This window comes from Magnolia sinica, chromosome 12, assembly GCF_029962835.1.
Source record: "Magnolia sinica isolate HGM2019 chromosome 12, MsV1, whole genome shotgun sequence".
NCBI classification, from domain to species: domain Eukaryota; kingdom Viridiplantae; phylum Streptophyta; class Magnoliopsida; order Magnoliales; family Magnoliaceae; genus Magnolia; species Magnolia sinica.
The window spans coordinates 62,774,684-62,846,772 of NC_080584.1; the positions used below are offsets into that span (position 1 = coordinate 62,774,684).

The window sequence follows — 72,089 nt, forward strand, 5'->3', positions numbered from 1 at the left end:
TCTGATCTATCAGCGAAACTACACAACATTCTCTCTCTCTCTCTCTCTCTCTCTCTCTCTCTCTCTCTCTCTCTCTCTGTGCTGAGAAAGATAGGAGCAGATTAATGTATTGCTAGATTGCAAATGTTTTAAAGCTTCAAAAAATAAATAGTAGAGAATACGTGTTTTTAGATAATAATTCCCTGTTGAGATGAGACGAGAACATGTTTTTTGTAGGCCAGGAACACAAACAAGATCATAGAGGCCTAGGACATGTTTAGCCCCACCTATTTATCAAATCCTGGTGCTGTGGTTTGCAATGGATGCAGCCCACAATCATGCTATAAATGTGATAATTGGCACTAATTGCACTCTTGGTCCAATGCAGTGACTCAAAGATGGGTTAGTGGTGAGAAAATAGAGAAAAGATAAAATTTTCTGTATTTTAGATAATAGAAAGTTGCATCATTACTTAAAGTAATTGTAATTAAAAGATTAATTACCAAAATATGATCATTTAATATTTTATTTTGAACTTTGATTGTTAGATAATCAAATAAGTATGTTTTTTAGGTTCATGTTGCATCTAAACTATAATATACAATTGTAAGGCTTAATTTGTATAAATTTGTATGTTAACCACGCAATTTCTAAGTAATTTACAAGTGCTTGCAAATCGTGAAGATGCTTCATACTCTTCCAGAGTATCAAAGTTTCTTTCTTTATTATCTCATGAAGGAGATGGTTGCTGGTTATCTAGATGCCATGAGTTATCAAAGACATGACTTGCTTAACAGATGCTTTTAATCTGTTGGACCCATGAATATCTGATGTAGAGCAGGTCGCGGACAGTTTCATGGCCAAGATGGATCAGAAAAGGCCCGGTCGACTACAGAAGTGATCCGGACCATCGGACCTTAGATCGGGCGTATCTCGCAATCCGGAATGAGTTATCTGATGTAAAATATATGATTTTGGGGTAGAACGAGCTACTTTAGCCAGCCAACCCCACTACGCCGGGTTGCGTAGCCCGGAATTGCAAAAAACCCCTGGATCGACGGTTGTTTCCCTGTTTAAATTTTGTTTTTACTATAAATAGTAAGTTTTAGTTTAGCTTAGAATAATTAGGAGAACGGTTTGGTGAAGCCAAAGAGGACGCTTACTATTTTTGACCGAAAACCTTGCGCACTAGTAGACATCACAACCGTATATAAATAGTAAGTTTATTATTTATAGTAAGTCGTGAATTCTAGGAGTTTTAGTTGTAGTTTGATTCTAATTTTTTTCCCATTGCTTGGTACCCCTATTTAAAGGGTTATGAACTCGTTATTGATTCATTAATCAATTTCGAATTTATTAGAATTCATTTCTATTTTATGCTTTCTTTCCTCGTGGATTCGAGAAGTCTCTGTGAGGAGTCAAGAGGATAACTACTCCGAATCCACGGAACTTCTCTAGACTCCTCACAAAGACTTCTCGAATCCACGAGGAAAGAAAGCAGGAAATAGAAAGAAATTCTAATAAATTCAAATTTGATTAATGAATAATTGATAATCCACTAATGCGCCTCATTACACCATTAATAAAGAAAAAATCAACTAAAATTCATAATTACCAAAAATAGCAAAATTCCAACTCTTATAAAAATCCTAATTCCAATAAAACTCTTCTAAAGCCTAATTTCTAAAAATAAAAATTGCAAATAAACTTTCCCTAGAAGAGTCCTAGTATAACTAAAAGTTATTTCTAAAAGGAAAAAAAATCTAAAACTCTAAAAATATTTGAAAAATTAGAATTACTAAAAATAGTAAAATTTTCTTAAAAATTCGTTTTTGAGCTGAACGCGCGAGTTTTCTGATGAAACGGGCAAATGTGAGTCGGTTCATCTCGGATGACCCATTTCAGTAAAGATTGATAGGTTGTGCGCCCCGTAACGATACCCGGATCAAAAGTTATGGTCAATTTAGGGTCCATCTTCTTTTGGCCCAACCATGCTAGGAACGTATCTGTGACACGTTCTACATCAATATCCCTTACCAGTGAATGATGCCAAGCATATCGTCAATGGATTTTGGTGGAAGCTCATTGGATGGAAGATGCTCAAGCGTTTAATTCTTGAAAGAGATGGCCATTACCTGTTTGCATGCAGGCGTTATCCATTCCTTTCACCACCTTACACACGGCTTGGTGAATTAATGCAGTCAATATGGTGGCTCCATCCATGAAAGCCCTTAGGTACATAAGGGCTTCATTGGATGATGCTGACCTTATGGTCAATGGACTTTGATGAAATTCTACAAGTTGGATGGCTGCAGTTACACCAACGACTTGTTTTCTCTAAACTGGTAAATTCTAAAGAAGCCCCAATGGATGGGCGGCTACAGTACCTTGGCTATGATTTTCCATAGCAGGATATTAATTGTGCCTTTCAATGTATAAATAAAAGCAATCAATATGGAAAAAAATATATTTTCAAGTGACCAACTTGTGTAGTGTATAGTATTTATCACATAGAGTTGTCACCCTAGTTGGACGACTTATTACAGAGAAAATAACAGATACATAGTGGAGGTTCAGCTGAATTGTGGAAACTGTAGTTGTGTCATTTAATTGAAAATGTTAGTAATTTTTATAAGAGGTGGAAATTCTGTAATTAATACAATATTTTTTAAATAGTTTTAAATTAGTGGAGGCTGCTCCTTCATATGTTCAACTCTTTTACAGAGTTGGGTGGTCAGGAGGGGTATCTCTTGCGACCGGTAGGCAATCCGTGTTCTCTACGTTTCTGGACTTTGTGGCATGTATCCCTCACATGTTCACCGCTTTAGGACATGGGATGATTGTTTCGGTTCACCAGTTTGAAGGTCACCCGTTGAAGGGATGTTGTATGTGCCATTCATGGCGAGGATCATTTGATCAACAGTCTAGATCAAACTACAGATTGAAGGGTTGTCGTATAGTAACTCCATTGACCAAGACTTCGTACCAAGACTGGAGGTTTCCTAACTTGAAAGCCACGATGATTTCTTTTCTTTTCTTTTTTTCTTTTTTTTTAAGAAAATACGGTAGATGATGATCATTGAGAAGGAAACGGATTGGCTACTCCCCTGCCATCGGCCAATGGCTGATGGTCGGTGCACTGTGGGCCCCATCATGATGTATGTGTTTCATCCATGCTGCCCATCTATATTTCTAGATCATTTTATGGTATGAGACCAAAAATTAGGTATATCCCCATCTCAAATGGACCACATTACAGGAAACAGTGTTGAATGAAGGTCGACCATAAAAAACTTTTTGGGGGCCATAAATGTTTTGGATCAAGCTGATATTTGTTTTTCCCTTCATCTGGGTCTATATGACCTAAACAACGAATTTGATGTCAAAAAAACAGCACAGTGCGCCTTATGAGGCTTTTAATGGTGGATATCGAATCACTATTGTTTTCCTGTGGTGTGGTTCACCTGAGATTTATATCCCCTCTCATATTTGGGATCAAGCCCTAAAATGATCTGTAAAAATGTATGAAAGGAATGAATGAAACACATACATCATGGTGGGGCTCACAGAGCACTGACCACCAGCCACCGGGCTGGTGGCAAGGGGAGTAGCCCATCCGTTTCCTATTAAGAAATCCTAGCCATCTGTTCATCTGCCTGCAAATGGACAAATGGGCACTAAATAAAAGATTGATGCCTACATTCTTTCAAAATATTTTTCACTATCTTGATAATTTGATTAATATAACTTTGAAAAAGGATTGCATATTCTGTTTGGCAGATTTAGGAAAAAGCTTTTCTTCATTGTGAAATTGTAGGCAGTGTGCTCTCTTTTTTATAAGCCTAGTAAATGCTCTTCTTTATTAAAAAATGAGACAGCACGTATTCTTTTATGTTTTTTATTTTTTTAATTGCTAAATGTAGGACAAGCAGAACTGTCAATGGGACAGGCTAGTCCATCCGGCTTTTGGGCCTGTAGTGCCTTGGGCTGGACTTGTGATGGTGTACCAGGCCTTGAGGCCCAGCTGGAATCTGTCCGGCTGTACTATTACTCACTTGCAATGGCAGTGTTGTTATAAAAGAAACTATGGGTATGTTCTTCCTCCTCAATCACTAGGCGTTTCACCATATATTAGGCTCAGGATCCAAAAATCAAACCTATCCATTCTTTAGGTGGACCACACAATTAGAAACAATATAGAGGGCAACTTTCACCTTACAAACTATTTCCCTGGGTATGGCTTATATGAATCACATATCGGTGTGATTTTTTGGGTTTTGGGTGTAGGTTCTATGCTATGTATGGCATCAAATGGATCGAATGGATTTTACATAATCATCATGGTAAGCCTTGTAAAAATCAAGGGTGTACATCTATCTCCTAAATATGTCTGTTGGTGTGCCCCACCTTAATTACATGGCAGCCTGATTTTATTTGCCCAACGGCTAATTTGAGATTACTCATCCAATGCCCACAATGGATCTCACTTACACATCACTGTGGGCCCCATAAAAAAATCAAGGATAGGAGTCCTATAAATTTGTTATCATTACTATTTCTTATGGCATATAATGGTTGGAGTGTGTATCATATAATCATCATGATGAACCATGAAAAAAATCTCTTTCAACTATTTCCTTTATTGTGGCCCACTTTAATCACAAGTTGTCCTCAGTTTTTGGTCCTGGTTATTAACTTGTGATTACACATCAATTTTTTAGGTGTCCCACCATGATATGAATGTGAAATTTGCTCCTACCATTAGATGCCTAAGCACAAGTTAGGACTAGGACCAAAAACTCAGGCTCTCTTGTGATTAAAGTGGTCCACAACAACGGAAATAGTTGAGCGATATTTTTTCATGGTTCATCATGATGATTATATGATATACACTCCAACCATTATATGCCATAAGAAAAGGTAAGCCTGTGATCCAAAACAAGAACCCCGTACGTAAAACAGGTGAGCTACTTCATGGGAAACAGTTTAGGGTTAACATTACCCTGTATACTATTTCTAATTATCTGGTCTCCTAGAATCATAGTTGAGACTTATTTTTGGGCCTCGGTTTGGTTCCACCATGCATTGATGTACCTAGTAGTCACGGTGGATTTTACATAATCAACATGGTGCGGTCCATTGAAGGCGCTTTCTTTGGCACTCTTTCTCTCCTCCCTCTATGGGCACCATTAAGCTTTTCATTGCAGAGCCTTCGACTGAAGGCGCTTTTTTGTCACTCTTTCTAATGGCCAGAGACCTCATTGTCAACCTCCTCCACCAAGGAAAAAATCCACCACACCCTCAAGCAAACCGATATCACCTATGTCCATGTTTGAGATTTTTTAATGAGGTTTAATTTCAAGCTTGGGCTTGGGTTGGGTTCAGGTCAGGCTTGGGTTGAACTGTTTTGGCTCATCACTGGCCCATGCTGAAATTGGACTTTGGTTCGAAAAAAGCAGGCCGGGTTTCGACAAAGCTTGTCCCCGCCCTAACCAAATCCATTGCTTGGCACGTGAGGTGGAAAGCATCTAAACTAGGGTGTCAATGGGCCGGGGTTGGGCTTTAAAAAATAGAATTTTGAGTAGTCTGGCCTGAACACCCGGCCTAAAACAGTTCAAAATCCAAGCTGAGACCTACCTCAAGCCCATCCCATTGACAGTTCTAATCTAAACCGATGTTGGATCAGCAAGCCTGCACGTTATTTGCCTGTGCCCTGCCCATAAAAAGTTCCCATGGTTGGAAGTTATGTGGGCCAAATGAGACTCCAGTGAGCAATCCACTCCCTTAATCAGTTTATAAAGCTTACAGTAGAATAGAAGTCCAAAAATAAGAAAGATCCAAAACTCAGGTGAGCTATGCCACAGAAAAGATTGGGGATTCAACGCCCACCATTGGAAACTTTCTAAAGCCCACAGAAATTTTGGGTCCGGATGATATTTGTGCATATAATTTATCTATTGGTAACCTAATGAATGGTTTGGATAGAATATAAACATCACGGTTGGCTCAAGGAAAGTTTTAACAGTAGTTGATGTTTTCATTCCTACTATTTCCTTTCATGTGGCCCACCTATGTTTTGGATCTATATAATTTTTGGATTCCTACCATAATTGGGATATATTTAGAAGTTGAAGCACGGACGAGCGCCCACAAAAGCTTCCAACAACAGGAACTTACTATGGGTAGGATTCCGTGGGGTGGGCACATGGGCAATTCGTGTCCACAAAACCTCTATGCTTCTAAAAATCACTACCCTTATTTTCTCCAGACCAGCTATTTTACTCATGCATTTGTGGCCCAACTGATGAGTGAAAAGTACTGATATTTGGAATAGATCATTTTAACAGCATGCCTCGTAAGGAGGATGGAATGGATACTTCACAGCAGGGGTGCACAACGAACTGGTAGAACCGTGGAACCGGACCGGAACCAATTCAATGGTCCGGTTTGGTCCGGTTTTGGACTGCACCGGTTCCGGTTCCGGTTCCAAAAATCCAAGAACCGTTGGATACGGTTCGGTTTCGGTTTAGCTTGTAGAGCCGATCCGAACCGTTAACCAAACGGTGGACCTGAACCATGGATCCGAATAGTGGATCCGAACGGTGGACCCGAACTTGTGATTAAAACAAAAACAAAAAACAAAAACCTTCGATCTTTTTCTCTCTTTCTCTCGCTGTCTCCCTCTCTCTCGCCGTCTCCCACTCTATTTGCGCGCGGCTGCAGCCCTTGCCCACTCTCACCTCTCGCCGTCTCTTTCTCTCACTGTCTCACACACACACACACACACACACACACATCTAAAAATCTAGCCTCTCTCATCTCTCTCGTTTTCCCTCCAGCGTAAGGCCGCTGACTTCAACTTCGCAACCATGGCCTATCCAAAAGAGAAATGCATCTTCTAAACCCTAGATGCAGAAGATGAAAAGAGATGGGCTTATGATTTGGGAAATGGGCCTAGATGAAGGGCCTGTGGTCTATCTCGTTTAAAGGCCTCATAGAGTGAGGTTTTAGCCACAGTACAAGCACAAACAAAGACAATAAGTAGGCCTGGTAAAGGAGAGTGAGATCAAGTAGAAATGGATAATGGGTTGGGTTTTTAGGCCTTGTCTTTAGGCTAAATGGGCTTGCATGAATATTGTCCATTTTGCAAAGTTTTTGGGTTGGATTTTACAAAGCCCAGAACCGTGGAACCAATCCGGAACCGAACCGGTTTTCGCGGTCCGGTTCTAGTTCGGTTTGAGGGTGCTAACGATCCGGTTCTGGTTCCGAAAATCCTAAAACCGTTAGGAATGGTTCAGTTCCGGTTTCACCCCAAAACCGGACCGAACCAACCCATGTGCACCCCTACTTCACAGGTAGGCCATTCCATAAGGTGAGGTAAACGAAGAGAAATAACATTTTTTGTGAAATTAGGGGTCGTTTGAATAGTGGTAATTAAATGGGGGCAGGTAGTAAAGACTTACTAGCAAATCATTTAATATTTGTATTTAGATGCTCTAATTTACTTGTAAATCATTTAGTACTGGTAAATGATTTGCCACGTCAGACCAAACAGTGGTTGTTAACCACTAAAAACCTTCCGTAGGCCAAACTGTTTTGGATCAAGCTGAAATTCGTTTTGCTGTTTCATTCAAGTTAACCTTATCAACACGGTAGATGAAAAAAAAAAAAACATCATGGACCCTACGAAGCTTGTAATGGTGGGCATTCAATGACCATTGTTTCCTGTGGTGTGATCCACCTGAAATTTGCACCTTCTTCATTTTTTGTATCACGCTCTAAAATCAGCTTGCAAAACATATGGTCAGCGTGGATATACAATGTATGCATCAAGGTAAGCCCTATGGTTATACGGTCCACCCGACATTGTTGGTTCGAGCGTAGCAGCCCAGTTACGCTTATCCTTTGTCATGTCCACGTGCACCTTTCATGTTGTCACGTATGACAAGGTGTCATGTTGTCACGTATGACAAGGTGTGTGTCATGTTGTAGGACATTCTCTCGTGTTAGGTACGTTGGACGTGCCCTTTTAACACCTTGGGGGCATTATATCAATGGTAAGGATCACCGTACATGTGCATGCACATACAAACTGAAAGGACGTTGTAGTTTCACAAACTCTTGGGCCAGGTGCTATCTTTAAGTAAAGCCACACATCTGTGTATGGGATATTGTCTTGTGCTTCAAGTCCTCCCAATCGCTTGAACCACATTACCAAAATCTCCGACCGGTGTAGTCTTCACTCTAAAATGGATAGGACATGCCTTTTTACAGATAAAGATGAAAGTCTTAAGGCTCAAAAATAAATTGATCTCATTTTAAAAAATAATAATTATGCAAGAGAAATTAACATCTTTATTTTATTTTTTTAACACACCCACCCACACCCCCACACTTATACACCCATCTACACCACATGCATGGTCACCCAATCCCTGGTCTCAGTATTGAAATAGAGTATATCTACCACTGAGCCATGGAGCTGGAATGATGTAGAGTGGGTTGCGAACACTTTCATGGCAAAGATGCAGCAGAGAAGGCCCGTTCGGAGGCAGAAATAATCCAGACTGTTAGAATAACTCGCAAACTAGGATAAGTTTTTTGACGTATCATATATGATTTGGGGGTAGAAGAAGCTACTTTATCTAACCAACCTATCTATGCCACTTTTCCACGTTGGATTTGCGAGATTCCATTAGATCAATGGTCAAAAAACCCACAAGTTTTAGATTAAGCTTATATTTGTGTTTTCTCTTCATCCGAGTTTCCGTGATCTAATCAGCAGGTTAGATGATAAATAAACATTATAGTGAACCCTAGGAAGATTTTAATGGTTCAATCTTCATTTTTTTTTTTTTGTAGTGTGGTCCATTAGAGGTTTTTATATCCCTCATTTTTCGTATAATTCTCTCTAATAATCTGAAAAAATAGATAGACAGCTTGGATAAAACATATATACAACATTCCGGGCCCACAGAGCACTGTCCTTAGCCACCTCTCTACCGACGCTGTCAGTACGCAATCTCGAGCGGATTAGGTGTTACTAAGGTGCTACGGTTACCATGGGGCCACCTTGATAATATGTTATACATCTATTCCGTACATCCGTTTTTCAGTGAAAAAATTAAGCATATCTAAATCTCATGTGGATCACACACACCACAGGAAATAGTGGTTATTGATCGCCCACCGTTTAAAACTTCCTAAGGCCCATCGGAAGCAGATCCATCATGTTTATTTACCATCCAACCTTTTGATAAGGTCAACCTGACCTGGATGAACGGAAAATACGAACATCAGATTGATCCAAAACTTTTGTTGCCTATAAAAAGTTTTTAATGGTCATTGGCCACTTTTCCAGTTGTGTAGTCCACCAGAGATTTGGATCTGCTTAGATTTTAGTACAACGTCCTAAAATGAGCTGAAAAAAGCAGATGTTAGTGGTAGATATACAATACATTCATCAAGATGGGCCACTACCAATACGATGTTACTCAGGTTAACAGCTCCCTGCCTCACCTAATCGGCACCCCCTGCCACCAAAGAGGTCATGTATATCCCTGACTGTGGGCCGACCATCCAGACCATTCATTTGTTTTGACAGCTTATTCTATGGCATGATCCCAAAAATGAATCAGATCCGCAGGAAACAGTGGTGATTGACCGTTGAAAAGTTCATGTGGCCCACTAAGGTTCTAGATCAAGATGATATTTGTTTGGTCCCTTCATCCCGGTATTTGGGATTTTATTAACAGGTTAGATAGCCAATAAACATTCCATTGGGTCTCAAGAAGTCTTTAATGGTGGGCATTCAATCACCACTTTTGTTTCCTGTGGTGTGGTCCAGTTAAATTCCATGGATAGCAGCTAGTCATCCAGTTAAATTCTTCTGCATCATGCTTGCCATGGGTTGAATACAAGTACGGATAATACTTCATCTGAGTTTACAAATCCCCGTCCAAGTTAGTGGCTTACCTGGACCCCAGGAAATTCCTGCCGTTAGAAGCTAGGTGAGGCTTTGTAGACAATCCACTCAAAATAAGATTAAATTGATTTTCATACTTTAACTGAGCTTCGATGAAATCATCCTTAGACAATTCAAATACCATTATAAACTCAAATAGACAAGACCTTTCATGTGTCAGTAGAACAAACCAATGGACATAATCGGTAGATTCAAAACCTAATCAATCAAACCCTTACTGATCATCCAAACTCTCCAAGAATCCCTGTTTGTAATTTATTTCAATAAAAGTTATCTTTATTTGACATGTGAAACATCATAAATCTAAATGGATCGCATGTTAATGATTCTCGATACCTCTCAGAAGCAACCAACAAACCTAATCGAAAAAAATAAAACTGTAAGTAATGTTATCATCCCTACTTTCATTTTTTGCTCTCAAAAGTATTAAGGAACTTATTTTGTCTAGCAAAATGGTGCCAAGTGGACCGTTATCCCACCTTAAGCTAATGACCACCTAACATGCTTTTTACCTAACCAAGATCTATATATGAACCCTTGCAGATGTCCAAATCTGAAAATGGAACTAGTGTCAGTCTTTGTCTACAAATGCAGCAATATTGCAGCTGCCATTCCATGGGGGCCATTGACAGATAGGGTGAGTGAGAGAGATGTTGGGGTGGGGTCCTCTTCTCCGAAGACTTCATAGACTCTTGAGTGAGGTGAAAACCCAAACCAAGAGGCTAGCTCTGAAAAAAAAAAAAAAAAAAAAAACGTCCCTGAATTTGTGAAACCATTGCACCCATTCAAGTGAGGTGTCCCCTGATCAAATATCTCAACCTTCCACCGTGCCCAATTTGTACCATATCTAGAACAGCCATGGCTAATAGTGAAATAGCTCTCCCCTTCTCAACCTTTGAAATGCTTAGGACTCTCCTCCATAGCCGCATTCGTAAAATCCATGCTAACTTCTTACATCGAAAGAACTGACACTGAGCATGAAGATCACGTAGGAAATGCTTTTTCAGCTCGTACAAGCACAAGTCCCACAGCCAGAACCCAAGATGGCTCAAGACGACAACAACCGCCACTAGCTCTCACGCTTCTTCCAGGAGAAATTTAGGACTGTGGACCCCACCTTTTATCCAGCTGTTTTTATGAAAGAAGACAAACCTTGTTTTGCAACTTAGACCTCCACGTGCGGAGACCGAATTTCAGGATGAAAATACCCCTCCTTTTTACATACTCCTTTCACTGCATTGCTTTCAGCGTTGCTTTCACTCCCCTCAACGAAAAAACGGATGCTTCCAGCCCTACACTCCTAGAACTAAGAACTGAAGTAAGAAGGGTTTATTTCTCATTTTCCTAACTGAAATCTTTGTGAATCATCTAGATATCATCATTCTACATTTGTCATTTTTCATCTAGGCTAAGGTTACGTGAAATCCTACGAGCTGGTTGCATCTCCTTGAAAAGGTTCAAAATATTCTCTCAATGTAAAGCACCTCTCTTCAACCTGCATTTGACCGATACTGTGGCAGTCGTAGGTATAGATATTTAAAAAAATGCTACACTTGTACAATGGCATTACATGCGAAGTTCGGTCAATTCCATGCGTTAGGCTTAGTCAATTTCATGCATTAGGCTTAGTCAATTTCATGCGTTGATCGATCAAATCCATGTCAAACTCACTCAATTCAATTTGAAGCTCACTCAATTCCTTGCTAGGGCTCACTTGATCTCATGCTAGGCTCACTGAATTCCATGTTTACCCTGCTCAATTTCATGCTAGGATCGCTCAATTTAATGTTTACCCAGCTTAATTTCATGGTAGATAAGGTCAATTTAATGTTTGTGTCGATAAATATCATGCTATGATCACTTAATTTAATGTTTACCTAGCTTAATTTTATGGTAGATAAGGTCAATTTAATGTTTGCCTCGATAAATTTCATGGTAAGATCGCTCAATTTAATGTTTGTCCAGCTTAATTTCATGGTAGATAAGGTCAATTTAATGTTTGTCTCGATAAATTTTATACAAAGATCACTCAATGTAATGTTTGCCTAGCTCAATATTATCCTATGCTTGCTCAATTTACAGTTTGCCCATTCATTATCCATGCAATGCTCGCTCAATAAAAAGTTATGTTCACTCGAAGAAATGTTTGCCCAACTCAATTTCCAGTTTGCCCCACTGAATTTCATGTTTGCCTCGCTGATTTTCATGTTTGCTCCGCTCAATTTCTAGTTTGCCCCGCACAATTTCATGTTTACCCCGCTCAATTTCATGTTTGCCCCACTGAACTTCATGTTTGCCCTGCTCAATTTCCTATTTGCCCCGTTGAAATTCAAGTTTGCCCCTCTAAATTTCATGTTTACCTCGCTGAATTTCTAGTTTGCCTCGCTGAATTTCATGTTGGCCCTGGTCATTTTCATGTTTGCCCCACTCAATTTCTAGTTTGCCCCGGTCAATTTCATGCTTGCCCCGCTGAATTTCATGTTTGCCCTGCTCAATTTCATGCTTGCCTCGCTGAATGTCATGTTTGCCCCGCTCAATTTCTAGTTTGCCCTGCTCAATTTCATGCTTGCCTCGCTCAATTTCATGTTTTCCCCGCTCAATTTCCAGTTTGCCCCGCCCAATTTCATGCTTGCCCCTTTGAATTTCATGTTTGCCCCGGTAGGGGAAGTCCATTCCTCTGCCCGTTCCGATCTATGTCTTGATCGGAGTTTCGTACGATCCCCCCTGGATGACTCTCCAACCATAGCCTTTTTACCTTTATCCTTAGGCATTATGACTATTGCAATGATAGTGCATGTTTAAAATAAAGGAAATAATAAACTAAACTCGAAAAATCTATATATATCTTGCCAATTCATGATTTAGTAAATCAGTTGTTTTTGTCATTCCTTTGAATTTCAGATGTTCCAATTGTGCAACTATACAGTTCCTTGTTTGATATTTACTTGTCAACACATCAACGAACAATATGTTCAATATAATGTATCAATGATATAAGTAGGCACTAATTTTGAGTAATGAGGTGGACCCAAATTTACAAATGTCATGTGAGACTCAACCATGGATAGATTTTCAACTAGCATCAAGTTCAGCTTTAGTGTTGTAGAAAGTCACATGATCCACTACTTCCCACCTCTTGTGATGAGTGCAATCATACAATTGATGAACTGATCTTTTATTGAGTTGTGTACTTCATATGTTCTGCAAAAGTTTAATGTGGTTAACTACTCAATGTGTGTTTAATGTGGTTAACTGCTCAATCTGTGCAACGTTCATCAATTTTATTTTCCGGTTGCTGGTCTCTCTTGCAGGAGTACTTGGTTCCTCAAGAATACGTACAGACAATTAGATAGTCCATGCTAAATTGATGCCCGGTTTCTTCTTACAAACATGAGAAGTTCAATTCAAAATTTTCATGTGGTGTGGTCCATTTGAACATTGGATACGTTTAGATCTTTGGGCTCAAGCCATGAAATTATCTGTTAAGTTTGCCCCGCTGAATTTTCAGTTTGCTTCGTTGAATTTCATGTTTCCCCCGCTCAATTTCATGTTTACCCCGCTGATTTTCTAATTTGCCTCACTGATTTTCTAGTTTCCCTCACTCAATTTCATGTTTGCCCCGCTCAATTTCCTGTTTGCCCCGTTGATTTTCTAGTTTGCCCCGCTGATTTTCTAGTTTCCCCTGCTCAATTTCATGTTTGCCCCGCTGATTTTCTAGTTTGCCCCGCTGATTTTCTAGTTTCCCCCGCTCAATTTCATGTTTGCCCCACTGATTTTCTAGTTTGCCGCGCTGAATTTCTAGTTTGTCACGCTAAATTTCATATTTCTCCCGCTGAATTTCATGTTTGCCCCGCTCATTTTTCAGTTTGCCCCGCTCATTTTCTAGTTTCCCCCGCTGAATTTCATGTTTGCCCCACTCAATTTGCAGTTTTTTCATGTTTGCCCCGCTGATTTTCTAGTTTGCCCTACATCAATATCATGATATACTCGCTTAATTTATCGTTTTCCCAACTAAATACCACTTGAAACCATTCATTAACGATGAAGACCTAATCTGTATAAGATCTAGTAGTTTTTTCTGAAATATAAACGCGTAGCTTACTATTCATTTCCTTAAGCTCTTTATCATCCTCATTTATAATAGAAACTGAGCTGTCGGTCCTTCATTATTTAATTGAGTTTTGTCATATGGTAAGGTTCCATTGATTTATGATTCACTGATAATGTGTCATTGTATTGGTTTTCAAATAATGGTTGCAAGAATCATGTGCTCTTTTGGCGGGGAGTTAGAATTTAAAAACAAGCGATACTTGTACAAGGGTGGAACATCAAAACAAATGACGCTACGTCTGGAGACTACGTACGAGGAGCTTCGATCTAGAATTTACAAGATTATTAAGAGCAGACCAGAAGATTGTGATATTAAGATGAAAGTATTGAATCCTTACACTAACGAATCAATGCCTCCAATTGAAATTGAAGACGACGATGACATTAGAGAGTTCTTGTCTTACCAGCTTGAGCATTTAGAAAAATTCATCCCGTTAGTCATCGAAACAATGCAACACATCAACACCACAACATATGTTGATAGTGTGGCTGAGGAGTATAGTGTGGAATTCAAATACAATCCTTCTCCATTATAAGTGGTAGTAAGTAATGATCAATTGCCCGAGCCGCCACAAACATCAAACGTCGTGACTAACCAAGTCAGTGGTGCACTTGACAATGAACAAAATCTTACTGAGATCGTCATAGAAGAAATTCCTAAAACTAGAAGGTTGCTTGCGTGGAGAAATCCATTGGAGATGAAGAGGATGCAACGTTTTGGAAGATGGAGTTGAAAGAAATGGGGGTATGGAGGGTAATAAAGGATGGATGGGGAAAGCAGTTAATGCAGTTAGTACATGTCATTGATGTTATCAACAACTTGTCGATATATTGATGTTTGATCAACGATATATCGAGAAGTTGTAGATATATCAAGAAGGAATTTGAACCGTCAGCTTAGCGGACAGTTATGGTGTCAATAGTATTGAGATAGTGTTGATATATCGAGAAAATATTGAATTTTAGACGTTCGTTGCTGGACACTAACAACCATAATTCGATATTATCCACAAGTTATATCGATGTATCGATATATCGATAAAGTCTCGAGATATCGATATTATATGAAATCCATCGTTGCTTGTTGGACAATTGTCATCCAGTTTCGATATTATCGACACATTATAGATATGATCGTTGAGTTACATCGATTATATCGACGATGTGTCGAGTGGATCGATAACGTAGGTCGATTCTATCAATGATATGTCGATATAATCGACTTTACATACATGATTGCTTTATACGTATATATCATCGACATATCATCGATGTATCCATCGACATCGTTGATATGATCGATACCTTGTCGATATATCGACAAAATATGGATTTTGTGGCATTGGTTGTTGGACACTAACAGCCATAATTCGATATTATCCACAAGCTGTCGATATATCGATAAAGTTTTGACATATCGACATTATATGAAAATCCATCGATGCTTGCTGGACAGTTGTCATCCGGTTTCGATATTATCGACAAATTGTCGATATGATCGATGACTTACGTCGATTATATCGATGATATGTCGATGTAATCTATTTTATGTATATATTTGTAATTTTATTTTATGTTGTCTCTTTTTTTGTTTTTTGTTTCAGTTAACTTGTTGTACACACCCATGTCAGTACACACCCTCCATATTAGCCATCCTCGCTAGGGATCGATACGAAGATGAACAAATTCCATCCTTGTTGGGAGTATTTGAAATTTTATTAGGATGAAAAAGTTGGGGTTGTATTGTAGCACTAGGGATCGATACGAGGGTGAATAAATTCCATCTTTGCTTTTAGTGCTTGTATTTTTTAGCAACCAGCCAATGAAAACGTACCTAACTAAGGCTTTAATTTCACTAATAAACTATAAAGGTGTCCCAAAGGAATAATTTATGGATCTTCTGAGGAATGCTTTGAATGATGCTCGAAATATTCATTCCACTAATCCCCGGTGATAAGTCTGAACGATTTTCCTCTCATATCTTTTTTATATGCTCTCCTCGTGGCACTTAAACCCAAGATCTCAGTGTTAAAATGCACTCTCTACTACTAAGCCATGAGGTTGGAACCCTAGTTCCTGTATTAATTTTCCTTTCTTCTGATGTTCTTTATTTTTATTTTTATTTTTCTCAAATTCAAATAATTGTGAAGAGATAAATGAGTTGGGATGTGACAGGGATAAAACCCTTATCCTGTTAGAATCATGTTCTCTTCTTGTTCCATCCATTTTAGAGAAACTCTCTTTGTGCATAAGCATTTTTTTTTTTAAAAAAAAGAAGAAGAAGAAGAAGAAGAAGACAAATTGAGACGAATAACTATAAAATATGTGATGGTCCATTAAGATATTGCTATATAATTGATTGGATTTAATGGTCATCCTAATTATGAATTAAGTAGGTGATTAGTTTATTTTCAATCTCGCAATAGATAGTCAAATCGCTGAACGAGTATTGTTTATTTTAAACTTCACCAATGTCTCAAAAATATATAAATGCCATCAGGGGTTGTTTGGCACCATGAATTTAAGGGGGTTTGAGGGTATTTCAAATCTCCTAATATGTTTCGCACCATAAGGTAATTGGGGGGTTTCAAATCCAAGGGATTTGAAATCCAAGGTGAAAGCTTGGATTGCATTTAAAATCATTTCAAGAGTTGCATGTGTAATGTATGTGTCACTAGGCTACTAATCTGTTGGCCACATGAGTGAGTTATGTTGTGCTGACTGATATATTAGTATACAAGGCTCCGAGACTACACTTTGGAGATATCCATGTTGTCACTGCGACTTACATCGGGGATTTGGAGAATGTCATTGGAAATTCTTAATTTGTTATTTTCTTTCCAACCAAAGGGACATGTACTGGGTGTCAAGAAATCGAGGGGTTCGTAACCATTCCATATTAGTTTATTAAGTAGAGAAAAGTCGAAAGAAAAGCAGAGAATGCATGAAATTGAGCGAGGCAAACATGAAATTGAGCAAGGCAACTTGGAAATGGGCGGGGCAATCATGAATTTGAGCGGGGCAAACATGAAATTGAGCGGGGCATCAGATTTCTGAGCGCGATGAAGGGGCTCTCAAGTATCTCAAAGATATCAAGTGGTTCAGAGTTAATGATCCCAAGTGCTTCAAGCATGAAATTCTTCTTTGATCCTAACCCATACTTCAAGAACAATGTTCTAATAAAGACATATCACATGATTAATGATGATGAACCTATTCTTGTGAAGGTCATAGGGTACTATTATTGCTCATAACTTTTCATGACTAAGAAATTCTACTAGTTGGTCTTCTTCTTCCTATTGTATTTAATTTAGTTCAATTTTATTTGTTGCATGATGTGGAATTTGGTTGGGGTACTTATAGGACGGAGATTGAATGGTATCCTGGAAAGAGCCTGACACAGAAGGTTCTGAAAAAGAAGTCAAAGAAGGGATCAAAGAATGCCAAGCCCATCACAAAAACTAAACAATGTGATAGTTTCTTCAACTTCTTCAATCCACCATAAGTCCCGGATGATGATGATGATATTGATGAAGAGACAATAAGTTCAATCTCACTGCACGGAAGAGCAATTTGACTGTTATTCCTTAGTTGTTGATCAACTCCTGTGATTTCTTTTTAACAGGCTGAGCAGCTTCAGAATCAAACGGAGTAGGATTATGATGTTGGGTACATGTTCTTTCCCTTGCATTATTCATATATTTCTTGCCTACTTCATTCATTGCAAAAAGCCTCTTTCTTTCTAACTAATGATGGTAAATGCCTTTTGAATGATCAAAATGTACTTTTAGAGCCGCGGGCCTTTGATCATTTTGGAGGGCGCAGGGTCTTCTCATCATTTACTTAGTGGAAACTGATGTCGATGGGTGTTTTTCATGGTTTTTCCGTGTATTATTGCTTTGTTTCTTTATTTTTTTTATTTTTCTTTATTTATTTATTTTTGCATCAGGTGTGAAGAAGAAAGTTGATAAAGTAATAGTACTTGTGGGGAAAAGAGAGGAGAAAATGGGCGTAGACCTATGCCCCGTTCAATTTCATGTTTGTCATGTTCAATTTTTAGTTTGCCCCGCTCAATTTCATTTTTGCCCCGCTCAATTTCTAGTTTGCCTCGCTCAATTTTCAGTTTACCCCGCTCAATTTCTAGTTTGCCCCACTTAATTTCATGTTTGCCCCACTCAATTTTCATGTTCGCCCCGCTCAAAGGAGATCAAAGTTACATGGGCCCCACAATTATGTATTTATTATATCCACAACGTTCATCCATATTTCGAGATCATTTGGGAGCATTTTAAAAAAAAAAGAATCCTATCCAAAGATCAACTAGACCACACCACAAAGAGCAGCGGAAAAATTGATTTTCACCATTAAAAATTTTGTAGGGCCCACCATAACATATATTTTCCATCCAATCTATTCATAAGGTCACAAAGACCTGGATGAAGAGGAAAAACAAATTTCAAAATGATCCAAAACTTATATGACCCCTAAAAGGGTTTCAATAGTAGACATTCAATCCTCCACTACCTTTTACAGTGTGGTCCACTTGATAGCTAGCTTCTTCTTTTTTCGTTGTAATTCCCGGTTCATGATTGGTTGAATTCCCCGAGTAATGACCTTCAAATTTGATGTTTGGCTAGTTCAATCACATTTCAAGTTTATTGAAATTCATGTTAGGCTAGTTCAATTGCATTTCAATTATGTGTTAGGCTAGTTCAATTGTATTTCAAATTCATTGAAATTCATGTTACCCTCGCTGAATTTTCATTTTTTTTAATATATATAAAACCGCTGAATTTCATGTTTGCCCCGCTGAATTTTCAGTTTGCCCTGCTCAATTTCTCGTTTGCCCCACTCAATTTTCAGTTTGCCTCACTGAATTTCATGTTTGCCCCGCTCATTTTCCAGTTTGCCCCACTGAATTTCATGAGTGCCCTGCTGAGTTTCTAGTTTACCTCGCTCATTTTCCAGTTCACCCCGCTGAATTTCATGTTTGCCCCGCTCAATTTCATTTTTACCCCGCTCAATTTCCAGTTTGCCCTGCTCAATTTCTAGTTTACCCCGCTGAGTAGCAAGCGTAATCGGATTGCGTACTGAGTTAGTCAGTACGCTCTCATCGTACTGAGTAAACTCAGTTGGGCCCACATTGAATGTATGTAGTATATCCATGTCGTCCATCCGTTTTTCCATCTAATTTAAAGGGTTGAGCCCCAAATTGAAGCATATCAAAAGATCAAGTGGATCATACCATGGGAAACAGTGGGCATAATGATTTCCACCGTTGAAACCATATTAGGCCCAACAGTGATGTTTGTTTATTATCAAACATGTTCATAAAATGATTCAAACGTTGAGTCCCTGTTAAATTCAAGAGTAACTGTAACGCCCTGAAAATCGGAGGTCGTACATACACTCGACTCCTGAGTTCCCGGGTATCACTTAAAACCTATTTTCTTATTAAAGTGCGTTTAATAAGATTTAGATACGTAGCCTGAAATTACTTGAAACATAAATCACAATTCACAACTAGTCAACTGTAATGGGAAAGGTTAAATGTTTACAAGTCCAAAAGAAAATTTATAACTATGGGTCGCACAAGGTGTTGCCCAACAAGAGTACAAACAAAATACGTCTAAAAGAATGATTCACCAAGTCCCCTACTTAGCAATCCAAGTCCGCCCACAAAACTAGGGCGAGCCACCCATCAACTGAAAATAGGACAACTTGTCCTCCACATCCAGTCTCGCACCGTCATGCTCCTCGTACCCTGCATCACCTGCATCTACTGAAGAGTCTGGTTGGTGTTTTAAAACACCATCCCAGAGTGGGAGTGAGTGATCAACTCAGTGGGTGCTATTAGTCTTAAGTTGTAACAGGCATCAGTTATATTATGAACTTAATGAAATGCAATCATTCACAAACATCTAACTAATCTTATTAATGCGTATGCATGATAGATGATATGATGCATGCCCTCACCACAACACTCCCTTTAACGACTCCATCTAATGATCGCGTATGTCAACACTCCCTCAGAGCGACCTCGACTGCCGAGTAGCAAACCTAGCTAGTGCAATACAATGGTAATGTTAACTGGGCTCTTAGTTAAGTCCATTCATTAGGCAGGTTGGGGAATCTGATACACCCCACGTATCAAATGCCCTAAACTAGTTGCAAGGCCAAGGCCCCCCAACGTGTGAGGCCGAGACCCCGCGATCCTTAATCCCGTCGGGTTCTTCATCCCTGACTTCAAGCACATGGGGAGTGCCAAAAGAACAAGATCGTTCGCGGTCACTACGGGGAGGCGCGACACCACAACGTAGGCTGACAGCTCGGACACAGTATCTCATTCCACCATGCCCGTCTCACGAGGCAGTGGACCTGTTTTAATTTAATTATTGATGGGCTACAATGGTTGTAGGGTGTTACAGGTTCCATACGTATGTGAGCAAACAGTGTTAACAAAGAAAGTTAGACAATAAATGGGCTAGACGGCATGAGTCTAGGCAAGCACGCGATAGATGACATCGCGTACGAGCGACCCATGTAGTCTAACTACTGTCGCCCACGCGCACTTGCCCAAATCCTTGAGTTTAGCCTCAAGATAGTCCTACCAACGGGACCACCTTTACTCTCCTCATTTTCCTGACCAACCCAAGGGTTGAGGGTAATTTCATAACATACCACAATCAGAGTTATCATCCAATACAAGTAGAAGCATACATTCAAATCTTCCAACATAGAATCTCAATGTCTCTACCAAGCAAAGCTAATCATGATGTGAACTAAGGGTGCAAGTGCGTTGTGTGGGTTAGTGAGGAAGCTAAGCACTTCCTACACTTCATAGAACCAAATAGCACAAGAATTAAGGAATTATACATGTTATAAAGCAACACCTTATGAGAAAATCACAAAAGACATGAACATGTAATCAACCATTGTAGCAAATCATGTGAGAGGCAAGAACAACATCATGTAAGAACTAAACAAAACATACCATTCCGTGCAATTCCAAGCAAGACATACAATTCCTAGGTTTCTCTAAAATTTTCAAATACATCATTCAAGCAATCAAAATCATTAGGCTCATGATATAGCTGGTATTAGACCACCTAATAGTCCGCACCTATGGAACGTTGAGGTCTTGGGAAACGACCTAGAAGCGCCGAAATCGGTGTGAATCGGCCGGAATCCTAAGACAATACTCTTGCATGTTAGAACTCCAAGACAATCCCTTCTCAACACACAGGTTTCAAGAAAAGGGATGAGGGATCTTACCTAGATGATCAATAGAATGATTCTTGTGGTTATGGTGTAGGGATTTCCTTGGAGAAGGGGTAGAGAGTTGCAAGGTTGAGCTTCCTTAGGCCCCACCATCAACAACACCCTCCTTCACTCTCTTCTTCCTCTCTCTTTCTCCTCCTTCTCTTCTCCCCTTTCTCTCTTCTCTCTCTTCTAGGGCAAAATCGTATGGGGAGAGGGGGTGCCCAAATGAGGCCCTTTTATAATGTCAGATTTGGTGGAAATGGCCCCAAGTGTTTGGTTTTTACTATACTAGACCTATGGGAGGGTCTTTCTAGGCTCTAGGGCCCATTATGGGGTGTACATATTGATATACACCATAGGATAATTAGTCCTAATGATGATCTACGTATGAACATGATCGGCCCACCATTTGGATGCGCCGATCGACAGATATGATTAGAAGTCTATTCAACGGTCATCAAAGGTCGATCGGGGTTGTGACTATATGGATATGAGCAGAAAAATATCTTTACTCCATGTGTAAAGTTTGGTCATAAACCGACGGTCCGAAATCCTCAACTTTGCATAAGAGTGGACAATTCAATTCATTTAAGTTCCAGATCCTTTCTTTAGGATATTTATGCTTCTCATGCACTCATCCTTCAGTTCAAGTTGAGCAGTTCTGGACACTACCCAGGTCCAAATCTCGCGATGGACGTCGAGCCTAGTAAGACGAACATTACTCTATAATTTTGGAACTAATGGTCCACCAACGAGCGGTATAGAGCTTGTTCAAAAAATCGGGGCATTTTTGGAATGAATTAGGTATTGATAGTTTTTATGGGCAGTGATTAGGGTTTGAGTTAACTATGTTCATAGTGTGGCTTATTTATAACTAGTGAAAGTGGAGATTTGGTCATGATTACTCTAAGCCGTTAGTTTTAGGCTAAAAGAGTAATGGGGTTCATTTGGTCTATTAGTCAAGATCTAAGCCTTGTCTGACTCGACTTCAGTTGGATCTTTAATTTCGTTATGATTATCTTGATTTATTATCGATGGGTCGGTTAGATTTGGGTCCTATGTGAGTAAATCATGGGGCTAAACTTGTTGTCCAAATGATCGGGTGGATTCGTTGGCTTCCTACGGTTGATTAAACGGACTTGTGCGGATCTTTACTAGTACCACTCCTGTATAAACTAACATTGAGTGTCAATAGTCATTAAGTGGTATTATAAGTTAATTAATAATAATAAAAAGTTCACGGATTTTTTGAAAATCCAAAACAGTAAAAATCCAAGATGTTACAATTTACCCGCCTTAAAAATAATTTCGTCCCCGAAATTGCCTAAGGGTAATAAGTAAAGATGTTATCATTTCATTTGCATAAGTTTTTTTAGTTTCGGGTTTATATATATTTTAGGGTGTATGATAAATACACTAGCCTAGCTCATTGTGATCTACCCCCATTAAAAGTTTTCACCTTTAAGGTTTGAAAACAAATGTCAAAATCATCATTATCGTGCTAAGTGTTTGATGATAAAGTTTACCTAAGGGTGATATGTTATGCTCTTCATGATCGGGCTAATATGGAACAACGGTTGTGATAGGCTCAAATCCGATACGTCGATTGTACGCCTGACCAAGGCAAACAACTCGTTGTATGCCTTCCTAATCCTAATAGATCCTGGACTTCTGCTCGGTCAAAGCAGTGAGTCCTTTGGTAATCACTCAAGCCGCGAATGCTTTGCAGGTGTATACTTTCATAATTCCGTAGTCCGATCAATCTAAATGTTTAGGGAATGACTATCATTGGAAAGTTTTAAATATCTTATTTATAAGGTTGTCCATTGGGTCTTAGTCTAAGAGAGTCTTCATTTCAATTTATGTTCAAATTGGGGGTTAATAAATCTCTCAATGTGCTTATAGTCAAAAATCACCCCAAAAGTTTCTATAGGCATAAAATTTTATATGAATTACTATTGTATGCAACGACATTTTCTCTAGACTACCTACTCTGTCCAGATATTTCTCTACAGTAACCCAATCATAGATCTAATTTCTGTCATTCCCTTTCCTGTAAACTATAGGTAAGTTACGCATGCAATTCGATTATTAACTCATTGATGATTGAAAACCAATGAGGAAGGGAATTGGGGATCATAATTGGAAGGAAAGAATTGAGCACTTCTAAGCAAATGGTGGCATAGGTTTAACGAAGAGAAGCAAACTCCTCATCAGCTAATGTTGAAAAATATGTCTAAGCAGATAGGGATTGGTTTTTGTAAATAGCTTCTCAAGGCAAAAGGTTTATCATTTGGATATAAGCAAGTTACGTTCCTCATTATGGGATTTTGAAAGGGTGGAAGTACTAATGAGTGGGGGTATCCATATCTTGGTCACAATTTTGGAATGATATTTGGGCTGAGGATGATCTCATTTCATGAGAGGAGGCGCCCACACCATGTACTCATCATAACAATTGTAGTTTGGAAACATTACATGTTGTTAAAACCAAAAGCACCGCAAGATAAGTAGCCTTGGGAATCTAATGAGCATCCTAAATGGGGTTGATGGGGATGTCCTTGAGCTTCGTTGGAAGCTATGGATATGGTTCACAATTTCATCAAAAGTATTCTTTCCTTCTTGAATTCAAGGAAAAGATTCTAGAATATGACGGGCTTTTTGAATGGAGTTGAGGTGGATGTTTATGAGTCTGACTAGAAGTATGACTCCTCTCCACGAGTAGAAGTGTGGAAACTTGTCTCAGCCTAGGTTAGTTAGTACATTAATGTGGAGTGTCATAGAAAAAGAAATATTGTTTATGACTAATTTTTGAGAAAAGTCATCTTTCCCCTCTTACATGTGATTACTGGGTGTTAACTGCAGCAAACATAGTATATGGAATGCAATTTTGATGACAATGGGAGTGGAAATGAGAAATTTGCTAAGATTGATGGACAACTACCCCATAACAACTATCTGATATGTTGGCCTATAATTCATGAAAACCAGATATTGAGAAGGATGTTGTTCATTGAATTTGAGTTGGGTAGCTATGGTGGAGATGTGCATCTAAAGTTTTCATATGGTTGGATATAAAACCAGCTACACTTTATAGACAGAATGCCAGGCAGTCAAGAAGCAATATATTCATAGGATGTGTAGCAGAAATGAGGATGTTGAAGTGGATGAGTGACAAGCTAAGGAAGGATATATTTAGAAATGAATGCATTATGTATAGTATATTCGGCAATCAAGAAACAACACCTTAGTAGAATGAGTGCAGCTAAATGTGGATGTGGAAGTGGATGAGTGGCAAGATGATGTAGGGTATAATTCAGAATGAATGAATTTTTTAAACTTATAAGTAACACTAAGAGGTAGTAAGATGAGGAAAAGTCATCATGATTACCTAAAAAAATTATTAAAATTCTAGAAGTGACAGCTGTCTAAACTAATGATTCATCATTAAGTTTAAAAATGTCTATATTTATTGTAACTCCTCTTATACTTTTAGTATTTAAATTATTTTAAAAAAATTTATGATAATTTATCATTAAGTTTCAAGTCATTCCACAAAATTTCATATCATTCAGAGTTGTAAATAAATTATTAAAATTCTAGGAGCAACAGCTGTCCGAAATTAATAATTTTTTTTAGATAGTTGACAGAACATCTTAATTTTAAATATATTATAATTTTTATTTTATTTTTTATTATTTTTATGTAAAACTAGACTTGTTAATCTTCAATTTGGCTTTTGAATCATCTAAATTGGAGTTATATCGAGAGAGATATGACTTTTTGAAGTCGGACTGAAAATGGTAGAAAATGAGCCGCCCGGCCCGCTGCGGCCCGCCTGGCCCGCTGGACCGTGAGGCCTCGTAGTAAGCACGATTCCATCATGGTCCGCTGGACCCTGGGGTGATGGCTTGCCCTGGGGGTGATGGAATCCCTCCTGGGGTGCCGAAAATGTGCGGGACCCACCTCGGGTCCCCCCGATTTGCATCGTTTGGCCCCCCAAGTCCGTTTGACATAATGGGCCTAGTTATTTTGAAATATTCCTCTTGGTTAGGGGCCAAAATCTAATTTTTCTACAGTTTCACTATTTCCGATGAATTTTCATTCACCCTCAAGTCTTTATATCAAAATGGGTCGGAACTATCAATTTTGTCCTAAGACGATGGTTTCAAACATCTAATCCCTCAGTTCCGGTTCCACATTTCCCCTATTTCTGGTAAAATTCCGATCACCCTTACCTAATTATCCCCAAATGGGTTGGAACTATCATGTTCGGCCCAGTATTATTTGGACTTGGACGATGATTTCAACCGTCAAACCTTTCGATTTCCGGCTCGTTCCTAACATTGTAATGGGGAAGTTCAAGAATAGAGTGATGACAGGGGAATATCTTAAGGAGATATGTTAGAAAGAGGAATTTCGACTTAGGCCAGTTTGGCTAGTGGCATTTAGTTGTACTAAATGGGATTGCAATGCTAATCCCAACTCAAGATTTGGGAATGGCATGTTAGGAATGAGTGTGGGATGGAATTTAAAATTAATTTGATAGGCTTTATAAAATAAGTCTTGTGTTGGAAGGTGTAATATGAGATTTCTAAATCCCATGATGATGAATTTCTAAGTGTAATTTGAAAGAAAATCCTGGGATTTACCTTTAACTGCATGCATTCTAAATATGGTATTGGAAAACAAGGGATACACCCAATCCAGGGACAATACCTTACACATGCATTTATTAATACTTTTACAATTCTATTCACCTTAATCTTACCTAATGCAGTTAACCAGATGGGCCCTTAGGGATTAGGTGGACTAGACTACCTAAATTTCCTAGTTAGTCGAATCGGGTCTTGTCGTTAAGTTCCCGAATTCTTGCCTGAGAATGAGCCGAAATGTGTCATAAGGCTCCCAGGTCGAATTCTAATATTGTTATGCTCTCTCACCTCAGTGTAAGCCCTTCGTAAGTTAGATTCTCCATCTGAGACTTGTTGATTCGGTACTTGAGGCGAGTCCTGTTGTTCAGTTTTAGGCTCATTCGTCTCAATTAGTTGAGGTACCGTAAGACTGTCGGACCTATTTCCTAGCGTCACTACTTACTCTTGCTACCCAACCCTAACACTCTGGAAGTCTTACCTTCCGTCTAAGAGCTTCAGCTCAGGGACTGGGGTGGTTCCTAGCATTTTCATATTTTCTATTACGTTTCTTCTCAAGTCAGCGGACGCGTTAGTGAGTTCATGACCCATGGCCCAATTGATTCCAAACTATTGCTTTGATACCATCTTGTAACACCTTGAAAATCGGAGGTCGTACATACACTCGACTCCCGAGTTCCCGGGTATCACTTATAACATATTTTCTTATTAAAGTGCGTTTAATAAGGTTTATATACGCAGCATGGAATTACTTGAAACATAAATCACAATTCACAACTAGTCAACTGTAATGGGAAAGGTTAAATATTTACAAGTCCAAAAGAAAATTTATAACTATGGGTCGCACAAGGCGTTGCCCAACAAGAGTACAAACAAAACATGTCTAAAAGAATGATTCACCAAGTCCCCTACTTAGTAATCCAAGTCCGCCCGCAAAACTAGGGTGAGCCACCCATCAACTGGAAAAAAAGGATGGATTTCGAGACGGTTCTGGACCGCCTCTAAAATTACTTAGTTTAAAGACGCTTTAGAGACGGCCATAAACCGTCTCCAAAATTTTAGACGACTCCTGACCGTCCTCAATATTGTCTTAAAAATTTGAACGTCCACAAATCATTTAGGATGGTCGTTGACCGTCTTATATGTAGTCATCTGAGACGGTCATTGGTCATCCGCATTAGAGACGGTCTTTAACCGTCTTATATGCGATCATCTGAGACGGTCATTAGCTGTCTGAATTAGAGACGGTCATTGGTCGTCTTTTACTTGTAATATGAGACTGTCAAAGACCGTCTTTATTAGAGACGGTCCTTAGCCGTCTTATAGCCTTGCCAAAGACAGTCTTTATTAGAGACTGTCAAAGACCGTCTTTATTAGAGACGGTCCTAAACCGTCTTATAGCCCTGTCAAAGACCGTCTCTAATGCTGAGGTCAAAAATTAAGAAGCTTAAAAAAATTATTAATTTCTAAAAAAAATAGTTAATAACATTATAAAAATAATTAAAAATTTTTAATAAAATTTTAAATTTTTAAAAAAAAAAAAAAAAACCTGTTGATAATTTTGAAAAAAAAAAAAGATTTCGATAAAAAAATGATATTTTGAAAAAGAAAATTTAAAAAATTAAACAAAATTGTGAAAATTTTAAAAAATTAAACAAAATTGTGAAAAAATTGACAAATTGTAAAAAATATATATTTTAAAAAAGAAAACTAAATTTTGTAAAAAAATGTTAAATTTATTTACAATAAAAATGATATTTAAATAAAAGATAAAAGTAGAAATCATATATACACTTTGAAAAAAAAGAAGTTAAATTTATATGTGAAAAATAAAATTACTAAATTATTAAGCACATCCACTAATTGAACCTTTAATCGTTTTTGGACAATCTAATCAGTTCAAATTGAAGAGTAAATAACTTTAGATGTTTAAATCAAATTTCACTGAAATTGTTGATCAATCTTGCATGCCCAATATCTTTCTCATATGTAGCTTGATTGAGGCGAGTAACTAGTCAAATTAAGAGTATTGATAGTAAAATAGAGTGAATGGACTATACATGTAAAATGGGCCAAATATTCTGGTTAAAATTGTGACCCAACTTACAGACCTTGTGAGAATCTAAGAATTGATGTTAGTAAGTTTTGTGGGCCCCATCATGATGTGTGTCGAACATCAACACCGTGGATTTGATGTGTCCCCTTTAGGTTATAAGATATCTCAAAAATCATCGGTAAACGAAAATCAAGTGGGCCATACCATTTAAAACTATGTGAAGACATCCTAAAAAATATAAAAGCACTTAGTAGGGCCCACATGAGTTTTGGATGCGGTTGAAACTTGGTCTGACCCCTCATCCAAGTGGGACACACATAATGAGTGGGTTGGATATGTGAATCACGTTTCCAGCAGACCCAATATATGATTATGAATGTTTAAGGAATCCTTTCTCTACTACATTTAAGTGAGTTACTCGTTACCTTTACGCCCTGAAATTCGGGGTCGAGCATAACTCAGCTCCCGAGTTCCAAAACATCACTTATGCAACATATTTAATGATGGATGTATATTGATTGTATTAGTGCATAAAACATGGAATAGATTAAGCCAAAACACAGATATGATTCAGGGATAAGTGAATAAAACAAGCGGAAGACTTATAGTAAAATATGTGTACAAGTGTAAATCCTTGAATTACAATACAAGCCAGATCGTTTGAAAGTGTTATGTAACAAAATTCGATTATAAATTACATCGTGTTCCAAAAATATTATCCTAGAGATCCGCGCAATGCACCGAGGCTCGCTGTAACCCGTCTCGAAAACCGCATATAGAGAAGGCGGCCTGTCGTCATCCGGCTCGCTCGCCTCGACGCCGCATCCACATCTGCAACATCGGAGCCTACAGAGTCCGGTGGGTGTGTAACACCGCCCCGTAAACGTGGGAGTGAGTGATCAACTCTGGAACAATAAAGCACCGGTTAACATGTTTCAGTTCAATCAAACAATAATGATAAAGCATGACAATTAAATAAATCCTAAGTACTCTTGTTAATGCAAGGATGTAATGCAATATGATGCGTGCCCTCACGCGTACACCCTCGCGTCTTCATCTTACGTTACGCATGACATCGCCTCAAAGTGCGCCACATCTACAAAGCACATGCAAATGCGATGCATGGATATGATTACCAAGTTGTTATTAGTCCATTTCACACAACAGATTGGGAAGCTAAAATACCTTCCTCATATCACCATCCAAACAGTGATCCATTCTAGGGTCGTCACCCTAGACATCTCATACGATTATATATTTGAGGTCGTAGCAAAGGGCTCGTCACCAATCAATGCACGCCTTTCATGCCCTTACTACCACAGATCGGCTCGTCATCTCCTTGCGGTATCCAGGTATGCTCGAGGTCACTATAAAGGGCTCGTCACCAATCAATGTAGGCCGACAAAGACGAATATAGTGTCCCATACCACCATAATCACCTCGAGTTTAGTTACTCACCGGTCACTACGGGAGGCTCGTCACCCCAGCGAGGCCGACGACCACGGTGTCCCATACCACCATGTCCGGCTCATGAGTCTTAGCGGATCAGGTACCATGGTTATTAAGATTTCACTGGTAAGTTCGGTATCCTAGATTCAAACAGTAGCGTCCATACATGGTTAACATACATCGGACAATCGGGTTATTTGACGAACTCGACTAGCACGAGCGCACGTTGAATTGAACGACATAGAGTGCGCAAACACTCCGCGTGGCCAAACCACTACCGACAACTCTAATACGGCTCGGGTTCGTCTCATACGTCCTACGTGGCGAAAGCAACCTCAACCACGAATATAGGGTCAATTACCGATTTCCTGGACTAAGGCATAGTCCCAAACATCTTACACTACTACAGATAATCATATGGAATGTAAAACAGTAATGGAACAACCACTCAAATCATGGTACATAAGCACTTGAGGAATATCAACTTAACATAAATGTAAGCATAGGAGATGCTTGAATTTAAATAACTTGGAATGTAACTAGCATAAAGGAAATCATGCGCATCAATAGGAGTATTGAGAATCACTTCTCAACGCCCACAATAAGTGTAATAAGTTACACTTGGATCATTCATGCATTTCTACAAACACTTAGCATACATGGAAACAACATACCTGACGTATGTTGGAATACATGCACTTAGACAATTCCTTTTACCAAGGAGTCGTCATACATGCATCTAGCATACATACATGATAAATAATCATGGCAAACATAAGTGCATAATATATACGTATACGGTACTTTATAAATACACCTAGAATACACAAATCTCAATATAGCACATGCATATCAGGAAAGCAATGTAAACACAACATTTGGCATGTGAAATGTCATCCATAACAAGAATAAATCACTAACTGGGATTGAAAGCCTTGAAAACCATAACCGATACACTTAAAGTCCTCACCTTAAGCCAGAAAACCGAACTGATTTAGACGAATTGTCTTCGTCAACGGCGATAGAATACCCTAAAATAAGGATAGAAATGAGATACAACAACACCAAGTCTAGTCTAAGCTCTAACACAGGTTAGGGTTAGGTTAACTTACCCCAAAAGAACTCAGAATCGTCAGAAGAACGATCCAAAGTGAAGGTTCAAAGATGAAGAAGAACAAGGAAGAATCCAAGATGATTCACCAACTTATCTCTCTCACTATCTCTCTCTTTTCCACTCTCTTTCCAAGCTAGGGTTAGAGAAAATTCGTATGGAAATGAGAGCTAGGGTTTAAGGACTATATATAGGCCTTAAAATGATGGAAATAACCCCAGGGTCAAGGTATACTTAGGTTATGACCAAAGCACGCCTTTCTCGATCCAACGAAGCACTTCTGGTGGGCCTATAACCACGAAAGGTCGGACTTAAGCTCATTGACCATGGATCTAGGTCAAGCTGAGTTTTCATACCGACCGGCTCTTCAGATCAGCCGTGGCGGACCACACTCAATTCAACGGTCACGGAATCTCGATCAGGTCCACAAGCACTAGGATATGCCTGGGCCAACTATCCTGATCAGAGGGTGAAATTGGGTCAGAATCCAACGGTCAGATAGCTTAAAATCATCGCGCAAGCGACACGACTCAGATTTCAATAAAAGCTTAATAAATTCCAACCGTTCTCACACTCTTCACTCCGAGCTCAAGCAAATCGACCCAGAACATCACATGGACTTGATTTTCGAGGAGATGGTCAAGCCCAACTCGGTGACCGCAACAGCCTAAGATCATCGCCATCGGACTTTCGACGCGCGGTCCAGGTCCGATCCAGATCTTCCAAAAATTTCCCAGAACAACTGGATTTAGCGATGGATCCCAGATTTCAGAGTAACGTAGCGCTCACTAATCTACACGTTTAGAGCCATGCAGATACAATTTAAAGTGATTGATGCGAATTTCACAAGCAATCAAGTAAAGCGCTAATTACCCCAAAACAACTACTTAAGGAAAGATTAGCACAGAAAATTCCAAGGTCGTTACTCGTTACCTTTACCAGAGTAAACTGTGGGGTTCACCGTTATTTATTTATTTTATCCACTCCATTCATCCATGTTAACAGATAATTTGAGGTCTAAAGAACAAAAAGGAAGCATATCCAAAGCTTAAGTGGACCACACCACAGGAAATAGTGTGATTGAACCTCTACCATTTAAAATTTCTTGGAGGCCATAGAAGTTTCGGATCAAGCTGATGCTTGTATTTTCTATTCATTTATATATTTTTGATATTATGAACAACCTTTAACTGTTTTTGGACAATCTGATTAGTCCGAACATGAAGAGTAAATAACTTCATATGTTTAAATCAAAATTCACTCAAATTATTGATCAATCTTGTTTGCCCAATATCTTTCTCATATGTAGTATGATCGAGGCGAGTAACTAGTCAAATTGAGGGTAATGATCAGTAAAATAGAGTGAATGGACAGAGTCAATATATATAAAATATATCAAGGTGGGCCCTACACGGTTAGAGTAACACCCACGAAGGAGTTACCTAAATAGTGAAATGGTACTATAAAGGTCACCTCATGGGAACTTCCCATGAGGTTAATCTGTGCGCCCAACCATGATGTGTGTAGAACATCAACACCATGCATTTGATGTGTCCCCTTTAAGTCCAAAAATCAGTTGTATATGAAACTCAGGTGGGCCATGGCATCTAAAACTATGCAAAGACATCCCTAAAACATATAAAAGCATTTGGTGGGACACACATAATGAGTGGGTTGGATATGTGAATCACATTTAGGCAAGCCCAATATATGATTATGAATGTTTTAAGGAAACCCCTCCCCACTCCATTTAGGTGAGTTACAAATTACCCTTAGCATACTGAGTAAATTCTGTGCGGTCCACCATTATTTATTTATTTTATCCACTCCGTTCATCCATGTTAACAGATAATTTGAGGTCTAAAGAACAAAAAAGAAGCATATCCAAAGCTCAAGTGGACCACACCACAGGAAATAGTGTGATTGAACCTCTACCATTGAAAATTTTTTGGAGGCCATAGAAGTTTTGGATCAAGCTGATGTTTGTGTTTTCTCTTCATTCATATCTTTTTGATATTATGAACAGGTTGGATGACAAATAAACATTATTGTGGGCCCAAGGAAGGTATTAACGGTGGAAATCATTATTTCACATTGTTTCGTGTGGCATGGTTCACTTAAGTTTTGGATTTACCGAAAATTTGGGATCAACCCACATCATTCATCCATTTTTTGAGATCATTTTAGAGAATTATCCAAAAAATGAATCATATCCAAAGATTAAATGGACCGCACCACAAATAAGGGGAACGGATTGGCTACTCCTTCGGACACCGGCCAATGGCTGGTAGTTGGTGCTCTATGGGCCCCACCATGATGTATGTGTTTAATCCATGTCGTCCATCTATTTTTAAAAATCATCTTACCGCATGAGACCAAAAATGAGGTATATCCCAATCTGAAATGGGCCACATTACAGGAAACAATGTTGAATGAGCGTGAACCATTAAAAATATTCTGGAGGCCATAAAAGTTTTGGATCGAGGTGATTTTCGTTTTTCCCCTTCATCTAGGCCTGTATGACCTAATAAACAAATTGGATGTTAAATAAACAGTACAGTGGGCCTTAGGAGGATTTTAGTGATGGATATCCAATCACTATTGTTTTCATGTGGTGTGGTCCACCTGAGATTTATATCAAGCTCATTTTTAGGGATCAACCCTAAAATGACGTTAAGAAATGGATGGACGGCGGGGATAAAACATATACATCATGGTGGGACCCATAGAGCCTACTAGATCCAAAGCTCAACGTAGAGGAAGCCGCGCCTTCATTCAAACAAAAGTCGCTGGAGTTCCTCTTTTGACATTCATTTACATTGCCAGGAATTTGCGATCGGGAGATTTTCAGGTACCTCATTTCAATTTTCTCCTCTTTTTCTTTCTATGATTTATCATAATAGAAGAAAATCTCTGCATTTTGGTGTAAATTTTCTCGAGCAGCGATTTTTGGGGTTTCATATACGCCATTTGATTTTTCCATGGTTTTTGCATTTTCTCTTCCGAATTTTTTGGTTTTCTCCAGTTTTTTTTCGTTTGAATGTCTCAAGGTTAAGCCCCTAGCAGCTTTGGCTATGATTGATGAGGGGGAGCTTGATTGGAAAATAGTTGCAATATCATTGGACGATCCGAGAGCTTTGCTCGTGAACGATGTTGCTAATGTTGAGAAACATTTTCCGGTATGAAATATTATCATTATTTTCTCCTCTGATAGTAGGTATTTTACAGATGTTGGATTATTTATAATGTTGTGTCCTTTCTGGATTTTGGAGACAATATTGGATTTGTAATCATTTCTAGATATCTATGAGCATAGCCCACATGGGATGTCTGCCAAATGTGGACGGTAGCTTGTCTACTAGCAGATAAGAAATGATTGAGATTGGACCTAGCACTTTATCATCGCATTCTTATGGAGCAGATTTTGAGGATTGGGGTGTTTAGCCCATCTTATCATGTCAATTTTGTGGAATACATGGGCTCTGCTTCTGCGAAATGCAGATGTCCTCATTGGATGATAGCAATGAGACCACTCTGGGTGTCCTATTGGGTGGTCAGATGGTCCTGCATCATTAATGCTTTTTAATTTTTGAGGATGGAGATTGAAGTGGCATAATCCATATATCGTATTTGCAAATGTTTGATCATTGTGCGCTAATGCATAAGACTCCTTCACTTTGATTATATGGATAGATATTTTATTTCAATGAATGTTGACTTCATTTTCTTCTCATATGATTTTTTCAGCTTTCCTGCTATGTAGAAATTGTACTGATGCCACCATCATATGATAAAATGAAGATTCAACTTTGTATTGTCATTTGTCATCTCTAGTGATGCACTAAATCAGTACTCACATGGAATGTATCATCTAATACACGCTGACATGTCTCATTTTGGAGTTTGTTGATACATGTCTGGAGACTGCTGCTTATTTCTTATGATGTGGTTTGAACCATGAAAAACTTTGTTCAAAGTAGGTGAGATACATTCAATGGTCATTTTCATTCACAACTTGGAATTATCCTCTGGCCCTTGATTTCATCTATTAGTTTGCTTTGATGCAGGGAACTCTCACTGCAATTCGGGACTGGTTTAGAGATTACAAGATTCCAGATGGAAAGCCTGCTAATAAATTTGGTCTTGGCAATAAGGTGGCCAGCAAGGTATATCTACTTTTGGTTCTGTTGTAGCTTTCGACCTTTTCAATATTTGGGAAGTCAACTTACCATGTCAGCGGAACAATTACATTCACAAAATGATGATTACTTGGTTTGAACTTTAGGCCAATCCATGTCGGCGGGACAATTACATTTAGTCATGTGATTAGCTAGATGTCCATTAGCTGGCCATTAATTTTAACTTATGGCCTACCCAATGAGTAGATTGGCCCAATTTCTATAACAAGTTTCATGGTATGTGACTCACCTTTTGCATGTATTGAATATTTTGCAAATGCAACTCTGGTGGGAAAAAATGCAGAATGTGAAAGTTCATATATAGTTGCTGTATGTGATGATTTTGCATACGCAACTCTGCCCTCCAATCATGTGCAAGGTATGTGCTACCCTCCAAACATCTAGATGGTCTTGACTGACATACATGAATGCTAAATGCACCATTTAAGAAATAGTGGATAGCATATGTACAACTATGCTATTTTGAAGGATTGCAAAAGTCACATCCTTTTTTTTTTTTGAATGCAATAGTTGTGATTTTTTACATTCACTAGATTGAATCTGAAATGGTTTTTTATGTTTTAATTTTATTGTGATTTTCATTTGTTCTTGCATTAATGAATGGAATGTTGCCTTTCAGATTCTTTTCATTGAATCCGGATTGTTTTTTTTTTTTTTAATTTTTTTAATTTGTTGAATTTATTTATTTTGGGTTAAATGAGAGAATAGCAACATTCTTCTTTTTCTTTTTCTTTTTCTTTTTGATGAGTAGACCAACCTATAAGGTAAGATTCCAACATCATGGCCCCAACACCCATCCACCTCTTCCAACAGGTGCACCCGGCCCCAACAATTCTTTTAGATGTACAAAATATCAATTTCGCTCAAATCATCAGGTGGGCCACACACGAATTCTTATTTTTTTGGGTGGCATATAATTGGATCTTTACAATGGATTGCCGATCTAATGATCCCATCAGCCTCAATTTTGAGCCATGAAATCTACCAAGTGGGGTTTAACTGATGAAACCGACACCTAATCATGTGCATATATTTGCGGATATATATAGATCCATGTATCGGTTGCATGGATCTATATATAGGTTGCATTATAGGGAAACATTTAATGATGTGTCATACAGGTTGTGGCTATCAAAGATATAATATCACCTCCTTATAGGGAAACATTTAATGATGTGTACAGGTAAATTCATTTTTTTTATTCCTTATATTGTTTCCCAGTTATATTTGTGTTGGTTTCAGAGTACAGGTAGCAATAGAAAGTGTTGGTCGATTGTGGCTTATAGACAAAGGGATGAGTAACCAACAATACGAATATGGGAGGCCTTCCCCAGGTATCCAAATGCTTTTAGATACAATTATGTTGTTTTTAAATGTATTAGATCGAAATTGATGGAGCAGACCCGGATGTGCGTCGGAGCTATCCGGATGTTGAGCGGGGGTCCTTGGAAGGTGGGAACCGCTGTTATGACCATGATGAAGCTGTCCATTTCCTATGGACAACATTGGAGTGGCCTGACCATTTGGACAGGCCATGTTTATGTATTAACTCGAAATTGATGGAGCAGACCCGGATGTGCGTCGGAGCTATCCGGATGTTGAGCGGGGGTCCCTGGAAGGTGGGAACCGCTGTTATGACCATGATGAAGCTGTCCATTTCCTATGGACAGCATTGGAGGGGCCTGGCCATTTGGACATGCCGTGTTTATGTATTTGATCGAAATTAATGGAGCAGACCCGGATGTGCGTCGGAGCTATTCGGAAGAGCGGGGTTCCCTGGAAAGAGGGAACCGCTATTATGACATTTTTTATGGACAGCATTGGAAGGGCTTGGCATTTGTGTCGGATGACCGTGTTTATATCTATATTTGCTTTGCAGGACCATACCCTTAACCTAAACCAAAACCTATGACCTAAAACCTTAACCTATAACCTAAACCTCAACCTTAACCTAAACCTAAACCTTAACTTAAAACCTAAACCTAAACCTAAAACCTAAATGTATTCTCAAATCCCTAAACCTAAACCTACACTTAATCCTAATCTTAACTCCCTAACCTAAACCTATACCTAAACTTGAAAACCCAAACATAAACCCAATCCCGAACCCGAACCTAAACCTTAACCTTAACCTTAACCTATTCTCAATTCCCTAAACCTATATCTTATAACTTAAACGTAAACGTAAACCTAAACCTAAACCTAAACCTTAACCTATACCTATAACCTTAACCTAAACCTAAACCTAAACCTTAACCTAAACCTATAACCTTAACCTAAAACCTAAACCTATAACCTAAACCTAAATCAAAACATATAACCAAAACCAAAACCAAAACCAAAACTTATATCCTAAACCCAAATGCATTCTCAAATTCTACAACCCATAATCTAAACCTAAACCTAAACCTAAACCTAAACCTATAACCTATAACCAAAACCAAAACCTATAACCTAAACCAAAGCCAAAACCTATAGCCTAAACCCGAACCCATTCTCAAATCCAAAAACCTATAACCTAAACCATTAACCTATAACCTAAATCAAAACCTATAACCTAAACCAAACCTAAACCTAAAACCAAAACCTAAAACCTAAACCTATAATCTATAACCTAAATCAAAACATATAATCAAAACCAAATCCCAAAACTCAAACCTAAACCTAAACCTAAAACCTAAACCTAAACCTATAACCTAAACTCAAATCCCTAAACCTAAACCTAAACCTAATCCTATAACCTAAACTCAAATCCCTAAACCTTAACTTATAACCTAACCTAAACCTATACTTATAACCTAAAACTATTCTCAAATCCCAAAACCTATAACCTAAACCTAACCTTTCCCTAAACCTATAACCTAAACTCAATTCCCTAAACCTAAACCTAGACCTAAACCTAAACCTATAACCTAAACTCAAATCCCTAAACCTTAACCTATAACCTAACCTAAACCTATACTTATAACTTAAAACTATTCCCAAATCCCAAAACCTATAACCTAAACCTAAGCTTTTCCTAAACATATAAGCTAAACTCAATTCCCTAAAGTTAAACCTACACCTAATCCTAATCTCAACTCCCTAACCTAAACCTAAACATAAACTTGAAAACTTAAACTTAAACCCAATTCCGAACCTGAACCCGATTTCCTAAACCTAAACCATAACCCATTCTCAAATCCAAAAACCTATAACCTAAATTAAAACCAAAACCAAAAGTTATAACCTAAACCCGAATCCATTCTCAAATCCCAAAACCTATAACCAAAACCAAAACCAAAACCTATAACCTAAACCCGAACCCATTCTCAAATTCCAAAACCTATAACCTAAACATAAACCTTAACCTAAACCTATAACCTATAACCAAAACCTATAACCTAAACCTAAACCTTAACCTAAACCTATAACCTATAACATAAATCAAAACCTAAACCTAAACCTAAAACCTAAAACCTAAACCTATAACCTATAACCTAAATCAAAACCTATTACCTTTCCCTAAACCTTAACCTAAACCTATAACCTATAACCTAAATCAAAACCAAAACCAAACCTAAACCTAAACCTATAACCTATAACCTAAACCTAAACCTAAAACCTAATGTATTCTCAAATCTCTAAACCTAAACCTACACCTAATCCTAATCTCAACTCCCTAACCTAAACTTAAACCTAAACTTGAAAACCCAAACCTAAACCCGATCCTGAACCCGAACCCGATTTCCTAAGCCTAAACGTTAACCTATAACCTAACCTAAACCTATACTTATAACCTAAACCTATTCTCAAATCCCAAAACCTATAACTATAACCTAAACCTTAACCAAAAACCTATAACCTAACCTAAACCTAAACCTAAACCTAAACCTAAACCTATAACCTATAACCTAAACATAAACCTAAAACCTAAATGTATTCTCAAATCCTTAAACTTAATCCTACACCTAATCCTAATCTCAACTCCCTAACCTAAACCTAAACCTAAACTTAATAACCCAAACCTAAACCCGATCCTGAACCCAAAACCGATTTCCTAAACCTAAACCTTAACCTATTCTCAATTCTCTAAACCTTAACCTATAACCTAACCTAAACCTAAATCTATAACCTAAACCTAAACCTAAAACCTAAGAGTATTCTCAAATCCTTAAACCTAAACCTACACCTAATCCTAATCTCAACTCCTTAACCTAAACTTAAACCTAAATTTGAAAACCCAAACCTAAACTCGATCCCGAACCCGAACCCGATTTCCTAAACCTAAACATTAACTTATTCTCAATTCCCTAAACCTATATCTTATAACCTATACCTAAACCTATAACCTATAACCTTGACCTAAACCTAAACCTAAACCTGTAACCTATAACCTAAACCTAAACCTAAAACCTAAATGTATTCTCAAATCCCTAAACCTAAACCTACACCTAATCCTAATCTCAACTCCCTAACCTAAGCCTAAACCTAAACTTGAAAACCAAAACCTAAACCCGATCCCGAACCCAAACCCGATTTCCTAAACCTAAACATTAACCTATTCTCAATTCCCTAAACCTATATCTTATAACCTAAACCTACACCTAAACCATCACCTAAACCTAAACCTATAACCTATAACCTTGACCTAAACCTAAACCTAAACCTAAACCTGTAACCTATAACCTAAACCTAAACCTAAAACCTAAATGTATTCTCAAATCCCTAAACCTAAACTTACACCTAATCCTAATCTCAACTCCCTAACCTAAACCTAAACCTAAACTTGAAAACCAAAACCTAAACCCGATCCCGAACCCAAACCCGATTTCCTAAACCTAAACCTTAACCTGTTCTCAATTCCCTAAACCTATAGCTTATAACCTAAACCGAAACCTAAACCTATACCTAAACCTAAACCTAAACCTAAACCTATAACCTATAACCTAAACATAAACCTAAAACCTAAATGTATTCTCAAATCCCTAAACCTAAACCTACACCTAATCCTAATCTCAACTCCCTAACCTAAACCTAAACTTAAACTTGATAACCCAAACCTAAACCCGATCCTGAACCCGAACCCGATTTCCTAAACCTAAACCTTAACCTATAACCTAACCTATACCTAAATCTATAACCTAAACCTAAACCTAAAACCTAAGTGTATTCTCAAATCCTTAAACCTAAACCTACACCTAATCCTAATCTCAACTCCCTAACCTAAACCTAAACCTAAACTTGAAAACCCAAACCTAAACCCGATCCCGAACCCGAACCCGATTTTCTAAACCTAAACATTAACCTATTCTCAATTCCCTAAACCTATATCTTATAACCTAAACCTTAACCTAAACCTAAACCTATAACTTATAACTTTAACCTAAACCTAAACCTAAATCTAAAACCTAAATGTATTCTCAAATCTTTAAACCTAAACCTACACTTAATCCTAATCTCAACTCCCTAACGTAAACCTAAACTTAAACTTGAAAACCTAAACCTAAACCCGATCCCGAACCCGAACCCGATTTCCTAAACTTAAACCTTAACCTTTTCTCAATTCCCTAACCTATATCTTATAACCTAAACCTAAGCCTAAACCTAAACCTAAACCTAAACCTAAACCTGTAACCTATAACCTAAACCTAAACCTAAAACCTAAATGTATTCTGAAATCCCTAAACCTAAACCTACACCTAATCCTAATCTTAACTCCCTAACCTAAACCTAAGCCTAAACTTGAAAACCAAAACCTAAACCCGATCCCGAACCCCAACCCGATTTCCTAAACCTAAACCTTAACCTATTCTCAATTCCCTAAACCTATAGCTTATAACCTAAACCTAAACCTTAACCTAAACCTAAACCTAAACCTAAAACCTAAATGTATTCTTAAATCCCTAAACCTAAACCTACACCTAATCCTAATCTCAACTCCCTAACCTAAACCTAAACCCGATCCCGAACCCGAACCCGATTTCCTAAACCTAAACCTTAACCTATTCTCAATTCCCTAAACCGAAACTTAAACCTATACCTTAACCTATAACATATAACTTAAACATAAACCTAAAACTTAAATGTATTCTCAAATCCCTAAACCTAAACCTACACATAATCCTAATCTCAACTCCCTAACCTAAACCTAAACCTAAACTTGAAAACCCAAACCTAAACCCGATCCCGAACCCGAACCCGATTTCTTAAACGTAAACCTAAATGTATTCTCAAATCCCTAAACCTAAACCAACACCTAATCCTAATCTCAACTCCCTAACCTAAACCTAAACTTAAACTTGAAAACCCAAACCAAAACCCGATCCCGAACCCGAACCCGATTTCCTAATCCTAAACCTTAACCTATTCTCAATTCCCTAAATCTATAGCTTATAACCTAAACTTAAACCTAAACCTAAACCTAAACCTATAACCTTAACCTAAACCTAAACCTAAACCTGTAACATATAACCTAAACCTAAACCTAAAATCTAAATGTATTCTCAAATCCCTAAACCTAAACCTACACCTAATCCTAATCTCAACTCCCTAACCTAAACCTAAACTTGAAAACCCAAACCTAAACCCGATCTCGAACCCGAACCCGATTTCCTAAACCTAAACCTTAACCTATTCTCAATTCCCTAAACCTATAGCTTATAACCTATACCTAAACCTAAACCTAAACCTATAACATATAACCGAAACCTAAACTTAAACCTAAAACCCAATATATTCTCAAATTCCTAAACCTAAACCTACACCTAATCCTAATCTCAACTCCCTAACCTAAACCTAAACCTAAACTTGAAAATCCAAACCTAAACCCGATCCTGAACCCGAACCCGAACCCGATTTCCTAAACCTAAACCTTAACCTATTCTCAATTCCCTAAACCTATAGCTTATAACCTAAACCTAAATCTAAACCTAAACTTAAACTTTAACCTAAACCAATAACCTATAACCTAAACCTAAACCTAAAACCTAAATGTATTCTTAAATCCCTAAACTTAAACCTACACCTAATCCTAATCTCAACTCCTTAACCTAAACCTAAACCTAAACTTGAAAACCCAAACCTAAACCCGATCCCGAACCCGATTTCCTAAACCTAAACCTTAACCTAAACCTAAAACCTATAACCTAAACCTAAACCTATAACCTAAATGTATTCTCAAATCCCTAAACCTAAACCTACACCTAATCATAATCTCAACTCCCTAACCTAAACCTAAACCTAAGCTTGAAAATCCAAACCTAAACCCGATCCCGAACCCGAACCCGATTTCCTAAACCTTAACCTATAACCTAACATAAACCTAAACCTATAATCTAAACCTATAACCTAAACATAAGCCTAAAACCTAAACCTAAACCTAAAATCGGAATGTATTCTCAAATCCCTAAACCTAAACCTACACCTAATCCTAATCTCAACTCCCTAACCTAAACCTAAACCTAAACTTGAAAACCCAAACCTAAACCCGATCCTGAACCCAAACCTGATTTCCTAAACCTAAACCTTAACCTATAACCTAACATAAACCTAAACCCATTACCTGCACATATAACCTAAACCTATAACCTAAACATAAGCCTAAAACCTAAACCTAAACCTAAACCTAAAATCGAAATGTATTCTCAAATCCTTGAACCTAAACATACACCTAATCCTAATCTCAACTCCCTAACCTAAACTTAAACCTAAACTTGATCACCCAAACCTAAACCTGATCCCGAACTCGGACCCGATTTCCTAAACCTTAACCTATTCTCAATTCTCTAAAGCTATGACCTATATACTATAACCTATAACTAAAACCTAAACCTTAACTTAAAACCTATAACCTAACCCTAAACCTTAACCTAAACCTAAATCAAAACCTATAACCTAAACCTTAACCTATAACCTATAACCTATAACCTAAACTTATAACCTAAAACCTAATCCTAAACCTAAACCTAAACCTAAAACCTAAAACCTAAACGTAAACCTATTTTAATGATCAGTTTTATTTTTAGAAAGTGCCCACTTTTTTGGAAGAAGTCTATGCAATTCTTCCTGATTCTGAATTATAATGTTTTGTTGGTTTAATATTTTTTTTCAGGTAAAAGACAAAAGAAAATTGTTGCTGATTTTTTTCTTTTTTTATTTATAATGTTAAACCTATATGTATTTATGTGTGGATGAATGTAATGTGGATAAGATTGCTTGTGTTTGGATGGATGTAGTTTATGTTTGGATGAATGTAGTTTATGTTGGATTTACGTAGTTTGGGTTGTTTAGATGGATGTGAATGTGAATATGATGAAATATATTATATAACAGGTGTATATCAGGAAGAATACGATGAAATATATTGTAACAGGTGTATAGTGACCCTCTTATAAAGGACGGTCCATGACAGTCCTTTTTAAGGACGGTCTATGGCCGTCCTTTGAAGGCCCATAAGAGACGGTCCATGACAGTCCTTTTTAAGGATGGCCCATGACCGTCCTTTTAAAAGGCTTATCAGAGACGGTCTACGACAGTCTTTTTTAAGGACGATCCATGACTGTCCTTTTAAAGGACGGTCGATGGCCGTCTTTTAAAGGCTTATAAGAGACGGTCCGAGACTGTCCTTTTTAAGGACGATTCATGACCGTCCTTTTTTAGGACGGTCCATGACCGTCCTTTTTTCGTAAAAAAGAATGACGGTTTTGGACCATCCTTTAAGTAATACGACACGTCAAAATTTGACTGCCCTTGTGACGGTCCATGACCGTCCTTTTCGGTCATTTGAGACGGTTTTGGACCGTCCTTTTTTCACAGTTTTGGCGTAGTGACCCACCTTAATCGATCTTCAAGATTCTCCTATCTCCAAGCTCCTTAAGCTCCTCGAACTCATTGCTACCTGCAGTTATTGAAGAGTCTGGTTGGTACTTTAAAACACCGTCCCAGAGTGGGAGTGAGTGATCAACTCAGTGGGCGTTATTAGTCTTAAGTTGTAACAGGCATCAGTTATATTATGAACTTAATAAAACGCAATCATTCACAAATATCTAACTAATCTTATTAATGCGTATGCATAATAGATGATATGATGCATGTCTTTGCCATAACACTCCCTCGAGCGACTCCATCTAACGATCGCGTATGTCAACACTCTCTCAGAGAGACCTCGACTGCCGAGTCACCAACCTAGCTAGTGTAATGCAATGGTAATGATAACCGGGTTCTTAGTTAAGTCCATTCATCCAGTAGGTTGGGGAATCTGATACACCCCACGTATTAAATGCCCTGAACTAGTTGCGAGGCCAAGGCCCCCCAATGTGTGAGGCCGAGACCCCACAGTCCTTGATCCCGTCGGGTTCTCCATCCCTGACTTCAAGCATATGGGGAGTACCAAGAGAAAAGGATCGCTCACGGTCACTACGGGGAAGCGCGGCACCCCAGCGTAAGCTGACAGCTCGGACACAATGTCCCATTCCACCATGTCCGGCTCACGAGGCAGTGGACCCATTTCAATTTGATTATCGATGGGATACAGCGGTTGTAGGGTGCTACAGGTTCCATACATATGTGAGCAAACAGTGTTAACAAACAAGGTTGGATAGTAAATGGGCTAGACCGCACGAGTCTAGGCAAGCACGCGACAGATGACATTGAGTATGAGCGACCCATATAGTCTAACTACTGTCGCCTACACGCACTTACCAAAATCCATGAGTTTAGCCTCAAGATAGTCCTACCAACGGGACCACCTTTACTCTCCTCATTTTCCTGACCAACCCAAGGGTTGAGGGTAATTTCATAACATGCCACAATCAGGGTTATCATCCAATACAAGTAGAAGCATACGTTCAAATCTTCCAACATAGAATCTCAATCTCTCTACCAAGTAAAGCTAATCATGATGTGAACTAAGGGTGCAAGTGCGTTGTGTGGGTTAGTGAGGAAGTTAAGCACTCCCTACACTTTATAGAACCAAATAGCACAAGAATTAAAGAATTATACATGTTATAAAGCAACACCTTATGAGAAAATCACAAAAGACATAAACATGTAATTAGCCATTGTAGCAAATCATATGAGAGGCAAGAACAACATCTTGTAAGAACTAAACAAGACATACCATTCCGTGCAATTCCAAGCAAGACATATAATTCATAGGTTTCTCTAAAATTTTCAAATATATCATTCAAGTAATCAAAATCATTAGGCTCATGATATAGTTGGTGCTAGACTACCTAAGGATAATAGTCTGCACCTATGGATTGTTGAAGACTTGGAAAACAAACTAGGAATGAGGAATTTGGGGTCGATCATCCGGAATCCCTAAAGCAACCACTTGCATGTTAGAACTCCAAGCCAATCCCTTCTCAACACACGGGTTTTAAGAAAATAGATGAGGGATCTTACCTAGATGATTAATAGAATGATTCTTGTGGTTGTGGTGTAGGGATTTCCTTGGAGAATGGGTAGAGAGTTGCAAGGTTGAGCTTCGTTGGGCCCCACCATCAACAACATCCTCCTTCACTCTCTTCTTCCTCTCTCTTTCTCCTCCTTCTCTTCTCTCCTTTCTCTCTTCTCTCTTCTAGGGCAAAATCGTATGGGGAGAGGGGGTGCCAGAATGAGGCCCTTTTATAATGTCAGATTTGGTGAAAATGGCCCCAAGTCTTGGGTTTTTACTATACTAGACCTATGGGAGGGTCTTTCTAAGCTCTAGGGCCCATTATGGGGTGTATAAATTGATATACACCATAGGATAATTAGCCCTAATGATGATCTACGTATGAACATAATCGGCCCACCATTTGGATGCGCCGATCGACAGATATGATTAGAAGTCTATTCAACGGTCACCAATGGTCGATCGGGGCCGCGACTATATGGATATGAGCAGGAAAATATCCTTACTCCACGTGTAAAGTTTGGTTGCAAACCGATGGTTTGAAATCCTCAACTTTACATAAGAGTGGATGACTCAATTCACTTAAGTTTCAGCTCCTTTCTTTAGGGTATTTACGCTTCTCATGCACTCGTCCTTCGGCTCAAGTTGAGCAGTTCTGGACACTACCTAGGTCCGACTCTCGCGATGGACGTTGAGCCCAGTAAGACGAACATTACTTTATAATTTTGGAACTAATGGTCCACCAACGAGCAGTCTAGAGCTTGTTCGGAAAATTGGGGTATTTCTGGAATTAATTACGTATTGATATTTTTCGTGGGCAGTGATTAGGGTTTGAGTTAACTATGTTCATAGTGTGGCTTATTTATAACTAGTGAAAATAGATATTTGGTCATGATTACTCTAAGCTGTTGGTTTTAGGCTAAAAGAGTAATGGGGTTCATTTGGTCTATTAGTCAAGATTCGGGCCTTGTCTGACTCGGCTTCGGTTGGATCTTTAATTTAGTTATGATTATCTTGATTTATTATCGATGGGTTGGTTAGATTTGGGTCCAATGTGAGTAAATCATAGGGCTAAACTTATTGTCCAAATGATCAGGCAAATTCGTTGGCTTCCTACGGTTGATTAAACGGACTTGTGCGGATCTTTACTGGTACCACTCTTGTGTAAACTAACATTGAGTAACAATAGTCATTAAGTGGTATTATAAGTTAATTAATAAAAAAAAAGTTCAAGGATTTTTTGGAAATCCAAAACAGTGAAAATCCAGGATGTTACAGTAACTAATCAAATAACAAGTCTTTCTTGTTGCATGATAATATGGAGGAATGTTACTGAAAATTCAAAATAACTTGAAAGAGTTATGGTGTAATATGCATACTTTGGCATGTCACATCTCAACTTGATACATATCATTTTTGCATTGATTAGTGGATATTGTTAATACTTCTCAACTTGATTCAGAATTTTTTAAAATAATTTTGCAATGGAATTGGATGGAATGTGTTGTTTGGATTTGGATTGAGTCCACTATCTAAATCAGTCCTATATGCATGTGTAATTTCATTTTGACATTACATTGATTCATGAGGTGTAGTGGGTTTTTACTTTACATCGTATCCTACACTATTGCAACTGAAATGATGTCTTGGGTTTGTTGCAATTTTGAAAATAAATTGAGGGCTTTTTCTCTTTCATGGCAAGTGATAGGTCTTAGGTGGCCATGATTGTTGGCTATGAAAAGGATGGACTTTTTCGGAATCTCAAGAATTGCATTGTGTGATCGCCATATACAATCAAAACCACATGCTTGTATCTGTATCTATATGTGCATATGCATATCTATATATTTCTATAAGTATGTATATTTGTATATGTGTATGAATTTACAAATGCATCATCATCACCATTATTATCTTAGTCTTCTCCTAAGAATTTGGGTTGGCTTTTAGGAAGTATATGGCAGAGGTTTATACATGGAGCACTTTTTATAACCAACTCCAACCATGTGAACTACTAAAGCAACCAGAGCAACATTCATCACATTGGGCATTTATTGAAGCCAGGCAGATGGAAGTTCGAAACTGATCGCTAGACTTCAGATTACATGAGTTATATTATAAAATATATTATATTGTAATTCAAATATTGGTCTGATTGCATTCTCATCACTGCACCACCCTATTCTGGAATAGGACAAGAATCCTATTGATACTTCCTCCTTTCATAATTTGAGTCTTCTCATGTTGTAGGAAGATGTTGCCCATGAAGCTCAGACAGGCAAAACATTGCCTTTTAAGGTTACATTCTCTATGGTGTCCTAATGCTTTGTTTCTTTGTTTCTTTTTTCTTTTTTTTTTTTGTTTTGTTTTGCTTTATTTATTTATTTTTTCATCAGGTGTGAAGAAGAAAGTTGATAAAGTAATAGTACTTGTGGGGAAAAGAGAGGAGAAAATGACCATAGACCTATGGCTACGGATTATAACCATAGCGATAGATTGTCAGTAATATTGACCATTGTTCAATAATATCGAAGATGAATGCCAAATTGTCCAGCAACAAAACTCGAAAAATGGATGAATTTTCGATATTATCGACATATGTTCGATAGTATCGAGCATAAGTCATCGATAATATCGAGATATGATCGATAGTATCGATAACTAATATCGAGTAATGACCGTATACCTATGGCTATGGATTATAACCATAGCAATAGGTACTGTAGCCATTCTCGCATGAATCAGAAAAATTTTTTTATAGATTTTTACGGTCAGTGGAATCCTATAGCTACGGATTTTAACCGTAGCTTCGATATATCGAAAGTCTTTCGATATTATCGAAAAAGTCCAGAATTGTCCAGCGAGTTTGCCTAAAAATTCCTGCAATTTTCGATACACTATAGCTACGGATTATAACCGTAGCAAACCGCACAGCTGGCAGTGCCGCGGCGGTCTATGTTTTTTTTTTTGTTGTATTGCTTTTGTGGGTCCCATAGTGAGGTCTGTGTTATATCCAAACCGTCCATCTATTTGGTGAGCTCATATTAAGGCTTGAGAGGAAAAATAAGATAGATTTAACTATCAAGTGGACCACACTGTAAAAGGCAATGGGGAATTGAACGTCTACCATTGAAACCCTTTTAGGGGTTACAGAAGTTTTGGATCATTATGAAATTTGTTTTTCCTCTTCATCCAGGTCTTTATGACCCTATGAATGAACTTAGACGGGGAGGATTTTTCACGAACATCACAATTGGCCCCCTAAAGGTTTCTAATGGTTGACGCTCATTCAAAACTGTTTCCTATAATGTGGTACACTTGAGATTTGGATATACCTCATTTTTCGTCTCATATCATAAAATGATGTGGAAAAATATATGGACGGCATGGATGAAAAGCATACATCATGGAGGGCCCATAGACCACCAACCATCCGCCATTGGCTGGGGGTACCCAATCCGTTTCCGTGAAAGGAGGTGTATTTTCGTCCTCAAATTCACTGTCCGTACGAGCAGGTCTAAGTTCCCAGACGAAGTTTGTATTGTTTCATAAAAACAGCTGGATAAAAGGTGGGGTCCACAGTCCCAAATTTCTCTTCTTCCAGCGTATAGTTCACTGCCACCCCAGGAGGGACGCGAATTTACTACGAAAGCCTTTTGCAGGAAGCTCCTGTGGAAGGACGCTGTGGAGCCCACTTAAATGTTTGTGAGAAATCCAACTCCTCTGTCCATTTTTTAAGCTCATTTTATGTAAGACCAAAAATGGCTCATTTTATGACGTGAGACCAAAAATGAGGACGATCCAAAACTCAAGTGAGCCACACCAGAGGAAACAGTGGAGATTTAGTGACCACCGTTGAAACATTTATGTGGCCATAAAATTTTTGTAACGGTATAATTTTTGGTGTTTTCACTTTATCTGAGTGAAAATGACCTTATAAACGGTTTAGATGGCATATAAACATTAAGGTGGAGCCTATAAAGGTTTCAATGGTAGGCATTCCTTTCCCACTGTTTCATCTCCTGTGGCCCACTTGAGTTTTGGATTCTCCTAATTTTTGGTAGCATGTCTTAAAATGAGGTCTAAAAACGAATGGACAGGTTTGATTTCTCACAAACATAGCACTATGCCCCACCCAGAATCCTTGCGCAGGAACTCTCTGCTAAATGCTTTCGTAGGAAATCGTCGTCCCCCAGCAAACGAAGACCGCACGAGATATCCAGTACCCTCTCAACGAAAGCCTCCAGCCAGACCGCATACATATATACATATATGAGAAATGCTCACGCACAACTAGTTGGACCGTCCAACTAGTTGTCTAATTAATGCTAAAAAATATTATTTCGGAGAAAGTTGTTTTAAAGAGATAAAGGACTGATGGTTTAGGTCGGACCCATGCTGGAGTTAATATGAAATCCACACCAACCATCCGATGAGTCGCCACATGTTGGACCTAGGGGCTGAAAATCAGCCACATCCACATCCATGGTTAAGGTGGACCACACGGTTAAAACAGTATATAAGAAAATCTTATCATCCAAATTACTTCCCTTGGTATGGTCCACTTGAATTACAGACGAGCCTGATTTTTTGGCTTTGGGCCTAACATGAAATTACACATCTAATGATTAGAGGGATCTCACGTATACATCATGGTGGGCCACTTCAAAAGATGAAAGGTGGGAGCTGGTTTCAAGCAAGACTCGAATTACAGGCAGAGAACACAAGGCCGAACTTGTGTTGACATAAGTGTGCCTTGCCATTACTTATGTGTTATATTCATACCATCCATCCATTTTTTCACAACATGTGGGCATGAGCCCAAAAATGAGGCAGATCCAAAGCTCAAGTGGACCATGCAGAGAGCAGCGAGGATTATACCCCCACCATTGAAAACTTATTAGGGGTAAGTTCTAGGTCAGATATTTGTGTTTTTCCCTTCACCCAAGTCTACGTGACCTTATGAACAAGTTGAATGGCAAATAAACATCATGGTGGACCAGGAAGGTTTTAACGATGAGTGTTATTGTTTCGTTGCTTTTTGTGGTGTGGTCCACTTGAGCTTTGCATCTTCCTCATTTTTTGTCTCATGCACTAAGGAGGGAGCATCCTCACCTGGGGATTCTTGACAGATTCTGCATGAAAAAACTGCTAAGTACTCGTGGAACATCCACTAGCCAATGGTTTCCAACCCTATATAAACAACATCCGCCACCTTTGTCTAGAGAGGCAGAAAATAGTAAAGAGAATAGCCTAGATGCTTGGAGAAATTATCTTCAGTTTTGCTCCCCAATAATGAGGAGATTCTACCACCTAGGGTGCTCTACAACTTGCATGCTCCTACCTAAGTTCTGCACAGCAATCCAACTCACCAAAGCCAACGAGTCAAGTCTAGAGTAGAGTCAAGATTAGGGATGTCTGATTATTCTTTTCTGACTCAAGAAAATGGTATTTGACTTTGTTTTTCTCTTTCTCACATCTCAATAAAGCTCAAAACATGGTCTATCATGGACATTTATCCTCTCAACAAATACTATTTCTTTTCTTTTATTGCATTAGTTGTTATTTATTTCTTATTTTACTTGCCTGCCCAAGGTCTCAGCTTTGTGAAGCAAGGTTAGAACCTTTTATCTTCTTTATTACATGTTTATTTTATTACTTGCTTAAAGTCTTGGCTCTATGAAACAAGGTTAGAACCTTTTATCTTCTTTGCTACATGTTTATTTCATCTTCCACCCATTGTCTTTCGACTTTGCAAAGCAAGTCTAGGACTCTTTTTGTTTTCTTTCTTCGCTGTCTGATCCTCTTATAGGGTTATGCGAAGCATGGCCATATGACTAACTTTTGTTACACATATATGATTTCCTTAGAAATTGCTCGTCCCTTAAAGTAGAGACTACATGTGAGTATAAGTGAGAGAAGGTGCCTAAATTCTTCCCTTGTAATCGAAACCCTTACCCAGGTCACGGGCCATACATCAGGAGTCATTTTAAACACCAGGAGTCATTCACGATTCCCCAGCCTAGGTTGGATGGACTATAGCCGACTGTGGGCATGTCGCAGCCTAACCTGCTAGTGGCGACTCGAGTCTTTTAAACACAACATCCAGAGGCCACCCTTGGAAAGGTACTACACGACAAGGAAGACAAGTCAAGCCCAACAATCCATATACATCAGGCCCTTGTTACCCCAAGAAGATCAACTGCACGAAACAATGAAAAACCCCATCTAGTGAAAGGCGGTCTTCCACTGCAGCTGCGCATGTGCCTCGGGGGAGGGTGTTCACAACTGTTCAATGGCCAATCTAGTGTACCCAGGTAACACCGCAATGGGTGTTTCCATGACCATGGGGCCTACCTTGATATATGTGTTATATATCCATGCCATCCATCACTTTTTTCAGCTCACTTTAGCTTATGGTCTGAAAAATAAAGTAGATCAAAATCTCAGGTGGACCACACCACAGCAAAGAGTGGTGATTGCCCATTAAAAACTTATTGGGGCAGCAAAAGTTTTGGATCAAGCTGATATTTGTCTTTTCCCTTCATCCGGGTCTATGTGACCTTATCAACATGTTGGATGGAAAAAAACATTACGGTGGTCCCTAGGAAGTTTTAATGGTGGGCATTCAATGTCCACTATTTCCTATGGTGTGGTCCACCTTGATGATGTGTTATATATCCATGCTGTCCATCTGTTTTTTTACCCCCTTTTAGGACATGGTCCCAAAAGGTTAAGTAGATCCAAATCTCAGGTGACCACACCACAGGAAAAGTGGTGATTGAACTCCCACAATTAAAAACTTCCCAAGGCCAACCATAAGCAAATCCGCAATGTTTATTTGGCATCCAAGTCGTCGATAAAGTCAACCAGACCTGGATGAAGGGAAAATACAGAGATCAGCTTTGATCCAAAAGTCTTGTGGCCTCCAAAATGTTTTTATTGGTCATTTGCCACCTTTTTCCAGTGGTGTGGTCCACCCGAGATTTCGATCTGCTTAAGTTTTGGCATAACGTCTTAAAATGAGCTGAAAAAACAGATGGACATATATATACAACATATTCATCAAGGTGGGCCCCACATGATAAGGGTAACACCCACCCCGGTAACACCTAATCCGCTCTTACGCCTATGATATTGTTATGATTGGACTCGGATTCCGTAGTCACCCCTCTGGTACCGACGTGGTGGGTTTTGGAAAGTTTTGGATCAAGCTGATATTTGTGACCTAATCAACAAGTAGGATGGAAAATAAACATTATTGTGGGCCTTAGGAAGTTTTTAATGGTGGCCGTTAAACCACCACTGTTTTCTATGGTTTGGTCCACCTGAGATTCAGATCTGTGTGGTTTTCGGTCTCATGCCCTAAAATGAGGTGGCAAATGATAGTAATCCAATTGTAAGACATTGAGAAAACACAAGAAAATCATAGGAGCTGAAAGAGCATGGAATTTCTAGTTTCACAACACTTTTCTTCTCAATTTTGGAGGCTTATGGATGGTCTCAACTGTAGGAAATTTCAATCATCAGGTGGGTCACACGACATATGAGTTAAAGAGAATCACACTTACAAGAAATGGACCAAAATCCACATTCAACGCAAACTCATGCCCCACCAAATAACCATACTGACCAACCTAGCTCTCCCCACTGTCCATAACAAGTGGGACCCACCTGATGAGCGACCCACCTTTACAAGAAAAACCAATGCATCGCTTGTTTTGGCTGATCAAGAACTAAATTTTATGATAAACTAAGCATGGTATTTTCAATGAAGTCAATTAGTGAGTTGGGTAAAGTTCAAAACTCATATCATTGATCTTGGTTTCCTCCAATCTCTAATCTCCAAAACTCTTTCACTACAAGAAAAATGACCTTTACTGGTGGCCAAAATCGCCCCTAAAAGTCTAAAATACCGCCGGTAGAAGAATTAGCGGCGGTCCGGCACGTGCCACTAAAAGGGGGTCTTACTGTATCTTTTACCGGCGGTCGCTCCTTTTTAGTGGCGTTGTTAACGGCCGCCGCGAATAGAAGACTTTTAGCGGCCCTTACTACACTTTGCGGCGCTTCTGTGACTGCCGCTAAAACTATAAAAGCGCCGCTAAAAGCCCTCGAAGCGCCGCTCAATGAAGCGCCGCTAAATTGTATAAACGCATGGTAAATGTTGTTAGAAACGCCGGTATAAGATTAAACAAGTGCAGCTAACAGATTGGAGAAACGCCGGCCAGTACCAATAATAATAATTCCTGTTGATTCTTTACTAATCCTTTCACACAAATTCCTGTTGATTCTGACTAATCCTTTCCTATAATTGCCATCCTACAATCAAATCTCCATAGATCTAACTATCAAATTTCTATCTGCATAACTATTAAAAACCTATGATTGAATGACAAGAACTTAAATTACTCAATAATCTAACATTCATCAAGACAACAATTAGCACAATATCAACAAAACAATTAATGGTCAATTTAAAGTTTTCAAAACAAACTATAAATGTCTTCCTTTCCTAGCCTTTCACATGAACTGTTTCAGTAAGGTCCCCTTCTAGACCAATCATATATCTTCCTTTCCTATCCACATCTTCTGGCAAATGTCTACAACACCAACATCACTGGCCATAATCACGTGTCCACCATGTGTGATGTATATGTAGGCCCTTTTATTGCAATGAGCCTAAATTTCTCCCTGAGAAGTTTCCCTGCAATGGGCTGAGAAGCATAACTAATTCGGTAAGTGGCACAGCATTGAGATTATACTGCTTGGAGCTATAGAGTGCTGCAGAACCAGGCCCTCTATTTGTTGAAGACTTGAACCTTTATAAACAATCAAGAACTATGATAAACAAGAAAATAAAAGGACAATCAGCTTCAAAAGTCACCTCTATAGTTGGGAAAGTGTCACAGTAAAAAAAAAAAATTGTCATTGTATCAATTGGAACTTTTCTTCTCTTTTCTTTCTTTTTTCATTTCCTTTTTTCTTAATGATTTGCCTTCAATTGGAACTTCAATCACATTAATAAATTGTCATTGTATCAAACTATACGGTGCTACAAGGCTTACAAGCACCACAATACAACCCCTACTCAATTGCTTGCTAGTAGGTATTGCAAATCATAAGCAACAAAGGAAACAAAAATTGGCCTTGTAAAAGAAAACCAGTAAGAAAAACACACCAAGTATGAAAAAGTTTAGAAAGAAAAAGCAAACAAAAGTCATCACCTAATATTCTTGAAGTGGATTTCGTTGCTAGTCAGGCATGTGCAAGAAGCATCCAAAACCTGAAGAAATAAGAAAACTCAACAGTCAGAATATAGATGATAAATATGATTGATTCAGTTCATTCATATTCGTAAGATTCCATTAATTTACTTTAGGGCCCGTTTGGCCGGTCGGATTGGATTGGAAGGGATTGGAAGTTAAAGCCCGGGATTGGCCGGGCGTGCTAAACAAAGTCGGTAATCTGATCCCAATCCCATGGATCTTAAGACAATCCACTGACAACACCATCATTACCTTTAAATCCCATCCAATCCACCCTAATCCGTTCAAATTTGCCTGGGACATGTTTGGTTCGTGGGATTGGAAGGGATGGGAAGGTTTAATCCCCAGATTGGCCAGGCATGCCTAATAGACTGGATATAGCAATCCCATGGATCTCAAGACAATCCACTGACAACACCATCATTACCTAGAAACCCATGCCATCCATCCTAATACCATTCAATCCCTTCCAATCCACCCGGCCAAACGGGCCCTTAGATACTCTAACAGGACCATGATAGAGGTGGTGATAATGGACAAGATGGCTTTTTCACTCGCACAAGATAGGGTCCTAGATCGGAATTTTGGCAACCAAGAAAAAAAAGATCCTTGAAGCAGACCCTAAGAAGCTAGGACAAGATACTTCTCTTCTACCAAGTCTATCCAACAAAGAAAAATAAACAAGGTGCAGCCCGTAGTTTCTAAATGCTAAGTAAATTCCTAGCATTTCAATAGCAAAAGGAAACGAACCAAAATAGCAACTTGCTATGAGAAACTAATGAAAAACAAACAAAAAAAACAACAATAAGGCCACTGAATCCTAGCTTTTTTAACATAAGATGCCTTAAAATGTAACCGAAAGGAAAACAAACACAATCTAATTCTCAGGCAATATCCGACCAAAACTTAGATATAAACAACTCTGCATGGTCCTGCAACCCCATTTAGAAAAAAAAAAAATGCAAGGAGAGATGAAATGCCGACCTTCTGCTTCTTGAGCCTTTCATTCTCTCCTTCCAGAAATGAAACCTTGTTCTCCAGCTTGTTCGTGTATGCCTGCCACAATGAGGAATAAATTCTCAGTCTTAAAAAAACAGAAAATGGAAGTAACTAGTTTTCAAAACAGGCAACCTGATTTTCCATTTCATTTTTTAATGGGTGCATGGTTGTATGATGAAATCCATGTTTTTATGTGTGTATATGCATGCATGAATGGATGGAGTATGGATGGATGTATGTATGCTTGCACGGATGGATGGATGAGGTGTGTTTGTGAATGTGTGTATGCACGCATCATGATGGATTGTGTTCATATATTTTATCCACAGTCTCTAGCAGCAAAGGCAGAAGTTTTGGAGCTGTTTAGTGTTGAAAAGCAAATCTGTAGTTCTCATAACTGGTGCATGATTCTTTATTGTCACTAGAACTCATGTTTAGGACTTTTTTCTTGAACAAAGCGACTGCACAACAATTGGCTATGTGTGTTTCACCAATTTTACCAGAACCTGCTTTGCTTAAGGCTCACCATACAGGTCCTCTGTGGACTGTTTTGCAAATAGTACAGAGTGCTTTACCTGCATTTTTTGACTGCTTTGGGGAGAGGCATTTGATCAGTAAAAGTGAAATGGTGAGGATTGATTTCAATAGAGATTTACTGCAGTCATCATTCACAGAGATTGTTACTTCTGTTCTTGACAAGAAGGGAACAGAAGAGGCTGTTAAGTTCTTTAATATGTTGCAGCCATTGCTGATGGAGATTCTCTTTTTAGAAGGATATAGTGTTGGCTTGAATGATTTTGACATTCCCAAGGCTGTTACTGAAGATATAAAGAAGAAGATTCAGGACATATCACCTTTGCTGCTTCACTTGAGATCAAATTACAATGAACTTATAGAGTTGCAAGTGGAAAGCTACTTGAAAACTGTAAAACTGCCTATCGTGACTCATATTCTAAAGTTATCTGCTTTGGGTAATTTGATAGATTCTAAAAATGATTCAGCTATCAGTAAGGTTGTTCAACAACTTGGCTTTTTGGGGCTTCAACTTTATGACCGAGGGAAGTTTTATTCAAGGAGTTTGGTTGAGGATATGAGTTTCCACTTCCAAAATAAGTATTCTGTTAATGGTGTTGACTATCCTTCTGAGGCATTTGGGTTAGTTAAGAGCTCCTTTTTTCAAGGTCTGACCCCCTATGAAGACTTGGTCCATTCCAAATCATCCAGGGAAGTGTTGATCCGTTCTTCCAGAGGACTTACTGAACCAGGAACTTTGTTTAAAAATCTAATGGCCACACTTAGAGATGTCGTTATCTGTTATGATGGGACAGTGAGAAACCTCTGCAGCAATTCTATAATTCAATTTCAGTATGGACAGGTGGACGAAAATAGTCCTGGAAGTTCTCTTGCTGGTGAACCGGTTGGTGTATTAGCTGCTACTGCAGTATCAAATCCTGTATATAAAGCAGTTCTTGATTCTTCTCAAAGCAACAACTCTTCATGGGAATTGATGAAGGAAATACTTTTGTGCAAAGTTAACTTCAAGAAGAATCAGTAGGCCATTTACAGCAGTTCCTGGTTCAGTAAGTCCTGCATATAAAGCAGTTCTTGATTCTTCCTGTCGTTATCTGTTTCACTCTTTGAATGTTCAAGTCCCATTTACAGCAGCCACATTATTTAGGCCAATTAAATGTTTTGAGAGAGCAGCTGAGACAGCAGCCGCATATATTTATTTATGGGGACTGGACTGCCAGTGCCAACAAGGGACCAAGGCAACAATTAGAGGGAAACAGCGCATCAGCTTAACTCGCAGACACAGTCCAATAACTGTTGCCATGCTACAATATCTTAGCTGGATGGTTGGAGAATGGGATTGGTTTTCGATACTGAAATCAGAACCTGTACAGTGAAATCAACATATATATGCACCCATCAACCACTCTTTGAACTGCTAAACACACCCTGGAACCTACATTTCATGAATAGTTTCTAACATCTTACATCAAAAAGTCATTCAGGCTGCATTTGGCTCATGAGCATTTCACAGGCATAGAAAAACAAATTTATGACTTTGGAATTTCCACTCTTAGGCTCTTAGTAGGTTTCTGTAAATTATGAAATATGAAGAAAAATCTCTTTAGTGGCAACCAAATGTACTCTAAACTAATAACCATTAAAGCAGAATAAAATTATATACACACAAATACAAATAGGCATTATAGCATATGCAAGGTTAACAAAATCTGGTCTATAGGTTGGACATTGTGACAGGCATGGAGCACCACATGTATTAGAGGAATGATCAGAATTGTATGATGATCCCAAAGTTTGCTAACACATTAGATTTTGTTAAAGTGTTTAAATTGGATCATTCCACAATAGAAGACACTAACAAAGCAAAGATTTAGATTCAGGCAACCACGTATTTATGGGCTATGTAACAAGGAAATGGAACCTTTTAAAAAAAATTCCATGTCAACACATGCCTCTATCAATATTCATCGTGTGTTACCACATTGGACATAACACATAAAAAAAAATTAAAAAAAAAACCTTTCATGATTATTACAGTTATCTTTTGTTCTTATGATACTTTTAGCATAATATTTATCATCTAGTTTTGGGATTTTTAACATATCGGAAATCACAAATGTACAATAGACCAATGAACTTTTATTCATAAGACTTTGAACACATTGCTGCTGCTTTCCACTCTTTTGCAAATACCAAAAGTCTAACATAATCAGTGATCCACTTTCTCCTACAAAGCTCAAGTGTCACTGTTTACAAAGGAAGAAATCAATATTTTGACATGCAAGTACAGCCAATACCCAAAGGATAAGATACAGGAAAAGTTTTGCTAGCTAGAATTGAAGAACATAAATGAAAACCAACCAACCTGGAATTCCAGTGACACCAACAATATCACCACGTTTGGTACCAGAATGGAATCTAGAAAATTCAGCTTCACCAATGTCTAAGTGCCTATTGTAAGTAAATAAACAAAATCAAAATGCTTCCATAAACAAGCTATGAAATCATAAATTCTACAACAAAAGAATGAAATCTTTTTGTTTGGTTGTTTATCTTGATTACAATGAAATCTTCACACACACACAAAATCCTTTGAAATGAAAAATTTTGCAGAACAGGAAATAATGTCTTTCGTAGAAGTTAGGTTGGTGTAATTATGTCTGTGTTGTCTATATTTACTCAACTCCAACCCAGGTGTTTAATTACATTTGTTTCAACAATAAGGAGGCTCCTTATCTGTATGGACTGGTGCACCAGACAATGTCTCCTCAACAAGTAGACCAGTAGCAACTGCACAATACCAATAAAACAGTTAACGGTCTATTTAATGTTTTCAGACTACAAATGCACATGAATGTCCATTTTCCATGCTACAAATGTTTATAGCAATACAACTTTCCATGCAGCCACATAGCCTGATATAGCCAAACAGTCAAAACCATACATCAGTTGGGACTGAAAGTGGGCAGGCATGCTTTGATGCTCTTCGACATCTGAGAACCACAATAGAAGCCTCTACTAATTCTTTAAACTTCAGCATTCCAACTACCAGAGCAAACATCAAACATGCAACAATAAGGATACCATCCAAATACACATATAAACCATACAGTAAATACATGTGAATGGGATCTAGAGATTCACAATTTGATGGTAAGTAAAGCCTCATACACATCATTTATTAGTAGTCATGTTTTGTCTGTACCTGCCGTTTATATATTTTTTCTTCCATAGTTCCATGTGCCATCAAACGATATGCATAAACTGGCTTTGTTTGCCCATACCTGCAAGAATGCACCATATTAAGCCCATTCTTCAAAACAGAGAAACTTGGGAATTAAATAGAAAGAAGAAGCATCATTATGCAGATTTATACCTGCGAGGAATAACCAACAATGACGAAGGAGTTGTGGTCAGGTGGGACTGAAACCCAGCTCCCATCACTGAGAGAGATTTGAAGGCCTGATGTATTGTTTGATCTCAGAACTGATATTATCTGAGGGTCAGTGTGTTCTCCAAAACCAGTTAAGTTGCAACTCAATGCTTTAAGTTCAGGTCATGGAGGGTAGTGATTGAGCCTAAAAAAAGAGTCACTCTCTTCATCCATCAGAAGCTTGCTGAAAATATTCCTTGGTGTGCATGTGCCAGAAAATCTGATTGGTAATGTACCTTGTTACAAGGTATTATTAAAAAGTATAAGGTTACATTAGTGCACTTTATTTCTTACAAGAAAATGTTACAAACACAGAACAAGTTAATAATAGTGATTTCTTTTTTTCGAAGAGCAACATTGCAACTAATTGTGAACTTGGGTCCTGTTTGGGATGGTGGTGAATCCTGACTCCTTTGGATTCTTTTATCCAAAGAGATTTCAATCTAAAAGATCAGGCATTTGGTTTATCCATAAAGTTTCATGTGGAAGCAGAAACACATTAAGATGGGCGCCTTTTCCAATTATTTTTGCACCGTCTTCCACTCAAAAGGATGGGTTCTTCCAATCTGATTCAAGCAAAGCCGGCTGCGTACAAACATATCCTAAACATAATGTTATCACCAACATAATTGGTAGTGCAACAAAAAAGGGGGAAAAAAGAGAATTTATTTTCTCTTATAACCACAAGTATGCACATGTTTTAAACCCAGGTGGACTGAGCCATTGGACCAGAACAGCCACCAAATGTTTCAGGTCAAGAAATCCAGTCAGTTAAGTGGATGACTGTTTTTTACTGCTTTTGTATTTATTTTTTTAAAAAAAGCATCAGTCAAAGTTCAATTCCCTACCTCCACTTGAAATCAAACGGCTGAACCACTACGCCAATGACATATTATTTTTTAGTTCTTTCTATTTTTTAATGATTACAAATAAGAATATTTTTTAGTTGAAATGGGTCAGAACGGGTGTGACCGGTCAGGAGAAAGGGCCAAGGTCCAGTCTGGTTTTAAAACATTGATTATGTATGTTTGCATGGTTGGCACCTCAATGTCTTTAGAAGTGGAGTCTGCTTGTTACATGGATATCGAAGATGCACAAAAAACAATATGTTATAAATATAGCACTATTCGAATTGAAAGGGAAATGGCTGGCACCTCAGTGCCTTTAGAAGTGGAGTCTGCTTGTTACATGGATATTGAAGATGCACAAAAAAAAACAATAGGTTATAAATGTAGCACTATTTGAATTGAAAGGGAAGTCTTGCAGAATTTAAAAAAAAATAGAAAATAGGTAAATGGTAGAAAAATAAGGAGAAGGAGATCTGAAAATTTGAATACAACATGGCACCATTGGAAAAAGTATTGGACATTATTGTGATGTTCTTGGCGCTTTGGAGATATGTTGAAAATATCTTTTGCTAAATATCATTAAGCAAGATCAATTAACAACTATAAACTATAATTAGATGTTCGACAACTCAGTTGATCTGTTCATGTAGATGCATCTCTGATGAACTTAGATACAATTATAAACTGTAATTAGAGACACTTATCTCTTTCCTTCTTTTCATATCATGTTCAAACCACTCTGTCCATTTGTTTCTCATGCTCACATTAGGACAAGAGTCCAAAAATCAGGCAGATCGAAACTTAGTAAATAAATCTGTAAATTAGGGGCTTTTTTAATTACTTGTACAATCACAATGACTTCCACAACACCAACTACACCGGATTGAGAAGATGCCTTCTCTCTGTAGAGAACGACACCCGTCCCTAATCTACAAATGGAAGAAATGAGATCCATAGCAAATGACTAGTAGTATGCTTTTTTTCAAGAAGATTTTTTGTTTCAAATGAAATAAGTCCTACTTCCTCATGAATGTCACAAAGAAATCAATGTTGTATAGCAAAATTGCTACATGCTTTACATTTTCAAGTCATGATGAGCATTAGTCGAACATATTTCAGCTCGTGACAAAGCCTAACACAACTAGCTACGATAAAGGCTTAGGCTTAGATGATGATGACGACTTAAAAAATAAACAAATAAATAAATAAAAATAAATCAACAAGCAGTACATTCATCATTACATGGATGTAAGTAGCAATTTCTAACACAACAAGGAATACCCATTTCCATAGCTAGTTGGAAAAAAAAAAAAAAACTGGTCTTTGCTATTTTTATGTGGGGACTGGATGTTAACATCTAGATGATGGGATCAAGGGATAATATGCCCTTCACTCCCAATGGTTTAATCATTTTCAAATGGGTTCATCCGAACATGACATCAATATTCTATAGAAAAATCAAGCTACTTCCTATTATACAAGCTAGGTCCTACACTCAGTACTACATGCAGAAAATGTCCATGCTTCAGTATGCTTTGTGATGGACAACAACCCATACACCAAAAACACCCACAACAATTAATAGGAAACTTCACATTCATCTATAAAAATATGAATCCACACAAGGAAAACAGAACAAAAAGGAAAAAGAAAATGTGAACTTGTGAAGATGTCAAGGCATGATACACAAAGCTCCCAACTCAAGACTACAAACCTGCAGTCAAACAAGGAAAAGCTACATGAAGCACTCCAAATAGTGAAGAAAAAGAAATGTATTCATGGACTAATAACCAATTAGTTCCAATGTCCACTACCATCCCCCCGTCCATCCCAAAGAGTTGAACTAGTTCACGAGCAATGGATGGAAGATTCTTTTCTTTTCTTTTTCCTCATAACAATCAGTCTGAATTCACAATATCTTGTAGCCTTAAGATTGAACAAGTGTGGACTATGGCTCAGTGATCCATACCATTGGTATGATGGTTGTCATTGTCAATGGGAGATATCCCAAAGTTTTCCCTAACTGAACAATCCTCTCTTTTTGAATAGATGAATGGTCCATATTCAAAATCAATGAGAAAACAGAGATTGGATGGTGAGCATCCTATATGGGAGATTTGGGTCACAGTCTATCACCTGCTTGTCCCAACTCAAGGCTCGAGCTTACTGAGAATATCCTCAACTTAGGAAGCATATAATTCTGTCAGTTTAATTGATCTTTTTTTTTAAAATCAAAATATAGGTGACAATATATACATCTTATTCAAGTGCTTCATAAGGATATGAAACTTCCATTCATCAGTGCTGCAGCCACAACATGACAATAACAGCAAAATAGACCCAGAATCAATGGACAAATACAGACCCAATAGCTGGCTGAACACAAGTGGGCCCCAATGCAGCACTCATGGAATAAAGCTTATTCTACCAAGACTTGTACAGGAACAGTTCTCAAGACCATTCATGTGTACAAGATTAAGTTTCACTCATTTACATCAAATTCATAGATCTCAATCTCAGAACACACACTGCTAGTAAAGAATGGGAACGTGTTTATGATTATTCCCTTCTTAGAGAAAAAGAAAAGGGCATAAGATGCTACTCAAGAAGCTTTTGCACTAATTTATTTTCCCTCTACTTTCATCCTGCAGCTCATCAATTTAAATCCCACCCAAGTGTCATAAAGACTATACAATAAAACCATTTTAAGGGTTTGAAATAAGATAAAGTTAGCAAAAACACAGCATAACTATATCGAACATGACTGGGGTTGAAATGAGACTAACTCTATATAGGCCTGCTAACAAGACCGAGACATCGGGATTCATAGGCATGCGTGTTAACATGGAGGGCATGTAGAGAGCTAGGCTGTTTGTCAGGTGGGCCCACTGTGAATTCCCTGGCCCAAAAATCAAGCCAAATGCAGCATGCACTCATATGATAAAAATCTAGGTATAATATATATATATATTATATACATATTTAAATGCGGTGGAGGTCCACTTGTTTAGATTGTGGAGAAGCTAATAGTATCAGACCACTAGACCTGATTTCTTTCAGATCCATGGAGAAGGAGAAGAGAAGTTGAGCTGACATGCATAATGATGTTTGCTGTATAATCAGATAGGAAGGGAGAAGCATTGTGCAATCAAACAAAAGTGATTCATGTAGTTCTCATCCTTAATCACACATCCTGTAAAAAAAATCACTTTTATTGGAAAATAATAACCACCAATTCAATGGAGTCAGCTTCCAACAGGTGGGTACTACGCACCAATGAGGCACATTGGAGCAAGACCCAATCCATCCATCACACTCTGAGAAACAGAAGCTTCATTAAAGAAAAACAGAACAGAGAGAAACAGACCGCTGAGATAGCGAACTGAAACTCCATACCAAAAACCAAAGGGACATGTATGCAATTTCTAAGTTGCAGATCAATTCGAGAGAGTCAATATCTGCACCCGCAATGACTGATGTTAGCACCCATTCTTTCTACTTTAGGGTCTGTTTGGATTAGTGAAATCCAAAAAGTAGATTTGGAAAGGAAAACATCACATCTAAGGAAAACCGTGGATAAGAAAATTCATGGAAAAGAATAATAAAAAGGTTGTTTGTTATAATCAACATGATTACCATAGAGAAGTGGAAAGGTCAATGGTCAAAAGTGAGAAAGTCTCTAAACAAAATGCAAAACAGGGTTACCAGGTTTTGTGTAGGAAACGAAAATCACCCTCTTTTTGTTTTATGAAACCATGGGAAGGAAAACCATTTTCCATAGGTTGCTTATTGTTCCAATCAGCCCAAAACATCACATATACAGAAAACACTTTCTTTTCTACATTTACTTTTTGGATTCCACCAATCCAAATAGGTCATTAGGTTAAAAGGCAGGCAACTTTGTGCTATTATATTGCATGTAGAAACCGTTGGTTAACTTTTCAAGAATTCATTCACATTATTTCTGAAAATGCTGCTTGATGGAAATCTAATCATGCTGGTTTTAAAATCGCTGTAGTTTAATAACTTGCATGTTTACCAGTGTTTTCTAAGAGGAGAAAATGTACAAGCAGTTAGAGCCTTACAGCTACTCTTTGTTGGTTTAGACCACCGTTTGCACTAACCAGTATATACCCATTACTTTTGGTAGTTTCCCCTGTTCAGAAATCAGCAATAGAAAAAAAAAAAAAGCCATAAACAAAATCCACACCACCCGCAAGATGCAGATCAGATTTTTCCACCATGTATGACATGTATGCAATTTCTAAGTGCCTGCGTATCATCCATCACACTCTGCAAGATATTTCAGACATGATGAAACCCGAAGAGAGAGAGAGAGACAGAGAGAGAGAGAGAGAGAGAGAGAGATAGTAGCATACTGTTGTGGCTGTTGGAGAAGGGGAGCTACTGGTGCGGCTGTTGCTAGTGCTTCTTCCTCTTGCGGGCCTTCTCAGACTTTGGCATGTTCCAGCAAGGAGGGCAACAGCCGAGAGATCAGCGTCTTCAACAAACAATAGAAATGGAAGTCATATCAAGAGAGGCCGGAGTGGAGGGATGTTGGAGAGAGAGAGACTTTCAGGATTTGGGGATGGTGCGCGCGATTAGGGGATGGGGCGATTTGGGAGAGAAGAGGGAAGAAGGGTTTTGGGAGAGAAATATTGGCGCGTGAGAGATTTGGGGATGGGGCGATTTTAGGGAGAGGAGGAAAGATGGTTTTGGGAGAGAAATTTTTGCCGCTCGGATTTGGGGACGCGGGAGGTGAAAAGCCCTCTTTTGTTTCAGCAGCGGCGGTGGCTTATCCATGCAGGGGTGGCCACGTAAAAACGCCCCTCTTTTAAATTTACACGGGCGGTTCGTTGTGGCCGCCTGTGGACGTCCGCCGCTGATATGCATATTTCTTGTAGTGTTTGCTTCTTTTCCTTGAAATCTCCTTCTTCTCTAATTCTCTTTGTTGCTGACTGATCGATCGTCGACTGTTGCAGGAGAGAAATGGCCATGGAAACCTTAGGTTCTATAATCCTACAAGCAGGAAAATACCTCTGTGGCTTCATATTCTCCAAGGCCACCATATTCATCAAATTCCGATCTAACGTGGAAGAACTTGACTGGTACATGAAACGACTTGTGAATCTGAAAACCACCATAAATGAAGAGCTTGAATCTGCCGATAAAGAAGGGAGGCTACCGACTGCGGAAGTGAATTTGATAGAGGAAGAAGTCACAGCAAATAAAGAAAATCTATGTGAGTGTGGGCTAAATTGTTGTATGCGATATAGATTGAGCAAAGAAGCGGTGGAAAAGCTCGTGGACGTGAAAGAAGCTATAGATTCAGCTAATTTTCCAATGGGGATGGTGGTGAGGAATCCCCGAGCACGGGCGGTTGAGGAGATCCCAGTTGCACCAATCATGGGTCTGAGAGCGGCACTTGATACACTAGAACGGATTTTGGAGCTTGTGGTGGATGAACGAGTCGAATATATTGGGATATGGGGTATGGGAGGAGTAGGCAAGACTACTCCTAGTAAAAAAACTTGAACAATAAGCTTGAACGCTCTTCCTCAGCTCAAGCTTTCGATGTTATCATATGGGTGACGGTATCAAAGGACTCAGACATGAAGAGGGTTCAATCACAGGTCGCTTAAAGATTGAACGTGAGGATGAGAAGGGGAGAAACCATACAGGAACTTGCTATTCGGTTGTTCGCAGAATTCAAGGGGAAGAAATTCCTCTTGATTCTCGATGATGTCTGGGAGAAATTGATCTGGATGAATTGGGTATACCACATGGGGAAGGTCACAAAGGTTTTAAGATCATATTGACCACTCGATCTCTCAATGTGTGTAGGGGGATGAAGACGGATAAAGACATCAGAGTGGAAGTTCTTAGCGACGAAGAAGCTTGGACGTTGTTTTGCCAAAACGCAGGAGACATGACTGATTTGGACAGGGTAGGAGATCTTGCAAGAGCTGTTGCTAGAGAATGCAGCGGTCTGCCACTGGCGATCATCACCGTAAGGAGGGCTATGAGGGGGAAGATGAGGATCGAGTTGTGGAAGCATGCTTTGGAAGAACTGCGAAGCTCAGTCCCAGACATCAGAGGGATAGAAATGGAGGTCTTTTCTCCATTGAAGTCGAGTTACGACTCATTACGAGGTAAGAACATCAAACCATGCTTCTTGTATTGCTCTTTATTCCCCGAAGACTACTCTATCGAAGCAAGCAAACTTGTACAATACTGGATAGCAGAGGGATTAATCGATGAGAGGCAGAATTTCAAATCAGCATCAAATAGGGGGATTGCCTTGATTGAAAATCTCAAGGACTCATGCCTCTTGGACAATGGCGCACACGAGGGGACAGTAAAGATGCATGACGTTGTCCGCGATGTTGCCATCTGGATAGCATCCTCGCTCGAAGATGGAAGCAGGTTCTTTGTTCAATCCGATATGGGATAGAATCAGCTGCCAGAGGAAGGCATGTGGGAATCGACAAAGAGAGCTTCATTCATCCAAAACAAGATAAGAAGGTTGCCAGATCGCATGGTGGGATGCTCTCAGCTATCAACTTTGCATTTACAAAGCAATCCTCTCAAAGAAATCCTAGAAGGATTCTTTACAGGGTTGCACGCACTTAGAGTCCTGAATTTAAGTGAGACTTCCATAAGATCATTGCCACTTTCTCTTACAGAACTGCAACAGCTTCGTGCAATTTTTCTAAGAGATTGCACTTTTCTAGCAGAGTTACCGCCAATGGGACAACTCACGGAACTCCAAAACTTGATCTCTCTGGCACCCAAATCAGCGAACTGCCTAGTGAGATAGGACAATTGGATAAACTAAAGCAATTGTATCTATCTCGCACGCGCAATTTAGAAAGAATTAAGGCCGGTACAGTATCAAGGCTGTCCAGTTTGGAGGTATTCGAGGTGTCTTTGAGTGCTTACACCTGGGATGTCGAACAGAAGGCTGATGAGGGAAGATCAACGATTGAGGAACTGTCGTCTCTCAGGTTCTTGTCTGTTCTTTACATCAGGATACACAGCATTGCTTGTCTTGCCTTAGATTTCAGTTGGTTGAAACGGTTGAGAAGATTCCACATGCATTGGTCCAAGAACCTATGTTTCGAAATACTCGATAATGTGGAACAATGAAAGAAGCACAATTATGAGCGGTGTTGATCTCTCAGGGGAAGGGGCTGACGTGTTGTTGAGCAGCACAAGTGCACTAGTGTTGGGTTCATGTAAGGGCCTAAACAGCATATCTGGATTAGTTCAAAAGAGCAATTTCAATCTTGCGACCCTAAAATCAGTTCGGATTGCAGGTTGTCGTGGGATCACCAGTGTAATAAAAGGAGAAGATGTACACGGTAGCATATTACCAAATTTGGAGGAACTGGACCTGGTTTGGCTCGGGAACTTGACTTGCATTTGGGAAGGAGTGGTTCCGAATGGAAAAAGCCTCAGGAAATTAAGGGCATTGCGAGTGGGTGGCTGTCCATTGACTAGTCTTATTGCTTATGATCTTCTTCCACAGCTGGAAAACCTTGAAGAGATCAAGGTAAGCTCCTGTTATAACATGTGGGCGATATTTGAAGAAAAGGAGGTTGAAGTAATGAAACTTAATGGAGAAAGCCTTGGGAAATTAAGAACCATAAAAGTGGACAATTGCAAGCCGTTAAAAAGTCTCATCTCCTATGATCTTCTTCAGCAATTAAAGAACCTTGAAGAGATCGAGGTAAGAAACTGTTCTCAGATGGAGGAGATAATCACAACCAAGGAGGTGGCAGATGGACAAGCATCGGATATCATCAGGGAAGAGGGAAATGCAATTCCAAGGCTAGGGATTTTGAAACTCTTTAGCCTTAAAGAATTAATTCATGTTTGCAAGGAGGCATTGCCATGGCAGCATATTGAAGTAAGTGATTGCCCAATATGTTACAAAAGGATTCTCAGTCTGTCGCTCGTCCCAGGTTCTTGGAAGATCTTCACAGGTTCTCAATTCCAAATGGGGAATGAAGCACATACTTCGTTGGGCCCTGCAGTCATGTGCCATAACCTGGAAGTCACAGCACTGGGATGATCCTACCCCCAATTGGAGGACTCCTGAGGAATATAAATGGCAGCTAGAAAAAAGTGCAGCCCATGTCTGTTCACAGTAGCACATGAGAGCACGACTTGGCTGCGACCCTAGAACGAGCGATGTGGGTGGGACCCTGCCCCTAGGGCCCACCTAGATGTATGCATTGTATTTGTTGACACCATCCATCTGTTTGTCCAGCTTATTTTAGGGCATGGTCCCAAAAATGAATCAGATACAAATTTCAGGTGGACCACACAACAGGAAAAGAGTGCTCATTGAACACCCACCATTAAAAACTTCTTAAGGTTCACTGCAATTTTTATTGACCATCCAACCTGTTTATAACGTCACACAGACCTGCATGAAAGGAAAAAACAAATATCTGCTTGATCCAAAACTTTTGTGGCCCACAAAAGGTTTTTAATGGTCAATAATTACTCTTTCCTGTGGTGTGGTCCACCTGAAGTTTTTATCTACTTCATTTTTTGGACCATACCCTAAAATAAGTCAGAAAACAGATGGACGGCATGTATATACAATGCATACATCGAGGTGAAGTGGTGATCCCTAAGGTCTGGGTCACACCCACAGGAAAGTGTATGAGGATAAGCTATTTAAGCATTGTGAAATTCATTTGGAAGATTTACTTTTACTTATTTTCTTTGCTTTTCTGTTTAGATAAATCTTCAATTTTGCTTTCCACTATTTTTATTCCTTGTAATAGTTTCTTAAGTTCTTATACATTGTGATGTAAACAACTACCTCATTGGATAAAATATAGGAAATGTATTAAGTTGCTCTTTTGATGTACGGTAATGTCAACCTCATTCTATCCATGGATGGGCATGCTATTTTGGCCAGATTATCTAGAAGACAGTGGATCCACTTGATACACAGATTAGATGCCATGTGAAAAAGGTGCATGTGGGGTATGCAGACATTTCGAGAAGAAAAAAAAAAAATCACATGCAATTGGTATATGGTACAATGGGGAATTTCACATTAATATTCAATGAAGATTTTCAAAGAATCTTTTTGAATTTAACTATAGGAATGAAATTTGTTTTGATTTAGTAGAGGAGAGATTTCCTATTTGCACCACACAAACAGTTGTATGTGATAATTTCTTATTGGAGTACGAGGTAAAAGATGTGGCCTTTAATAAATCAAGACTCCAGTACAAAATCCTTTTGCATCTTCCAAATCATTCCCGCAGGAGATACGAACCGATTGTTTTCTTATCCTTCAGTAAAAAGATTCATTCTCCTTGTAAAAAAAAAAAGGAAGCAGAACCCATTCATCTATGGAATTGAATGCCTCATTCAAGAATTTTACTAATCAATCCATAGGAACTGGCACAAAAGGCAAACCTCTTATGCTACACTAGATCTAGCTTGGTTATTGATAGAGTGAATAAATCTACCATTCTATTTTGATTCAACCAGTGGATATTATACAATCCTATGATTAATGGACATTAGTTCGTTGAAGTCAGGATGTTTGGCTATTTTTCGATTAATGTTTGTGATTCATCTAAAATGTAGCCCATAATTTGAATGGTTTAACTTAAGTTGCTTTCATGCCACTTGTACGCTTTCTTAGTGCATGTGTTTATATGTGTCAACCATCAATAGCTGCCTGAGTATCGAAGTTTTTCTCTTTCATAATATATTAAGCTCTTCAGTTCTAGTGGACTGATGGTTCGGCGCCTAGATCACTCTACTGGGGTAGGACAACCCTAGTGGACCGATGGTTCAATGCCCAGATCACTCTGTTGGGTGGGACAAGTATCATTGAGATTTTGAAAATCTCGTGAAATACACTAAACCATTTCATTGCGAGATTTTAAAAAATATTAGTAGATTTTAAAATAGGGATTTTTACCACAAAATTCCTTACAAATTATGATTTTACCTAATGACTCTATTACTGAAATTTAGTTCTTTTTGAGTGGTGAAATTCCCATAATGCACACCGTGCACCTTTTTCTTTAGAATGTGGTGAAGTGGAGAATTGTGGGGCCCACGTGATATTTTTATGATATTTAACCCGTCCATTAGATGTAATATGCCATTATGTTCAAAAGAACCAAAAATTTAATCAATCTAAGCATAAGGTGTGTCACACCATAATAAATAATATTCACCAATCAAAAACATCAAAATGCATGTGCAACCCATCTAGGGATTCGATCAGAAAGATTTTTGTTCATGCACTTACAATTGAGTGTGTCTATTTGACAGGCTGGATCTCAGACAAAAACCATTTAGCTAGGCCCCAAATTTTCCTGATTTTAATACTTTTAAGGTATATTCATTTTTCCAATTACCTTAGTAAATGAATGAAATGGGTAATAATTACTATTTCCTTTACTTGTTTGATGATGTCAGTCACATTTGACCACAACAATGACATTCTTCCATTATTTGTTTTAACATTGTAAAATTGTACGGATTGAGATTTTATAAGGTAAAATTGCAGTGAATTCTTGGGAAATGATAACGATGGTCCACTTACATGAACCAACAGGCCCAAAGAAAAACAATAAACAAGGGTACTTATAATTTCCTTATAAAAAAATAAAAATAAAAATAAAAAAACACTAATAGGTATTTTGATTCGTGGCGGAATCCCTTGGTAAATTTGGGATTTACGAGGAATTTTTCTGTTAGAAAAAAAAAAAAAAAAAAATCCTCAAAATATTGTAAATCACCCAAGAAATTGCTGAGATAAAGATTTGTGACTATCATTGTTGAAGTGAGAAACAGGATAAGTGAGTTTTCCAATTTATTTTGTATGTAAAGATAAATAAATTGGATAGTTTTACCAGCCAAGTCTTTTACTTTTTCTTCTTCTAGACATTTAAACAATCACTTGTCATGCGGTCCCAGTCTTCACTCTTCTGCAGGTCTCTGCAATCAAGTCACACCTTTTGTCCTCCTACTTTTTCAACTGCTGCTTACACATAAACTGCAGAGTACGAAAACTCGTTGAGCCCAAACGTCGAACAACTGGTGTGCATCATCTTGAAACTAGCATTATGAGGAAGGAACATAATACGAATATGAAAGCAGTATCTGAGCCATTCATCAGGGGCGTCATCAGGTAGGCCAGGCGTTGAGGAAGCGTTGCATTAAAATCATTGGGATTAAACGGAATGTGAAGATGAAACTTCCAAAGTGAAATGCAGAGTGCCGCCATGCGATCTTGACACTTGCGTATGCATTCCTAAATCAAACTGTAAGAACGGTGGGGATGAGAGCTGATGCATCATAACACAACAAATCATCGAAAGGGGTCATTAAACAGTCCGACTTATGGTCAGAAAATTAACGGTTGTAATAAAACACTCCAATGGTCCAAAATCAACAGACAAATTCACATTGATATGAGGCTACGATCGTCCAATCCGCTTTCTGTGGGAAGATAGTCCATCTACTGTATAGCCCACCATTTGGACGGTTAGGATTGTGCCACTTGTACAGTAGCAGCATATCTGTGCATCAGTGGGCATATTATGCTAGCCTATCAAATGGTCCCACTTTTTCGGACGGGGATTGCCTGATGACCCAACTCTGTGGGGCCCACCGTGATGTATGTGTTTTATACACACCGTTCATCCACTCTGCAAGCTCATTTTAAAGCATGAGCAAAATAATGAGAGAGATCCAAAGCTGAAGTGAGTCACTCCACATGAAAGAGTGAGGATTGAATGCCTAACGTTGAAAGCTTTCCCAAGTCTACGTGACTTTT

General features: G+C 38.6%; 3 protein-coding genes across 6 annotated transcripts; 2 read left to right on the forward strand and 1 right to left on the reverse strand.

Annotated features, from left to right (window-relative positions):
• The first annotated feature begins 55,925 nt into the window (after positions 1-55,925).
• LOC131220140 (DNA-directed RNA polymerase V subunit 1-like) lies at positions 55,926-57,002 on the forward strand. The gene has a single exon (XM_058215110.1). It carries the CDS (start codon positions 55,926-55,928, stop codon positions 57,000-57,002), a length of 1,077 nt encoding a protein of 358 aa, XP_058071093.1.
• Positions 57,003-58,097: 1,095 nt separating this feature from the next.
• LOC131221501 (protein CHROMATIN REMODELING 20-like) lies at positions 58,098-60,490 on the reverse strand. 4 transcript variants are annotated; one of them, XR_009159347.1, is made up of 5 exons: positions 59,355-60,467; positions 59,184-59,262; positions 58,923-59,023; positions 58,685-58,768; positions 58,098-58,429 (listed from the first exon to the last, which is right to left on the reverse strand). XR_009159347.1 is itself a non-coding variant. In XM_058216776.1 (4 exons), the coding sequence occupies exons 1-4, from the start codon at positions 59,417-59,419 to the stop codon at positions 58,412-58,414; spliced, it is 246 nt and encodes an 81-aa protein (XP_058072759.1). In that variant the 5' UTR covers positions 59,420-60,490; the 3' UTR covers positions 58,098-58,411. The 4 variants fall into 4 exon arrangements, 2 of the variants coding, with proteins under 2 accessions (XP_058072759.1, XP_058072758.1); XR_009159346.1 differs by lacking the exon at positions 59,355-60,467 and having other exon boundaries at positions 59,184-59,327; XM_058216776.1 differs by lacking the exon at positions 58,923-59,023 and having other exon boundaries at positions 59,355-60,490.
• A 5,617-nt stretch (positions 60,491-66,107) lies between these two features.
• Positions 66,108-67,408, forward strand: LOC131220141 (disease resistance protein At4g27190-like). The gene is made up of 2 exons (XM_058215112.1): positions 66,108-66,685; positions 66,946-67,408. The coding sequence occupies exons 1-2, from the start codon at positions 66,108-66,110 to the stop codon at positions 67,406-67,408; spliced, it is 1,041 nt and encodes a 346-aa protein (XP_058071095.1).
• The last annotated feature ends 4,681 nt before the right edge of the window (positions 67,409-72,089 follow it).

Coding starts and splice junctions, on each gene's coding strand:
- LOC131221501 (XM_058216775.1), bottom strand. CDS start 59,156: ATGATGTGTATGAGGCTTTACTTACCATCAAATTGTGAATCTCTAGAT. Junction 58,769..58,922: donor CACTTTCAGTCCCAACTGAT/GTATGGTTTTGA, acceptor GGTATTGTGCAG/TTGCTACTGGTCTACTTGTT.
- LOC131220141 (XM_058215112.1), top strand. CDS start 66,108: ATGAAGACGGATAAAGACATCAGAGTGGAAGTTCTTAGCGACGAAGAA. Junction 66,686..66,945: donor TCGCTCGAAGATGGAAGCAG/GTTCTTTGTTCA, acceptor TTTCTCTTACAG/AACTGCAACAGCTTCGTGCA.
- LOC131220140 (XM_058215110.1), top strand. CDS start 55,926: ATGTGTGTTTCACCAATTTTACCAGAACCTGCTTTGCTTAAGGCTCAC.